This window comes from Mytilus edulis, chromosome 8 (genome assembly GCF_963676685.1).
Source record: "Mytilus edulis chromosome 8, xbMytEdul2.2, whole genome shotgun sequence".
Lineage (NCBI taxonomy): Eukaryota > Metazoa > Mollusca > Bivalvia > Mytilida > Mytilidae > Mytilus > Mytilus edulis.
The window spans coordinates 75,720,319-75,792,407 of NC_092351.1; the positions used below are offsets into that span (position 1 = coordinate 75,720,319).

A 72,089-nucleotide genomic window follows, 5' to 3' on the forward strand; every position below is an offset into this window, starting at 1 on the left:
AAGTCGGCTGCTACGTTAAATGGAGAGAAGACAAACCTTTTCTTGTTGCCAGTCCAGATGGTGAAGGAGATGAAGGTCAGATGAAAAGATTTCTCTTCGAAATAAAGTGTCCATACAAATCCGACTGGAAAACTAATGTGTCTTACTCAATTCCAAATTACTATGTATTACAACTGATAACTCAAATGGGGGCTTCAAAAGAAAGCTACGGGTATCATATTCCGGAATCCATTTTTGTTTCGTGGTCTGAAGAATCAACGACTGCTTTTCTTGTGAAATTTGATGAAGATTTGTATACTGCAATAGTTACAGAGGCAGAATATCTGTATGGAACGCACAACAGAAGACCTACAAAAAAAAGCCGAAAACCAAAGAACTAAAAGCACTTATAGATACTTTTCTGACACAAAACGTGAAATATTTAGGAGAGTTCAAATCTTTGAAAGCCATTCAATGTAGACACGATTCTGCTCAGACTGATGGAGTTTATGGTTCACACTCTCCAAGTACAGAACAAAGACGAACGTTTAACGCGATAGACCTTTCTGAAATAAAGAGCTGCATAGATGATGTAAAGTGTTTGATCAATCAGCATTTCACCCTTTGCTTTGATAGACCAAGTGATGTTATGGTATTCATGTTGAGTGACTTGGATAGGACCTATGCGATCGACAAGCCTTATGTTTTTCCGGTTGCATATGGGTTGAGTCCGAAGCACTTGAAAGCGGACACTGTAAGACAGATGCTTAAATTCTTACGCGAACAACTAAAGACATACAATATTCATGTTCAGGTAGAGGCATTTGATGGGCAATTTTCTAAGTTATCTATAGTTTCGTACGATGGATCATCTCTTTCTGAGTTACAGGAGAGGAAAATGCATTGGAAAGAAACGTGTGCAAAATCATCTCACGAACTTTTGCGCCCGTTCCTTCAGTTGGGAAATGTGTGTGGTCCTGTTAAAACATTTGACGATATAAATGAGAAGTGGAAATTAACTATTAACTACAGGACAGACAATCATGGAAATTTACTTCATGGTCCAATTACTTGTAATACATGTTACTTGAAATTGTCCTCTTCTGAAGAACAAAATGTTTGGAGAGAAGTATTTGAGAAACCTTCAAATTTCAAAACAAATACAAAATCGAAAAATGATAACACTGAAAACAACGCTTGTAAAGACTACGATGAAAACAATATTCAAAATCTTTCTTTGCCCGACGAAATAACAATCCCTCATATCTCGAATAATAACTATCAGACCATGCTGGAGTACCTTACAAAAAACACAAAAGCAAAACGTCAGAAATTATGGAAATTGAAAGACTTAGATAGATTTGTTGATTGTTTTGACAGCACCACAGCCATAGACAAGAGTTTTACTAAGGACGAACTTCAAGTGATGTTGAAAGTTAACACGCAAGAGATTAAATTATTTGGACTTAAACAAGGACTTTCGTCAAAATCCAACAAATGCATGTTTACAAACTTCTTTGCAAAAGTGTCTGGCTCTAAAGTTGTAGCAGTCTCTACCAAACTTAGATCTCCTAAGGCATTGAAAGTTCTATTGCGAGAGAAATTTGCGTCCGTTCGAAAAGAAACATTAAACCGGATAAGTTCGCATATTGAGTGGCCTTTCAAGCTTGACAGTTGGCAAAGACAAAACTGTTCACCGATTACTATTTCGGAGCTCCTAGAGATGGGTTTTGTTACAAAACACGACTGGTTTACAACTCCAGAGAGATCCAGTGATGGTACTATTTTACTACGGTTTCTAGACCATCATCATTTACTTACAAACTGCAGAATCCACTGCTGTAGAAATGGATTTAAGGCTCTAAAAATAAATTCTTTTGCATGGTTTAAAGTAGCTAAGTCAGGCAAACTAAATGGTACAGGACTTAACGTGGCTTATGTTGAAGATCTTGTTGATTCTCAAAGCAATTTGGTTGCTCAGCTTACATTTAGTAAAGATGTTGAGACGGAAATGATCAAAAACAATGATGCATCAGAGGCCAACTTTTGCCGTTTGATTAGAGAATGGTACGAGGCAGTGGATGAAAAAGGTTTATCAGCGAATGGACGTGTACAAAAGCTTTTAAATTTGAGAGAATTTCTTCTTGACTCATGCCAAACATGTCTTAGACAGTTTCCGCCACCTGGAAGTCATGTTTGTGACATACCTGTTATTTTGTTTACTGGACTAATCACTAGCTGTGAAAGGCTTATTCAGCTTTATCGCCTTTCAAAAACTGGAACATACAATGTCAGATCTATTGGAAGTTTGGACAATGAAACATTCTTCTCCTCGTTTAGACCCAAGAGGTGCTGGTGTGCTAAAAACATCTGAAATCCCTAAAGCCATGAGTGTAGCATGTGAAATATTAACAACAAGGATGAATCCAAACAGGTAAATGTTTTAAATTTTTGTTTATAAAGAAATTACGAAACATGTGAAATTTAGAAGCAATTGAAATTTTAGAACTGGCGGAAGTGACACTTAAAAATAAACACAATTGAAATATAAATAAAAAGATGAGGTATTGTTTCAAATGAGAATACTGTCTATCCACAAAAGTTTAATTGAAATAGATGTTAACTAATATAGACAACTGTGCAGCCTTCAACAATGAAAACACACATACCATATAGTCGGCTATAGACGGCCCTGACATGATGAATATGAAAAACTTTAGTTGAGAAAATTAAGTCTAATTTATAGCAAAGCAATTACGAAAATAATGTATATGTCGGGCGCGAACCAACACAACCAATGACATTGGACTGGCACATAAAAAATACGACGGGGTTAAACATCCGTTAGCGTTTAACCCTTCCCGTTTACCTATAACAATGATGTAACAGCTCAAAACATAAAAATATCCGCCAGCAACAATAGGGAACAGTTGTCTAACAGGACCCGAAACTACAACATACCATGGTTCTTATCATAACCAGTAGCATGCTAAAAACCTTTGACTTCTTATATACTTATTAGTGTTACTTTTATTAAATAGGGGTTTCTATCTGAACACAACTACTAAACGTCCAGTCTACAATCAACAGACAGAAAAGTATGATACTACTTCCAGTTGTAAAACACAAGCAGCAACTGTACAAGAAGAAGATGTGGCCAAGAAATCAGTCGGTGGTTTTAGGTACTAAGTTTAATGAAACTTTATATCAATAACTATTATGGTGTGTCATTCTGACTGAAAAATTTAAATTACAAACAAAATGTGTTATGTCCAGCAGTCATTCAACATGAATATGAGTTTAAGTAACATCCCTTCTCTTAATGAAAAAAAATGAATAAGAAAATCCTGTTCTTATATTCATAATATTAACAATCTTTAAGATGTTAATGATACCAAGAAAGCATAACTCATGAAATAGTCAGTACCATCACAAACTCCGTCATGAATTGGGCTCGCTCACTCCTGAAGGGAGAGGGGATCCTGTACCATAGGGGGCAGCCATTATGTCGGTCATTGTGAGTAAAATAAAATGATAATTCACATCTTGTGATATGCATCAGGCGGAACATGGTGTCTTTATCTACATATATTGTACGTGCATCTTTGAATTATGTCTAGCAATAAATAACGATAGATACTTAACACTGTAATTATATTGAATAGAATTATATAAAACATCAGTGGGAGGATCCTATTTTTCAATATTTGTTTCTAAATTTTTTAATCTTTTAGTGCCGCAGTCGTACTATAAACTTGAATTTAAAAGAGCTAATAAAATATGATTACGTTTATTTATTTCAGAAGCCATGCAATGTTTGACCAACCCCGAAGATCCACTGCTAAACGGAAAAGTGCAATCGTGAGCACATATGATGGATTTGCACATGGTGCTCAAGGAATTCGTCAGTACCATAGGAAAGATGAAGAAAAAATCCTTCCTCATAAAAGAGCATGTTATAATATTTAGAAATGTATATCATGTATATGAATGCTAGACATGAATCAAAAAACAACTTTTGAATTTATTAAATTTTTATTATTTGATAAATTATTTTGTTTTACATATTTTACTATGTCTGGTGAATGATCGAACCCAACGGAAGGACTTTCCACACATACATGTATGCACTTTCTGCCCGTGTTTCCCACTATGGTGCTGGTCTAGTGAACGCTTGCTGTTAAACACAGCATTACATTCCATACAGTTGTATGACTTATTCCCTTGACATTCTTTGACATGTCTTGCCATTGATTGTCTATAAGCGAAAGCCTTGCTGCATACGGTACATTTAAACGGTTTGTAGTTTAAATGTTTACTGTTGCGATGACCTTCAAAGTGAGCGTTATCGTTAAACCGTTGATGGCAAATACCACACTCTATTGGGCGTGTACTGGCATGGTCCCTTAAATGGCGACTTAGGCCGATTCTTGAAGTATATTTTTTGCCGCAAACATCACACATTAAAGGGTTTGAATGTCGTGCTTCATGTTCGTTCAAAGCCCATCTATCTGAGAATTTCGCTGGACAATGGGAACAAATCAGTTGATCCCCGTGTGTTCTCATGTGGCGTGTTAGACATCTTCTTTGAACAATTTAGAACAGATGTCGCACTGGACTTTAGTTATTTTTGGTAAACCCTGTTGAGCTTCATTATTGTTTTCATCTAATTTACCATCATTTTTATTAAGTGAACCCACTGTTTCTTCAATTAGATCAGTATCACCAACAGCTTCAAATGACCCGTCTAAAGGAGCAATAGATGCAATTGCCTCTGAAAAATATGTATGAGTCCAATTCAATGCATTTGTGTAAAATTTGGAGCCGTATCGTGTTAATAAATAACAAAAAAAAACAATTATGAATTTGGCTGCGTTGTATTTTTGCTTAACATATTTGGTTACACAATGGAAATATACGTTTTCAACACAGACACTGAACAGGCATTCATTAGCGCTAAAGAAGGGTTTTACACATTTAATTTTAAAAACTTATCTAGTGAACTCCGAAGTGACGCGACAAGTTGTCCTATGTCATACCTTATTGTTACGCTATACTGAAAATAGTTTGATGGTTTCAGATCTCTGGGTGTCTCTGTTCAATCTATTCACCCGTTTTATAGAAACGGGCAGATATAGAGTTTGGCCTATTCAATTCATCCTATTGTTGAAGAATTCATGTTTGTGTTGTTAGTTTGCTGTCTCATTTATGTATTTCCCACGTCATCTTACATTTGATATTACCTAGTAAATTGGAAATCAAATAAGGAAAAATGATATACGGCAAATATAGATAGCATAAAAATATCATTGAATGTTCTAAGAAGTTCAAATGAAGTGTACTTGTGATATATATCAACAAACTTACCATCTGTTTCATCTCCGTCCATCTTCTAATACGTTCTGTCCTATTACAAACGATAATTTTTGGTCTAGACAGGTCAAAATTAAGGTCGTACACGGTTTAAATGTACATGTAGCAGACAATGTAACACGTGTTTCTTTGAATTTCAATCCTTTTTCAATCACATTTTATAATTAACCACCTCATACTTAAAACTAGAAAACAGGAGTTTTTTTCAGATAGTATAGAAACTATATTACTTTTAAAGCAAAATATTTGAAATAATTTAATGATACTATACACAATGCATTTATAAATATGATATTACAAACAAAGATTTTTATTGATTCGTAATAATAATTGATAAACTTGAACATTATATCGGCTTAAATCCAAAATTGGAGTTGTGATCTTTCATATTTTGAATTCGAACTTTGAAAGTACTTTTTATTGTAATTTCACCTATTATAGTTCTTCAACCAATAAGTTTTAAAACTGTTGTCCATGTCACGCGTAACTATTCGGTTTCTTATATGGTTGAGGACTTATGGTGTACTCTTAATATCTTTTGGTTAGTTTTGTAGTTGGGTTACTGTATCATGGACATATAACCCCACATCTCCTTTTATTCATCATTAATTGGTTCGAAATATAAAATAAAGAAAAACCAACAAAATGTATAGTTTTCTAGAATAGAAAATGAAAAACAAGAATTACATTTTGACTGGCTGCCACTTTTGAGTAGAAGTCTTATGTTATCTAACAAGAGATGCCGCTCATGATATCCCCGGCAGAGTCAAGCATGGACATATAGAGAAAAGATTATATGTGAAACAGAAGCAACGCTTTGTCTCTTTTTTGTAAAATTATATCGAAAGCTAGTTTAAAAGAGCAGTGAATTTTAATTTATATTGTAGAAAACTAAGGAAAAGTAACATGACATGTTTAATTTACTCTTTGACGATTACACCCACTAAATCTTGTTAAACAGGCTTTTTTTTTTCTCAGGCAGTTAATATATAGTGTAACTTTGTTCAATAACAGGCGCTACCAATCAAATTTTCAGTATTAAAGTGAAACACATATATATTTATTTCGATCTAAACCATGACAATCGAGACCGAAACCATGACAAATTTCTAGACTCTTAACCGAACCATGTCAATCGCTTAACCAAACCATAGCAATTCCGATATCTCGCTTATTCTGCATTAATTTCGTGAAACAAAGATTCCAATATAGATCGTTTGACCTCCAATACAGATTCAAACATCTTATTTGCTTTTTATCTGCTCGTGTGAATAGAACTGAGGCAATAGTTAAAGGAAGCGACATAAATTAACCATGTCAAACTTATCCAAACTATGACAAAATCACTGTACTAAACACTCCTCGATATGACGACCTTACTACCCGTGATAAATCCGTATAATTGTTCGCCTAAGTTACTTGCGTTAAAGTACGTAAGTTTCGTTTGAAACGTAAAATTCTCTAGAGGGACCTCAATGATGCAACCTGAAAGAACAAATTCATTTACAGATTTACTAACAAAATCATCATTCTGAAGAGCAGATTTGTTATTTTTCATGTACATGCTCGAAGGACTATCAATAAATGGAATAAGATAACCATTTTTCAATGTATCTAAAATAAAAGAATTTGCACATATGCTCCCAGTACTGAGTACGTTTTGCTAACTTTACCCGTGTTAGATTTGAATTTTTCAAAAAATCTTTCTTGAGCTAGCAAAATCTCAATATCATGATAAAAACAATAATCACTATCAAAATCAGAAAATAAATATAAATAATTATCAATAACTAACTGTTAGTTGTTAATTGTTCTGATGTGTATCGTTGAAATTGAACTGGTTGCGTTTGAAAAGTGGACAGTTCTCCATCCAGTGGCCAAATTGTTTACATGCATGGCATATATCGTGCAGGGACGGCTCACGCCGCCCGCTGCCAGCTCGAAAGGGCGGCGGCTTCTAACGCGGATACTGATTGGAGTAATAAGGATTTGGAGCAGTTTCAACAGGAGCCGGTCTAGAATTTGTCTTGTTGGGATTTGGGCGACATTTGTCTTTAGTCAAACGCATGGCTCTGGACTCCGCCAGAGTCTGAAGCGATAACATTTGCTTCATACTCTCTGACAGTAGCCCAACCACCGGCTTAAGTATCTGCTATGCGTATCAGTTTGTGTCTGCCCTTAACATTATCTATGAGGTTTATGATGATACGAGAAACCTTGGCTCGGAACGAGGAACAAAGCTATAAACCTTGTTTAACTCGGTACTAGTTTCCTAGTTAAATTTGTATTGTGTTTTGTTGCCCTCGTGCTTGAATTGAAGGAAAAACTCTTCTTTCAACTTTTTGGAAATAACGTCCCGTTCACGGACCAAATCTGATTTCAGATCTTCTAGCTTATTGTCAAAATACACTTTAAAAAGTTCAAAAGTATCGGCTAAATCTCGGCGCTCTTCTACTATGTGGTCGTTACTTTGTGTTTTTATGGTTGAAATGTGTGAATGCTCAGTCTCACCTTCATATATTGTACTTCCTTCTCTATTCTTAGACAAACTCAGGTTAAGCACAAGCTTAAAACTTTATTGCACCAAAAGCGAACCTCGAATGACAATATCTTTAATTTACAAAACAGCCAAAAGTATAGCACGACATATTTGAAATGACTTTATTCAAATATTATGATCAATTCTAACTCGATTAATGAAAAACATTTAACATATTACACGGCTGGTAATCTACACACGCAGAACATTTGGTTCTGCAATGAAAACCGTGAGAGGATTTTCCGGTTGTGCTTGAGTATAGTGATTGTCACCGCTTCAAAGGGTATAGACATTTCTAAATCGCAATTTTCTTATTCGACTGATCAAAATATTAAAAATCGGAGAATGCTATGCTGTGGTGAATACTTTAACGAAGAGATACATGTATCATTTACTGTTGTACGTGGAGTTGAACTCCTACAAAATCAGTTGCCCCACAAGAATTTGCCGAAAAAAGTGACATTTAGATTTTGAAATGGTTCTATTAACAGACCTACAAGTTCAAATTTACTTTTTATTCAATCAATGGGTATGAATGTCGTTTTGGGCGGCGTGGACGCTGTCCGGTGTTGATAGACATCTTAATAAATCTAAAAACTTCATATTTTCATTTTGTCATGCGTTACGGGATCGGTTCTGATTGAGGACATCGTGAATGCGTGAGGAGACCTGGAATTATATCTTCATATATAAGCTATCAGTCGTTGAAAGTTGTCTTGATATGGTTAGATTGTTTATGAAAAAACAAAGGAGAAGTTCCGGTAAGGACCGATTTTTGCCTCAAATTTCAGGTTCATCTTTTGAAAGATTTCGACCACTTTTTAAACACTTATGTGTCTATTTTATTTAATTCAATTAGTTTATGTGAAAGATTTTAGTCATCAGAAACGATTCGATTCAAGCTCAAATATGAAAAACTACCAAATATGCCGAAAAATGTCACTTTTCAGATGTTTTTTTTAATGCAAAATGAAAGTGGCCGCATCCGTGTTCATCCACAACCTTTATATATGTTATGTATTATCATCAAATACAACTTACATTTCTATATTAAGGATTAACACGAATGCGGTCACTTTCGTTTTACACGGAAACCATCAAAAATTAACTAAAATGCTAGAATTGTGGAGATTTCAGTAATTTAGCATGACTTACAAAATGTAATGGTGCTACTACCCGATATATGTGCATTGGTTTGTCAAAAACAGCCCATAGTAATGTAGCAGAAGCATTCTTCTATCCAATAAACATGATAAATAACTATTATAATAAGTTTACATTTTAACAATTTTCTAAAACTGAACACCATATTTTGGGGCCAAACAGGGGTCTTACTAGACCTTCTCCTTAGTGTGCATAAATAAAAATTATGATATAGAATTTTGAAAAAAAACAATAAATCACCAAGTTTTCTTTTTATGAATAAAAGTCTAACCAATAAATTTCGAATATGTCTCCAAAGTCGTGGATTTGGGCAAATAATCGGTATAGTTTAAGACCACAATTTGATATTAATTAATGTTGTAATTTTCATTGTTATATATTTATGTGACGTCACTTTGTACGTTGATGGTATGGCTAACTCGGCTGTGTTTTTTTTATGTGCTGGGTTAGGTTGTTTTATGTATCCGTTTTTTGTATTGTGTATAGTTAGTCACCACTTCGATTTGATCATGTATATCTATTATATAGTCATTTTATAAAACTTCACTGGTTGCAAAATTATGAATTATTCGAAATAACAAAGATGTTCTTATTCCAGGCAGAAACCCTAGCCGTATTAGGCACAACGTTTTGGAACTTTTGTTCCTCAATGTACTTGTCTTGGCTTTCGAACTTTTTTCATCTGAGCGCCACTGGTAAGCCTCGTCTGACGTATAAGTTTTGTTTTACCTGGTACCTTTTGTTATCTATAATTGGCGTGTTTCTCTGTCCTATATGTTCTGTCATTTATTTGTATTGTAGTACTGTCATGTAAATTAAATGTTGTCTTTAAATGATATATTTACCATTGCCGTAGAAGCGGGAGTTTTGGCATGCCACAAAACCGGTTTCATCCCACCATTTTTTTTTATTAAAATGTCCTGTGCCAAGTGTGTGTGTTAAAGTTTAATGTTAACTTGTGTTTCTGTTGTGTCGTAGTTTTCCTCTTATATTTGCTGTGTTTTCCTCAGTTTTAGTTTTGTAGACATATTTGCAATTTATTGGTTAGACTGTTTATTCATATACAGAAAACTTTGTGATGTATTGTATAAATCAAAATATTCAAACAAATATCAAAATTTGTGTTTTAGGAAACCATTTTTTTTTAAAATACGCAATATAAAGAGAGTTAACTCTTTTCGTAAAAAATATATACTGGGCTGATGGGCTGATAGGAAAATTTTCAACTTTAATTTGTAGCTAGAAACAAATCGTTGACATATTTTTTCCTTTTATTGTTCGTAAAACATATCTTCTCACAATGTATTTCAAAATTCTATTTCATTAATTTCGTTTATGCACACAAAATGTGTTGTTTTTTCATGAACAATCTGACCACACTTAGGCAACTTTCAAAGACTCATAGTTTGGAAATAGTATTATAATTTCACGTCCCCTCACGCTGTCCCTGGGGCAGCTGGGAGGTTTGCTGGGTGGAGACAGGTGGCTAGAGTGCTAGGCTGCCTTGTTACTTCATACCAAACTGTCTCAGCTGTCTAATTTTTTTGTTAATATTTGGTAAATACATATACATTTTGTATATTATCTTTAAAAAAGTAAAATTGGAAAAGTTTAAATTTTTGCTTTAGTTTGAAAAAAAAGTTTGGAAAAGTATAAATTTTTGTTTTAGTTTAAAAAAAATGTTTGGAAAAAGTTTTTGAAACTTGATTTATTTGTTTTCATTTATAGTCATTCAGTTTACGCATTCACGATGTCCTCAATCAGAACCGATTCCCTCACGCATGACATTATAAAACAAGAGGCTCTCAAGAGCCTGAATCGCTCACCTTAATTCTTTTGGTTAAATCTCTCATCAATGATTATTTTGGCTTTTCAATTTATTTAAATGTTTTTTGAATCGTCCTATTTTCTTCAAAAGCCAAAAAAAATTATCATGTTCTCCTATGTTCTATTTTAGCCATAGGAGCTATGTTTCTTGACATACAAGGAAATAAAATATAAAATTTATACTAGATACTCTGAAACTCATTTAGCCTAAGTTTGGTTGAAATTGATACAGCAGTTTCAAAGGGGAAGATTTTTTAAAGTAAGTCAACATGATGAACAAATTGTGAAAAAAAGTCTTTAAAGGGCAATAACTCCTTAAGTGGTCAATTGACAATTTTGGTCAATTTGACTTAATTGAAGATCTTACTTTGCTGAACATTATTGCTGTTTACAGTTTATTTCTATCTATAATTATATTCAAGATAATAACCAAAAACAGCAAAATTTCTTTAAAATTACCAATTCAGGGGCAGTAACCCAACAACAGGTTGTCTGATTCATCTGAAAATTTCAGGGCAGATAGATCTTGACCTGATAAACAATATTACCTACGTCAGATTTGCTCTAAATGCTTTGGTTTTTTAGTTATAAGCCCAAAACTGCATTTGACCCCTATGTTCTATTTTTAGCAATGGCGACCATGTTTGTTGATAGATCATAACTTCGGATACAATTTACAAACTAGATACCCTAAGACACATTCAGTTAAAGTTTGGAAGTATTTGGCCCAGTAGTTTCAGAGGAGAAGATTTTTGTAAAAGATTACTAAGATTTACGAAAAATGGTTAAAAATTGACTATAAAGGGCAATAACTCCTAAAGGGGTCAACTGACCATTTCCGTCATGTTGACTTATTTGTAAATCTTACTTTGCTGAACATTATTGCTCTTTACAGTTTATCTCTATCTATAATAATATTCAGGATAAAAACCAAAAACAGCAAAATTTCTTTAAAATTACCAATTCAGGGGCAGTAACCCAACAACAGGTTGTCTGATTCATCTGAAAATTTCAGGGCAGATAGATCTTGACCTGATAAACAATATTATTCAATGTCAGATTTGCTCTAAATGCTTTGGTTTTTGAGTTATAAGCCAAAAACTGCATTTGACCCCTATGTTCTATTTTTAGCAATGGCGACTATGTTTGTTGATAGATCACAACTTCGGATACAATTTACAAACAAGATACCCTAAGGAACATTCAGTTAAAGTTTTGAAGTATTTGGCCCAGTAGTTTCAGAGGAGAAGATTTTTGTAAAAGATTACTAAGATTTACGAAAAATGGTTAAAAATTGACTATAAAGGGCAATAACTCCTAAAGGGGTCAACTGACCATTTCCGTCATGTTGACTTATTTGTAAATCTTACTTTGCTAAACATTATTCCTGTTAACAGTTTATCTCTATCTATAATAATATTCAAGATTATAACCAAAAACAGCAAAATTTCCTTAAAATTACCAATTCAGGGGCAGCAACCCAACAACGGGTTGTCTGATTCATCTGAAAATTTCAGGGCAGATAGATCTTGACCTGATAAACAATATTACCCCATGTCAGATTTGCTCTAAATGCTTTGGTTTTTGAGTTATAAGCCAAAAACTAGATTTGACCCCTATGTTCTATTTTTAGCAATGGCGACCATGTTTGTTGATAGATCAAAACTTCGGATACAATTTATAAATAAGATACCCTAAGGAACATTCAGTTAAAGTTTGAAAGTATTTGGCCCAGTAGTTTCAGAGGAGAAGATTCTTGAAATAGTTTACGACGACAGACGACAGGGACGGGTGAGCTAAATATGAGGTTTTTTGATTTATTTACCCTTTTAAAATTGTTATGCGATGATGACTGATGTACCCATATTTTGACTATTTTATTAATTGTGACTGTTTATTTAACGCATCATGTAAATATAACGGAATTTGATGAGACTGTTATTAAAGAGAGATAGTTAGCGCTATAGAACCAGGTTTAATCCACCATTTTCTACATTTGAAAATGCCTGTACCAAGTCAGGAATATGACAGTTCTTGTCTATTCGTTTTTGATGCGTTTTGTTATTTGATTTTGTCATGTGATTATGGACTTTCCGTATTGATTTTCCTCTGAGTTCAGTATTTTTGTGATTTTACTTTTTAGATGTCGTTCAACACCGGACAGCGTACACGCCGCCCAAATCGACATTCATACCCATTGACCGAATAAAAAGTAAATTTGAACTTTATGGTCTGTAATTAGAACCATTTAAAAATTTAAATGTAACTTTTGAAGGAAAAATCTCGTGCGGCAACTAATTTTGTAGGAGTTCAACTCCACGTACAACAGTAAATGATACATTTATCTCTTCGTTAAAGTATTCACCACAGCATAGCATTCTCCGATTTTCAATATTTTGATCAGTCGATTAAGAAAATTGCGAATTAGAAATGTCTATACCCTTTGAAGCGGTGACAATTGCTCCACTCAAGCACAACCGGAAAATCCTCTCACGGTTTTCATTGCAGAACCAGATATTCTGCGTGTGTATATTACCAGCCGTGATTATATACTTTCAAACACGTGTAAATTTATAAACAAATACACGTGTTAATGTTTACATACCGGTGTACATTACTTTAATAGTTATATGTACATATGTTTTGGAAGATAATACTGTACAATATATTTTGCTATTACTAAATTATAAAAGACTGGATGAGGAATCATAACGTTTTCTTGCTTTAAAGTACTTTTTATCAACAAAGTGCAGCCAAGATATTTGCACTGATCTATTTGCAGAAACCAAAAATTATACGTTATTGGGACAACAAGAGTTCCTTAATACTACATAGACTATTGGTTATAAAAAGAGCACAATATGTAATCTGCCTCAAATAAGGTTCAATTTTTCTAGTTTCAGTAAGAAATAAAGCAAAATATATACAATGCACGTGTTTGTTTTCAATTTAAGAGGAAAAAACTTCGACACATAAAACCTCTATCATAAGCCTGTAGAAGATATTAAGTGTTTGATTTTGGCATGAAATAAAATATCAAAACTATGAATATTACTCAGTGAAATGAATTATAAAGAATGAAAAAAAGAATGTGTAATTGAGTGGCTGTCGTTGGTTGATGTCTGTGTTATTTGCTTTCCAATTATTTTTTTTTACCAACGATCAGTCTGCTTTTTTTTCTTGTTTAAATTGTTTCACATTTTGTGTCACCGAGGCCTTTTCAATCTTTTTATATGGTATCTGTTTTGCTGACTTCTTGATTGATGGTTATTTATATTTGTTCCCCCATATCATCCGCTAGTTTATGATGTATTATATCCGTTTTGCTGGTTCTTGATTGATGGTGATTTATATTTGTTCCCCCATATCATCTGTTAGTTTACGATGTTTTGTATCTGTTTTGCTGATTCTTGATACATGGTGATTTATATGTGTTCCCCCATATCATCTGCTAGTTTATGATGTATTATATCCGTTTTGCTGGTTCTTGATTCATGGTTATTTATATTTGTTCCTCCATATATTCCGCTAGTTTATGATGTATTATATCTGTTTTGCTGGTTCTTGATTCATGGTGATTTATATTTGTTCCTCCATATCATTCGCTAGTTTTTGATGTATTGTATCTTATAAGTAATTGTGACACATCTTCTTATTCTAGTAAAAAATATGATATCATTGAACAAGAATATCATTGTATTTTGAAAATTTGGAATGACGCCGACATAATAATTCATCAGCTAATGAAGTCAATATAACGGAACAATAAACCATTTTTTATTTAGGTTTAGAACCAAGTTTGACCCTCTTTATGTTTTCGTAATATGTGTACGAAGTCAAAAACATTACAGTTTAGTTAGTGTTACGTATGATTGTAATGGTGTTATTTTTTAATTATTTTTTGAAAGCGCCTTAAGCTTGTATTCTGTTTATTTTTGTTAATATTTTATTTGTATTTTTAGGACACGAAGTGCGATAAACACGAGAGAGTGCGATGGTAATGCTGGTGATGTGCAATGATCTTTATGATGCTTAAAGTCTAGTCTAATATCATACAATTATAGCCTTTATACGGGGTCGATACAAGGACATATTAACCTGAAAGAGGAATTATACTTACAGATTACAAAGTCCGAGGTCGATATACTTCTATTGGTCGATATATTCTTTATTCAAATCATTTTTAATTTTCTGACCATATTTGTATAAAATTGTCGGTGTCATATATTCTCTTTTTTCTATTATTTAATTTTGTTGAATTTAAAAGACATCCTTGACAATAATAATATATTAGTTGTTAGTTTGTTTATTTTTTACATCTTAAAGTATTGATTTCTGTCTTCAAATTATCGATCATAAAAGTACACTTTTGAAAACCAAATAACACTATCATGAAATTCTTTACATGATGTCAAGAAGTATATCGGTTTTTAAAATATTCTTAAAACTGTATGTATATGTATGGTTGGAATAAAATAATCAGCAAGAGTTCTATAATTCTTAACTGAACCTACCATGTAAAAACGATTTATGGGATTATAGTATATTGTTTGAATATGAGCTGTAAAATGTCTTGGTAGAATGATAGTTTCATCTACATGATCTATATTGTTAATGTACATGTCTTTCTACGGTGTTTGCAACTTTTGATGTACAATAATAAAAAAAAGAAGATGTGATATGATTGCAAATGAGACAACTCTCTCCAAGAGATCATATGACACAAAAAATAACAAGTAAAGGTCACCATTCAACCTTCAACAATAAGAGTCAATGCCGCATAGTCGGCTATAACAGACCCCCAATTGACAAATGTAAAACAATTCAAACGAGAAAACTTACGACCTAATTTATGCACAAAAAATGAATGAAAAAAAAATGTAAGACATCAACAAACGACAACCACTGAATTACAGGCTCCTGAATTAGGACAGGCACATACATCAAGAATGTGGCGGGGTTGAACATGTATGCGGGATCCCAACCATCCCTTTAACCGGGGACAGTGGTGTAACAGTATAACATAAGAACGAACTATACAAATCAGTTGAAAAAGTCTAAAAGCATCAGAACGATACAAACAGAAATACTTCACAGAGAGGACGTGACCGGATACTTCTATATTCCAACAACAAAAAGATACGAAGTACAACTCTGAGAGTAGAATAGAATCAAGAGATATTTTTTATTAGATTTTTCCCGTTTACACCAATTTTAACAAAACGAGGAAAGAACATATTTGGTGATCTGACGACACTGTTTTCAATCTATTTTAGATGAAGGGCGATATTTTGGTCCTTTTTTCAGTTTTTTTAACCTTTCTGTCCTGGACGATTTTGAGGTCCCCGTAATAACATGGCAATAAGGAACTTATTTAAACTTTGACGATTCACAATTTCAAGTTAAAGGAGTCTTATGTTCTACATTGACGTCTAATGTTACCGACGTAAAATCAAAAATTAAACTTCTGATGGTGATGTGTATGTGTATGCAATAAAAGGTGGTTCTGTGTTATCAAAATAAGAATATATTTCATATTTTGTAAGTCCATACTTCCAATATCATAATAAGTAAGAGTTCCTCCATTATTAATCTGCTGGAAACTTTAGTATTCATCAATACGCTGCTTTTGACAGACAAGTCGACAAAGCAGCACAAAAAAACGGATAATAAGGTTTATGTAATCCATCGCACATCAGCGTAACCACCAATGCACTTCAGCTTAGCTTTCAACAAAAACACAATCCCACCATCGCACTTCGGCGTGATCCAAACGGTCTCCATAGTCCAACAAATGCGATCCTAGACATATATAAGTTGAAAAATGGCCTTTCCAAATGTTTTAGTATTAAAACAAACCTGAACAAAAAGATTAAAAACGTACAGTACTAGAATATTTAAAACATTACGTCTTAAAAATTCACCAAATATGAATAAACAGTTAAAGATACAAAGACAAATACAACAACAATATAACACGTAATAAATATGATAAACAACGTCGGTACCTACAAACTTATCCTAAAAACCATCGTGTATTATTTGTGAAGTTGATACAGAAGATTGATTAACAAGGTCTTGGTATTTTCCAATGAACTATTTCAGAAAAAGTTCGAGACGTTTTTTCATATAATCCCGATTAAACACCGTTCTCATGAATTTGCTCAGACAATAGTCACAAAGTCTGATTAGCAGCAACCAGCTCTTTGATACAGAAAGAGTTGGGAAATGTATATCCCATATGCAGGTGAAGTTAGCATATTGCTACTGAATATAAGGTGGCGAAATTTATTATTTCAAAATTTAAAATCGTCTCGTTTGTCAAAGATGCTTGTACTGGGATAACCGTGTATGTCAAATTCGATGTATAAGTCTAAAATGGGACAGATAAAGCCTTAACTGTTATTTCTTTAATTTCTACACTAGAAGCACGATTTCAATCTGAAACGGTTATTTTGGTTTTATCATATCCTAATTGACTGGATTTACCGCTAGAGGAAAACGTCAACACTTGAAAGATCGTTAAGTCTCCGTTCCGATCGATAGTGTCATGAAGTTAATCAGTCTGCTAAGGCATGTCAAGATAAAGAGTTAATCTTTTAGCGGACTGTTAAGGACCGTCGCGTATTTGTCAGACCAAAACTGATCAAATCTTAAAATCAACGTTCAAAATTGTAAGACACTGTTTAGATCCGTTCAGTATGCCGGTATGATACTATGAGCTACGCCTCTCCTGCCTATTTAGTGCATTTTTGATTAATTATATATTTATTAGAAGTTAAAATATTATATCCATCGAATAAATAAAGATTTTATACTCTGCTGATTCTTTATTTCTGTTGTTGTTTTGTTGATGAACTGATAAATTATTCGTTTATATATTTGCTTATCTTTTAACCCTTTGTGAAAATATTTTTTGGATTTGAAAATTAGAAACGAAAAAATCTTAAACGTAACTTACATAAAGAAGGGAGATGTGGTAAAATTGCCAATGAGACACTCCACAGAAATGAAGCGGTAGGAAATTAACACGTGGGTATTTTTGTTTTATGTCAGTTACTTTAATTCGTTTTTCTATTGATATGTCCTACTTTACTACTACTGTTTGGACTGCTTTTTTATATTATTTTTGTGCTAATTATTCTATTTAACTCGGAAACGCCTCTCTTTCATTACCATAGCTTTGTACTGTACAAAATGTCCTTAAGCAGTGATCTTTTTTACACAGTGATTGGTCTTAACACCACCAATTTCGCCATAGTACATGTAGCTGCAGGATTCAGTCTGTGTCGAGACAGTATTGAAACTATAAATAAAGTACCACCGTATAGACTTCTTATTCAAAAAATTTGTGTATACTTATGTTTATTTTTTAACCCATATGACCAAGTATTCTCTAACCTATAACTAAAATACATTCACATGTTTAGTGGAGTAGTACACATTTTAATTGGATTATAATACAATACAGATTAAGATCGATTAACAGGTGACACTTCTGATCTGTATTTTTAAAGATTTTAAAGAAAAGGTATATACATATTCTAATGTCGATAATGGTAATTACATCTATATTTTGAAATAATTAAAAAAAAAACTGGCTATCTATTTTTTAATACCATACAAGTGTGGACACAGATGAGAGTGGATAGTATGCTTGGATGTTTGACAGTGTCTCATGACAAAAGGAGTTCTATGTTTTTCCAATATGGTGTTATTACTTGTGCTGCACGATGACAACCAATCTGAGCATTAGGAGTGTTATTTATTAGAAGAAAAAAAAATTATGTTCAAGACGAGCATGGATGAGACAGTAATTACATTAGTTACCAAATGATTATGATGTAATATATTCTACATCTTTTATTTATGATACATTTTGAAGCTAGTAGAGCAACAGATAATAGGTTCATTTTTTCACGTGATTTTTCTAAATGGGAGAAAATATCTAGATTGGAGAACATGATATACGGAGCCTGTAATTCAGTGGTTGTCGTTTGTTTGTGTGTTTTATATTAGTTTTTTATTTATCTTTTTTAACATAAATAAGGCCATTAGTCTATCATTTCGGGGCCTTTTATAGATGATTATGCGGTATAGGCTTTGCTCATTGTTTAAGGCCGTACGGTGACCTGTAGTTGTTAATTTCTGTGTCGATTTGGTCTCTTGTGGAGAATTGTCTCGTTGGCAATCATACCACATCTTATATGTATTTGCTTACTATAGGTATACTTCTATTTTTATTTCTTTGTGGTGGATCGTCAGTATCATTAGTAAGATATTTTATAAAAATGTCGAATTTTTCCTCAGATTAGAATACATTTATTGTTTTTTAGTAATGCCATTGCCTGACATGATGCTTCGGACCAGATGAGCTAGGAAGTAAACTTCTGTGCAGATTTATTTCAATTCTTTGATTATTTCTCCCCCAAAGCTGGTCAAAGCAAAGACAAATTTTGACCAATATGAAAATGACTTCACCGAAAAAACCTTTGTGAGCATGCTTCAAAGACTCATAACTGCTCCAAAAGTAATCTGATAGAATTTCAAGCATGGCAAATGGATATTATCAACAACTACTTAATAAGTCTTAAATATTTTTTTAAAAACTTATAGTATTAAAATGGTTTTGCAAAATTATTTCTTTTCCTTCTTTTTTTGTTATATGGATACACTCATAAGTGATACATGTACCAATACAACATTTGTTGTGGTATGAAAGTGTAGTAATTAACCCTAACTGTAAAAATATTAATTTACACAAATTAAGAAATAAACAAACGAATGGACCAGATGTTTGGCAGGGTTCAGCTTTAAACGACCGCAGTGGTCGAACCACCCTGAACGGTTGGGGCTAGCATGAACACCTTATTCAAACTTGATACAGCTCTGAATTTATATTGTTATTAAATAGTTGACACATACAGGTTAGGTTTCTGACACAGAATGAATGTGGTCTTATGAACTTAAAATATCTTTTTTGCTTCTGAGCAATTCACTACGCTGTTGAATCATCCCCTTCCAAAAAAAATATTTGAATAAATTTTCTTCAATTTCTGAATTCTGAAATGAGAAAAATTGACCTCCCTCTCCAATTTTTTTTCACCTCCCTCTTTCCCTTATTCAAAAATGATCTCAATTTAAATTTCTATTGGAGTTTGCAACAATAACTACTCATTTAAATACATCATAACATATTAAAAAATAAAATGACATACAGTCATGGGTAAAATTGATATTAATTTATAGTAACTTCTGAAAAAATAAATGTGGAATGTGTCCAAAGGTACAAAGATGATGCCCACTCTAGCATATAATGTTATAGAGGGACATGAATCAAGAACTGTAAAAGTGAAGCTGCCAAATAATTGAACTTTAACTGAGTTTATAGGTAATATGCTTTATATATATATTTCATTAAATTAAGTTGAGACAAACTTAAGTTAGAGAACAGAAACTAATATTTTTTTTAATTTTTCATTTGAAAAAGGGCATAACCCTAGAATGATTATCAAAGTGCTTGTAATCACTGAATGGTTATTAAAGACTGTTTTAATTTATCAGTTGGTAGTATAAAAGTTAATATTGCATTGTATATTGTATATAGCATTGACTTAGTTGATTCAACTAATATTCCGGACAAATTAAGATAAATCCAATTTCCAAAGAAGATTTCGTAAAGCATTTGTTTTAGGTTATTCAACAACCATTCTGAACAACTCCGAGTATTTATTGTCTTGAATCTACAAAAATGCTTGTTTTTAGCCCCTTATTTCTTAACCCACAAAATATATCCCAACCATCTACTAATGGTATTAAACATTGTGGTAGAATTTCAGATCAATTGAAATACTTATACACAACGTTTTGTACTGACACTAGATTAATGCTTGTTTGGGCACCTTTGAATCCCGTATTCCTAAACCTTAAGGACAATAACCCCATAATTTCAAGTTGCCTTTTGTGGCTATAAACAGTGTGTCAAAAGTTTGTTGATTTCTATTTACTTATACTAAAGTTTTAAGCCGGAAACTTTCCGTCATCGGAAGACGCTGACGACAATGTGATACCAATATACGACCGCGAAATTGTTGGCGGTTGTATAAAAATGTCGAACATGACCAATGAAATACAGTTTTGAAATCGATTAGGCTAGATATGCCTTATGATTTTTTTAACATAATTAAAGGACCGTTTACACTCAGGACCCATTCATCAGTAGGCAGTTCATATGTATTAAAACAACCTAGCATCATTTTGCTAGTACCGGTAGCAGCATTGTTAGGTAAATTTGTTCCGTTTTTATAAAATGTTTGGTTCAAATCAAAATGGAATGCTTTTATCTCCCTAATACTTACAATGTACATAGAGTTGATACTACTTTGACAAATCCTTGTATATGAGAGTTGTCTGTCAAATCTTTATTTCACAAAGAATGAATTACATAACAATGAACTGAGCTCAAAGCAAAGTACTTTAATAATATACTTAGACAAAAAGCTAAATCCAGTGACATACTTTGTACTACAGATCCTTCATGAACATCCATCGACCAAAACCATATCTCAATAACATTCCATACTAGATGGTTGGATTCAGAAGTCCTGAAAAAGACACATGATTTTTTTTATCGTATTTAAGTATATATGCACAGGTTAAAACTTTCTTATGGTATAATTACTCAGTATCTAGCAACTATCAATTTACTTCATGCACATATTGATATAGGTTGAGTGCCCCTCTGTTAGAAATAAGAACACACCTCCACCGTATTTTAGTCAACTGACGAAGAAACATTCAAAACTATAAAATGTTATCTAAGACTTGTCAGACGTGTATTTTTACCATTACCACTGAATCAGTGATATATGTACACATAAGTGTATACATGCAGGACTAAAATTTGAAAGAACATAATTTCATATAAGACTAAAACTGACATTCGGTCTTTACTACATCTTCATTCCCCAAGTCGTGTTCAAATCTGACTTCATTATAAAATAATATCTCATATCTACAACCAATAAAAATCCGATATCCATCTAAAAGACTAGCATTGAAATCCCAGTTTTCTAAAATGGTAGCTAGGTGGAACCTAGAACTAAAAAAAATGAAACAATATATCTTAAATATTTCTAATGCATGTACATTTAATAATATGAATTCTCCAAAATTCACTATATTTTCCCTTTTTTTTTGTCTTCTGGGTGAGACTGTATATTGACCCCTAGATGTCTTTCAATTACATTCAATTTAGTATGGGTTGATGTTTGATGCTGTACATGATACAACCAGATGATCTGCAGGGCGCAGCTTTATACGACCGCAGAGGTCGAACCCTGAACAGTTGGGGCAAGTATGGACACTTCATGCAAGCTTGGGATTTGAAATAAAGGGGAAAATGTAACCTTCTCAACTTCCAAAAGGGGGATACATTTCAATAAAATATTTTTTTCTGAAAGATGATTCCATTTATATTCAATAAATAACAAATGGTGAAGTCTATCTCAGGCATTAACATTATTTCTATACATGTATTAATATATTCCAAAATGTGGACAAACCTACATTAAATATTCTACTTAAACGACTTTAATTAGTGGAAGAGATCAAATTAAAAAGTCGCAATGGTTAAATACACCAATGACAATCTTTCCTGCTAAAATCTCAAGTGTAGACTGTGATATATCATTTGTTGGTCTCTTGAAACAGGTGAAAAGAATCAAATGTTATCTAGGACCCCGTATCAAACACACGAAACGGACTCATGCATGCAATGAATGAATTAATGATTAAATGAATGAATGATTGATTGAGTGATTGATTGATTGAGGGATTGATTGATTGAACACGTTGGATAGGGTCAATAAAAACAAGCAAAAAAGAAACAAAGAAGATCTTAGACCCTATATTAAACACATGAGACGCAAACATGCATGCACTGAATGATTAATTGATTGATTGATTGATTGATTGATTGGTTGGTTAGTTGGTTAGCTGGTTAGTTGGTTGGCATTCAAACACACATAACACTCTCCAAATAGTGCCAAAATCACATAATGTGCCCCTTTGTACATGACCTTGACATTTGAACTTGTGACCTTTGTCAAGGTTCTGCTCCACAATGTCACTGCAAAAGATCATAGGGGTCAAGGACATTTTGTTCAAGAGTTTTGCCTAATAATGACTTTATATAAACCATCAATTGGGATTATGTCCCTTGCACAATGTTAACACCAATACAGTCATAATGTAACAAAGTTGCCCCTTGAAGTACCTAGCATTTTTTACCATGTAAATTCAGTATCTATAATCATTCCAAAGTTATAGGGAAATCAAGGACAAATAAAAATCTAAATTATGACCTTGACCTTTGACCTTGAATTATTTTCATTTATTTTTCACCGAAGATCTCAAAACAAAAGATCCTAGGTCTCTCTCACTTATGGTTTTCCAGTTTAAAATACATTTCAAAATTTCAAATACAACAGGGGAAATAAAACTCATTTGGAATCTCTATACGGCTTCGGTCAAAATAAAACAGAACATCCTGCGGATATAACGAGCAATTTGGAATAATAAATTTTTCGGTTTCTTATACGGTTGCGAAGCCTTAGAGATAACAAGAAAAACAGTCAGTGTATAAATCCTCCAAACTCATCACATATATTGTCGATCAAGAAGTCCATCATTTTCATAAATAAAATCAGTGTGATTCTTCACAAAATATGAATTATTGTAACCCAAAACAAGAAATTTGTATCTACGATTCCCATTTTCATATATAAAAAAGCTCTGTTTGATGAGATGGTGTAGTTGATCTTTCAACTGAGCATGGGGAATAGTAGTGTAAAGCGTAGAAAAATCAAGTCTTTATTTGCTGAAAAATTGCAAAGATTGTGAGAATGCACATCTGGTTAACACCACTGGTAGAATAAATATCATTACAATATTTTTTAAGCCCATCTTCAACTGTAAAAAGAATAGTAGTCAGTACATTGGAAAGATTTTTAGTCGAACATTTTGAAGACTCAGCTTATTTATATGGAGTTCTGGACAGATTTATGATTTTGTATTTCGTCCTTAGTAAATGATGTCAAAGAATATGTAGGGTTGCCAGTAGTTTTATTTATTCCAAGCTCTGTTTAAAGACATTGCAAATATTTTTTTTACATATGAAGACAATATCATTTGAGGCTTTATCTGCTGGAACAACGACATATCTGTTATGCAAAGAGGATAAATCATCCATAACATCCGGATTCTTGAAAGGGTTACATTGTAGTAATTTGTGTACTCATATTGCATCGTAGTTTTTGAATGCGCTTATGTATAAACGGGAAAACCAACGGTTAAATCCATATAAAAGCGAAAACGAAAAACACTAGTAAACAACATCAATAAACGACAACCACTGAACATCAGATTTCTGAATTAGGACAGATGCAAACAGATGCAGTGGGTTTAAACGTTTTAATGGGTAAAATTGAGAATGGAAATGGGGAATGTGTCAAAGAGACAACAACCCGACCAAATAAAAAACAACAGCAGAGGGTCACCAACAGGTCTTCAATTTAGCGAGAAATTCCCGCACCCGGAGGCGTCCCTCAGCTGGCCCCTAGACAAATATATACTAGTCCAGTGATAATGAACGCCAAACTAATTTCCAAATTGTACACAAGAAACTAAAATTAAGATAATACAAGACTAACAAAGGCCAGAGGCTCCTGACTTGGGACAGGCGCAAAAATGCGGCGGGGTTAAACATGTTTGTGAGATCTCAACCCTCCCCCTATACCTCTAACCAATGTAGAAAAGTAAACGCATAACAATACGCACATTAAAATTCAGTTCAAGAGAAGTCCGTGTCTGATGTCAGAAGATGTAACCAAAGAAAATAAACAAAATGACAATAATACATTAATAACAACAGACTACTAGCAGTTAACTGACATGCCAGCTCCAGACTTCAATTAAACTGACTGAAAGATTATGATTTCATCATATGAACATCAGGCACAATCCTTCCCTATTTCACCCTTATCGAAAACAAAAGTGTAACATCACAACATAGAAAGACACACTACACAATATCAATCAAAAGACATATTAACAAAAGTGTACATACACTGATCGAATAAATTTGTTTTATGAAACAATGTAAATACTTATATGAAAAAAGATATAATTCTAGTTGTCTGTTTTTACGTGTAAATTTATTCCAGCAGCTCTCGTGTATGTATTATTTGTTTTTAAGTTTTCAAAGTATTTTCTTTTTCCATTAGTTTGTTGCCTATAAAGAATCTTTATGGACCAAGGGTTTCGTGTTAGTTTACGTTTGATGATTACTATTAAAGGCATTTTAACCATGGCTTAGTTTTTCAACTTAGAATATTAGTGTAAACATTGACGACGAATGTATGCTGTCGTCATGGCAACAATATTTTGATTTTTTCCTCGATTAAGGTGGTACATAACACTTTAGGGATATAACTCTGTAAACATCATTAACGTTTTAATTACGTTCTATTGATAACGATACATTATTCATTAAGCTTCACAATTATCAAAATTAGTGTTTGTCAAACTGCTATAAAAACAAAATCGAGAAAAAGTGTGGTTCGCTGGTGGACGTTTCGTGCCAAAGGGTACCAACCGCCCTGTAGTCAGCACTTCGGTGTTAACATGACTATCAATTATATTGTCATTTTTGTTCATAAATTACCTGTTTACAAAGCTATAAATTTTTCGAACTACTAATGATTTTTTTTCTCCCAGGCATAGATTACTTTAACCGCATTTTGGCATAACGTTTTGTAATTTTTCTCCTCAATGCTGCTCAACTTTGTACTTATTATGCTTTATAACTATTTTGATCTGAACGTCACTCATGAGTCTTATGAGAGGTAACCGGTGAGATCACGAACCGACGAATAATACCGAACGAACGTATTGGGAGCAGTGATTTTCATATTGGGTAAAGTTTATCAAAAATCGAATAATCGACAAAAATACCCCTTGACACCCCACACAGTCCCTGTATGAGAAAACAACGATACAATATGAGCTTTCAAGTATAAGGATGGATATATACAAGACTATGTATTTTTAACTTATACACCGGAAGTGCCCATGTACGGATCAAAACGGAACAGTACGTATAAATGTATACCTGTGGTGGTCACCTTCTACACTTTTGATAGTCACATGGACTGATAGCATGATTTAATCATTGGGACAATCTATCAATTAACCACGGTGCATGTGTTTGAAAGAAAAACATATAGAAGATATTGAAGATATATTTGTTAAAAAATAAACAATTTCACGGCGCGAAAATTATTTTTTTTCTAAAATTAAACACTATTTTTTTTTTGTGGTAATTATCCAAGATAAGATGTTTCTTCCTTAGAATTCAAAATCAAATATATTATTTCCGAAAGAACCCCTTACCTCCTCCCCCGAGTCACCTTTTCATGTTAATCTCAAACTTCTTGCAAGGGACTGTAAGGGACAGTGTACCTTACAAGAAATTTGCAACCAATAATAAAACAAAATCAGTTAGACACCTCACCCCAATTTTCCCCCGTCTTTTTCCTATTATATATAATTTTATATCGCAATTAAAGCGGGTATCGATCATATATCTTTGAAGAGGGTATAAGGAGACAATCATTTGATTCTGAGGGGACCGGCCGGGTAGATTTGGTCAGTCAGATTATTTATTTTAGAAACAAAAATTTCAACTGCTACACGCAAGATTATTTATTACATATGTATCATTTTACTGTATAATAGAATTTGGAAGCCAGTTTATTTTAGGTGAAAGCCAGCATATTTATAACTATTATTTTCCTGACCAACAAATTTATTTACGTGACCTGCCAGCTCCGATCAAAAATCAAAGGGTCGTCTACAAACCCCCATTTAGTATGCGGTGTTGCTGGTATTATTTAGTGTATTTGGTTTGGGAAAAAGAATAGAACGCCGAAAAAAATGGAACTTAAGATGCTGAAATTAAAAAAATATATTATTATATCTTATTTGGTTATTCATCGTTTATTCTGCGAAAGAACGCATAGTATATTTATTTGTATTTGGTATTCGATTATTTTTTTCCCTTAAATACAACGAAAAGAAGAAATCTCCCCTTTTTTGTTATTCAGGTCATTCTAAACAATGATTCGAATTAATAAAAATTTTCAGTTTTTTCTTTCTTACGCTTTGCATGTATATACACAAGGAGGGGTCACTTCCTATATAAAAGTGTATCAATATAGACGTTCCGCTAGAATTTGTCATTTTTCAACTCGTTAAACACATGACTGGGTATGAAATTTAAACCTTATTATATGACTTGGCCGGTAATTTCAGGCCTAAGAAATAACTAGGCGAAGATTGTCAGGCGAATCTATGATTGGGGCAGAAATTTTGAACTAAGAGACCAGCCATTTTAATTGAATATGGGGCTGGGGGAAGGGCTTGTCCAAGGAAGGACATGTTCATTTCTTTCGTCAGAAATTATTTTTGTCTCTGCCATTTCTAGCCATTCTTTATTCGTTCAGTCTCTAAGTAGTATCAAGTTATTTATTTTATAAATAGACCCCCTCTCTTTTTCCATGCAAGTTAAATGATCCGACCCTAAACTCATGTTTAGGTCACAATTTCAACGCGAGATGTGTGGTCTTGGAGAGTTTGATACTGCATCCAATTAAAGTTGTTACTTGTTTTTAAAAGCTTCAAATTTGCAATAATGAAAAAATTAGAGAGCCTGTCTTTTTTATCTTTTTGTGATTTCCTTATGGCCTGTCCTGCCTTTTTATTTCAGCCCCCCCCCCCTTTTACAAATCAAATGGTTGTTTCCTACTCCTAGGTGCTGGCCAGAATTATTTTTTTTACCAAATTTAGAATCAAAATATTTTGTTCTAAAAAATATAACCCCCCTCCACTCCCACAAGAAAATGCTCTCCGTGACTGGCGACGACATACAAAATAAAAAGAATAAAATAGGCAGTACTCGTATCAATTAATAAAAAAATGCACTTATAATCAAAGCGAGATACTCATGAACAGTTAGGCCTCCTAACTTGAAATTAATGATCCCGCTTCGTTTCATACGGCAAATTCGGTGATACGTTCGTGATTCGTACGTGATTCGTGATCTCACCGGTTACCTCTATGAAAACGAAACGCGCGTCTTCCGAATTAAATTACAAGACAGGTACTTTTGATCAAGCTTTTGGATGTTTTCGTCATATAGTTGATAAAAGAGGGACGAAAGATACCAAAATTATAGTCAAACTCATAAATCTAAAACAAACTGACAACGCCATGGCTAAAAATGAAATAGACAAACAGAAAAACAATAGTACACATGACAAAACATAGAAAACTAAAGAATAAACAACACGAACCCCGAAAAAAACTAGGGGTGATCTCAGGTGCTCCGGAAGGCAGATCCTGCTCCATATGTGGCACCGTCGTGTTGCTTATGTGATTACAAATCCGGTAAATAGTCTAATTCGGTAGGTCACATTCATGAAAGGGAAGGGGATTGTAGTTACGACCTAAGGAACATATCCGATATCATTTGTGAAACGGTTTTTCCATAACGGTCAACCAAATCAAACTTGATAAAGTGTCAAAGTAAATGTTTTGTCAAAATGTTATGAAGCCAAATTGATTTTAGTCAAGATGTTTGGTATCAAGCCGAATTCGACGAACTAATGATACACTCATATCTGCTAGGAATGATCTCACCAAACAATGCCATTGTGGAAAAGAAACTGATCACTCTCATAGTTTTTTGTTTTGTTTTGTATGCTTTGGCTTTCTTTCAGGGGGGAGGGTCGCCAAACCGATTTTGGTGCAACATTGATATATCCTTTCTATTTGGTTTTTCAAAGAAAAGAACTATTCGCTTTAACGATTTTATTTCATCAAGTACTGATATGGCAAACATCCCCATGACATGCATCCTCTCTACGGACAAACTCTCTGAAAAACACAATACTATAAATCAACAGACACATAAAACTTAATGAATATCTGAATTAAAAGTTGAGATCGCATGATTTATATTTGTAAAGGTTAGAAAATATTTGTCAACAAGTAAATCTGTGAGCTACTGTTTATTGTTAATACCTCGCCCACTAAAAATATACGGTCTACATGAAGTTGATAATTGATGAATTTCAAAACGCACGACATGATATAGCTGAATTATAAAAACTTTGAAACCAAATTTCAGAAATCCTAGTATTGGAGTTCCTCAAAAATATCTGACGGATGGATGGATGGACGGACAAACAGACAGAAGTAAATTTGTATACCCCAATTTTCTTAAAGCGGGGTTATAATTATAAGGAATATAAACTTATATTATCTGGCACCCTTGTCCGCTTATTCTCTTATCAAATAAAACTGCGTTCATTTTGTTAGCCTTAAACTTTCTAGTAATTTAATTGGTTCACGTCAATTCACCCACAGATATTTTTGGATATCCATCAATTCAAATTTGATGAAATAAGATAACAGACCATTACAAAAGATTGCAAGTAGAGATTGTGATTAATTAATATTTTAATTTCTTTCATCAGTATCTTCGGAATCATATTTTGATATACTTAGTATCAGGATACGTGAAAATAAGGTTAAAGATAAAAACAGATGCAAGTTTATCATGTTCATGTAAACATATGGTATTTTCTTTTTTGCTGAATCTATCATTGTATTGATTTAAATTGAAATACATCATGTACATAGCAACATTAATTTTATTAATATACATTTAAGTCATATGATTGTAATTGGAAATCTGTGAAACCTATGAAATCTGATATTCTTAAGTTTATCGATGAAATAATGTTTCAATAGTTTGTATATTTGCTCTTTTACTTTTGTCTTTTTCTATAAGATTGAAAATGGAAATGTGGAATGTGTCAAGAAAACAACAACCCGACCATATAGCAGACAACAGCCGAAGCCAAATGTGCCTTCAATGCAGCAATAAACTTCGATCTATACCTTTTTGCAAAGTTAAAAGTTAAATTGAACAGATTTATTGCCTCATAATTCGCTCAAACGGAACGGAAAAATTGTTAGTGTAAGATAGTCAAACCTGTCGATGGGTCAGTAAGTATATAATTCAATGATTATTATTAGTCAAATTGATAATTTTCTAAAAAAAAAAATGCTACCAAATTAGTTATTATATTTACAATTGTTCTACTATTGTGTATTCGGGACCTTGGTGATCGAGTGTCTAAAAAGTTAGATCTTAGTAAGACAAAATGTAACACAAAAAATCAAATCAAATATTTGCGCTTTGAGATGCAGATAATCAGTCTAAGTAGCCTATCAATCAATAAATCTTATTTAAACTTTTGTTATTTTAAATCAATAATTTGCATTATATTAAAGAGGAACACAACGTTTTATTTTAAATGAGAACACTTTTTATCAATATTTTGAAAGAAATCGATACTCCAAAGCCAATACAAGACAAGAAAGATATTATTTAGACTGGTACGTAATCCACGATTTTTGACCTCGTTGGGCAAAGATGACATTTTCGAACACAGATGATTATAATGAACAATAATCGGCATTGAATGGACTACATGTTATCGGATTTTTTAAAACAGAGTTTAAAATACAATTGAGGTTAAGATATTTGTTCAAATGTAAAAAAAAAAGTATTGTTTTCAAGATATGCGTCTGTTATAGCATACAGTTCCATCTTATGTAATAATGCTGTATTTGAATTAGATGAGATATATAGTATTTTCAACAATTTTCTATATGATGAGATTTTCTTTTCTCTGTTGTTGTACATGTATTTGTAACAATAGGATTTCTATGTGCCGGGATATTGGATAGCAAATACGACGGCTGATGGGAAGTACCATGTCTCAAAATAAAGCGACTTCAGACGACCTCTGCTAGGCGTTTTATAGGATACCTGATTACATTAAACATTCCGAGGTCAAAATGGAAACAAAAAGAGCATTTGTCATACTTGAAATAATCAAATGATGCTAGCAAGTGACATTTGCTAAAAAATACCGGTTTTGAGGTAAACATTTGTTCTCTTGCCGAACGGCTCTAGAAATGTGCTCTTAATCAGTGGTTTTGGCAAGTTCCCTTTGTACGAATATGAGTATGAATATTTATTTCTTAAAAGATACAGAATATATGTGTATCTAATGCCAAGCGCAATTGAAAACTTTCTGTGACCTTTTCTGAAGTTTTTAGTGATGCATGATGATGTTGTAGTTGTATATTACTAATTTTAAGGAAATAGCATATTTCCAATTAAAGGCTTAATAAAGCAGTATATTTACTCGTGAATACTCGCATATATAGCCACGTGTAAGGAGACAATCCTGATTCCTCCACCACCACGTTCCCCAGGCGAACTGTATCATCACACATTTTGAATTAGCATTTGAACTAAAACCATCTGAAATAATTAACCGAATATTTATTTCGTATTTCGTATTAAATAATGCAATAGGAACAATCAAATTCTTCGATACCATTTTTAGTTGAATCATATTTTGAATGTATTAGAAATTACAATCCAAGAAACAAATATACAAAACGATTGAATTTCAAACCTTTAAGTCGAAAACAGACTTTATTGCATGCTGTTCGGAGGAAGCAAAGGCTGCGTGTTGTCGACAGTACTTTGACCTATAATGGTTTACTTTTACAAATTATGACTTGGCTTAGAGAGTTGTTTCATTGACATTTAAAGGTTTAAAACCACTAATTCATAGCTCCATTGCTTTCTATGTTAAATTCTGCAATTTCAAGCATTTATTGCTACTGTGTCTTAAGTTCAAAAAAGGTGGCAGTCATTTTATGTCAAAACTATTCCTTATCCTGACTTCTGCTGAAAAATTCAACATACCTTTAAATGAAAATTAGAGTGTACTGGTTCCCGGATGGATGATACTCTAAAAACCGGTATTTTTTATCTGAACAACAGGGGAAATTTGCCCTCCTATTTTAATATTATATATTTCTTTATTTTTCATGAGACGCTTTCAAAAAGGGTTCTACAGTGATCCCCAAACTTTTGTTTGATACAAAACTATCCAAAATTTTCACCTTTTGACAAAGATACAGCCATGCTGAGGAACAATTTTGTTTGAAATATGTACTACTTTCTTGTATGTTCTTTCCGACAGGGCCTGAATTAGTGGTTCTACACCAATAACAGCACCAAACTTGTTATACTGACTTCTGCTTTGCTTAATTTCCTTTTATAATCTATTTATAGCATTGGAAAACACCTAAAGCTTTTGTCAAAACTCTAAATCATTGAATTCAAGCTCAAATTGGACTGGTAGTAACTTATGTGTTGTACAAAGAAAAATCCATATGGATTATGATAGTGACAGATATGAGACATTTTAAATGTCCACCAGTTCTTACTTGTTGATATCTACTCAAATAACAATTGTCTTACCTATATGTCTTATTTATATCAGAGATTCGTCCTTGAATATACATATAATGTTCCAAACATAAAATAACTGATATTTTTGCCCCCCCCCCTTTTCTACATTTTGAAAAAGGACCGTGATTTGATAAAAATAATCATACGTTTATGCAAAAAATGAACCAACAAGAGCAAATTATCTATGTCTCAGCTAGAAAACTTGCTAAACTGGCTTTAAACTGCATTTCCAGTGAGATTTGGGAATTCCTATATAAGATTACACTAATTTCCTTTGTAATAACTGATTTACTTAGAACCCTGATAAATATGAACACTCACTTTATAATTTGACCACAAGCCGTATTCATATTATCAAACAGTCATAATATACATGTTTCATTGGTTTCAAGAAACTGTGCAAAAATTTAAATTTCATGTAAATTTCTAACTGTGTACGTGCTAGATAAACTCATCATAGATACCAGGACTAAATTGTGTATATACGCCAGACGTGCGTTTCGTCTACACAAGATTCAACAGTGACGCTCGAATACGACTAAAAAAGGCTGAAATACCCTTTTGAAGCAATTTTCGGACTGTAATTTGTGGATCTATACCTATTCTATCCCATTGCCTTGTATCTATTCACATGCCCTGGGAAAAGAAGGAATTATGCTAAAGAAAATCAGTAAGAAACAAAACAAAACCTATCAAAAGAAGCGGTGATATCAGATGCTCCGGAAGGTAAGAAGATTGTGCTCAACTAGTGGTACATGTCGGGTTGTAATTGTAAGTACAAATCCGTAGTTCAGTCTAATTCGGTAGGCTAAATTAAAGAAAAATAAAATTGTTTTTTATTCTTTTATCTTGTTATGGACCGAATTTAAAAGTGCTGATCCATATTAGTCTATTTATTTTTTTTCTACATTTTTATACACATATGTTGGATACCATGTACTGTCCTATAAATGACGCTTCTTTTTTATGTTGTTAGTTTGCTGTCTTGTCGACTTATGGTGTATATACTTTTTCTAAATTATCATAAAATTTACCTGCTCCAAATGGGCGTTGATGAAATGAAAAGGGACTATTTTCTACGGCAAATGTATATTTCCCATCCTTGTCTCTATCATTTGCACCAGTCCATATAGGCTTTCCATATGCTGTAAAAAGAATTAAACGTATACGTATTAGCTGTAACGAGTTAAATGTAAATGAGATTCTTGGAAAATCAGTAGATTAAGAAAGAAGGGTATGAACATGAATACTGACTATGAGAATATTAAAAAAAGTCCTTTAAACTTGATAAACTAAATATTTAATCAGCGAAACTGATCGGTAATAACTGTCATATTCCTGACAAGAATTTTCAAAGAAACAAGATAATCAATTCTGTTGAAGTTGAAAGCAACGAACAATATGAGTTTCAACAATGTAAACTGTTATAACCTTTGCCGTATTCCGCAAAACATTTTGGAATTTTGGGTCATCAATGCATTTCAACTTTGTACTTGTTCAGCTTTCTAACTACTCAGAGCGTCACTGGTGAGTCTTATATAGACGAAACGGGCGTCTGGCATATAAAATTAATATTATGGTAAACGATCTCCCTTCATGTATTAATAATTGTTCTATTTCCCAATTTGCAGACGATAGTGCAATATGGCTGTGTGGTAAAAATATTGGTTATATTCAAAGGAGAATACAGAAAGATCTTGACAATATAAAATCATGGTGTGATAAATGGGGGTTTGAGATTTTCTCATTTCCCCCTCTAAAACCGTAGCTATTGTCTTTAGTAGAAAGAAAACGTTAGGTAACAGTCTATTACAAGTAGTCAATGAGGTGAAATGTTTAGGAATAATTATTGATAGTAAATTGACTTGGTTAAAACATATTCAATATATAGAGGCAAAATGCAGTAAAGTCCTGAATTGCATGAAACTTCTAACAGGTACTAAGTGGGGAGCAAACAGCCATTGTCTTAGAAACATATACATTGCACTTATGAGATCCAAAATAGACTACGGATGTGAAGTATATAATTCTGCCTCACATTCTGTAAAGAAAATACTTGACCGGGTGCAAAGTCAAGCACTTCGAATTTGTACAGGTGCATATAAAAATGTAGCCACAAGTGGACTGCAAGTAGAAATAGGTGACCCACCCTACGAAAAACGTAGGCAGTGCCTTATTACAAAATCGTTTTTAAATATATCTAGTCATGAAGACAACCATCCAACTAAGGAAAGTTTAGCAAAAAAGGCAACATTTCTCTGCTACTCCAGGGAAATAAAACAGAATGAAAAACCATATTTTATTGTTTCAAAAGATATGATTAATCAACATGATGTTGATATTAAACAAATATATAAATACAAACAATTCCCGACACCCCCTTGGCATTTGACTAAACCCCGTGTATGTACACAACTCTCAAGTCTCATCTCGAAAAAGGATAGTCCACACTTAATTCGAAGTGAAAGTAACTTCATGATTGATACGCAGTACCGCCAGTTTTTAAAAATATATACGGACGGATCTGAAGATCCAAATTCTAATAACACCTCATGTGCATTCGCAATACCTGAAATGGGAATAAAAAAAGGTTTCAAACTGCCTAAGAATATGTCAATTTTCACTTGTGAGCTTATGGCAATATTTCTGTCTCTTATGTGGTTAGAAGAATTTAAACCAAATAATGTCGTTGTGTTTGTCGACTCTCTACCAGCTCTCCAAGCCTTAAAAAGTAATTTATTTAAGGTAAAAAATTATTTATTATACGACATTATATTTTTATACAACCAGTTAGTCAAACTAGGTAGCAACATAATATTTGAGTGGATCCCAAGCCACGTCGGAATTTTGGGAAACGAAATTGCAGACCAGACTGCCAAAGTGGCTCTTAATAAAGATACAATAGATTGTCATATTCCCCTATATAAAGAAGACATCAAATGTTTAACAAAAAACATTTTAAAACAAATTTGGCAAAAACAGTGGTCAGACAACCCAAAGGGTAGATTACTACACTCCTTCCATAATAATGTATCATTTAAGATTACTATACCACAAATGAATAGAGAAAATGAACGAATAATATTCAGATTAAGATCTGGCTCTATTAATGTAAATAAATATCTACACAAAATAGGGAAAAGTCCGAGTGAAATTTGTGAAAACTGCAAAGTCACACACGATGTAGTACACTTCCTATTAGTCTGCTCAAAATATGATGTGCAACGTAAACAGATGTTTGATATGCTTAAAAATAACGGAGTCGTAGATCTCTCGTTGAAACACCTTCTATCCGGATACACACACACTTTCAGTCCCGTGCATAACTATCTACGGGAAACTAATATACTTATAAGGAAATAGGAAGACTCTCAACTACATGTATAAGTGCCATTTAGCTTTAGTTTAGAGATCATAAAACAAATAATTATGTATTTGGAACAAGTGTATATGAATTATTTTTCAGATGGTCGCTAAGTTAAAAGATTTCATCAATTCAGTATACAACCAGCAAGATTAAAGATAAATGAAAAACTCACCCGAATTTGAAATAATTTCCTTTTTAAATTTATTTAGAACTAGCATAAGCAAGTCACAAGTGCAATGCACACTTCACCTTTGTGTCTGTCCTTTGAGCGTAATCAAACAGACTTTTTCTACCTGTGTCATACATCAGTAAATCATTCACCTTTCAAACACCAGTACTAATTGACCATGAAATGCACGCATTTAAATTTAACAAGTATCGACATTCAATTTAATCACTCTGATCTATTGAAGATTATTATACTAGATAAGTTAACAGTACATGTTAAGGGAAAATACAACATCACATTAAGATTCTCTACAATGGACAATTACAGTCATATTTTTTTAAAGATATGAAAACAACAAACACGTCGCACTATGCTCAGATAATTAACAATAGAAACATTTGTTACAGGCCTTTTTTTATGAAAGTGCCACTAACATTTATCTTAATTATTTAACGTTACATGTTAAAAGTCTTTAAAGCTTAAACAAAAATACAATATGTCCTCTCAGATTTTCATAAACTGACAACTATAGTCATACCCCTTTTGATAGAAATTAAGAAAAATAAACAAACACAATCACTACGCTCATACATTATTAGAATAGAAACAAGTCTTAGAGTTGAATCCTTTTCTATGATAATAAAATGATAAATTCTAAAATTTGTACTAGAGGATGTCAGTTAGACAAACACACACAGATTATTGTATAATTATATATATGCACATCCCAGCACTTCTGTTTCGCTGGCATTATCTGTACTAAAAATAAAATCAAACAATGTCATTGTTTAAATAATATACTGGTATTAAATTTTTTCATATTTTTCTATTTTTGCTCCATTTATATATTATACACTGTATATATATATATATATATAAATCTAAATAGGCGATTAAGGGCATAGGTAGGGATGATTTCTCGTTCAATGACAGAAGTGTTTTTTTCTTGTCAGGGAATGAGGAATCACTAAATACCAGTATGTCTTTGGCAATTTATTTGGAAAAAATTGATGCAACTTACCATTATGGAAAAGGGAAAACTACAATCAATCCTGTTCTTAAGGATTCTTTATTTGCTACAGCAATCGACGGAGACGTCCTTACATTGGTAGCATATAGCTAGCACATGTCTTGTTACCGGTTTCTAAATATACTTTTTTTATATACATGTATATAAGTATATCACAGACGACACAAAGGTGAACAACCATATAAATTTTCTGAACAATTTTATGACACCTATCAATTAATAATGTACATTTCATTAGGGACTATCATTTGCTCTTGATTTTTTTTTCATTTTCATAGAACATATACCTTCTGATATGTGTTTTTTGGGTTTTTTTTGTCTCTCAACATATATATATTTCCTAGTAATTCAGCAACCATGTTCGTCATAGTTTCATAAGATTACTCGCCAAAACGTAATACTAAAAATAAATTAAAGACTGAAAGTATATATACATAATATCTTAAATTATGTTATATGAATTTAAGGCGCAATTACTACATAAGTAAGCCGCCTTCCAAAACCAATAACAACAATATAAAATTATATGTCTGGCATCCATAATGGTGCGTAAACGTAACGATGTGTTAACAAAGCAAACAGACCTTATAGGTAAAAGAAGGTTACAATCATAATTGATAGTATCATATACCCTAATGATGATTGAGGCCAAGTTTGGTTAAATTTGGCCACCCAGTAGTTAATTAAAAGCAGGTCATCGCATTGTAGTCTTACAATAGTTACCTAAGACCCAATATCATTTGTTGCAATACGTTTTTAAGTTGTGACCATTTGAAACTAGTTATAACAGTTTGTTTTAACCTTCTTTGGTTTTCAAGTTGTGACCAGTTTTTTTTTAACCCTCTATATGTTTCAAGTTGTTACCATTTGAAACTAGTTATAACAGGTTTTAGTTACCTTCTTCAGTTTTCGAACGTCTTTGGAAAAAATAACGGAAGCCTTTTTAGGACCTCCCAAAAATATAATTCAAAGCCGAAATAATGAATTTAAATCGTTATCACAAATATAAAATTCGTTTTCACAGATTTAAATAGTCATCACAAATTTTTGGAACTAGATATAACAGTTTTAATTTTTGTAAATCTTAATAACTATTTAAATTGGTTTTCACATTTTGTTGTAATACGTGATAACAGATTAAATTCGTTCACACGAATTTTATTAATTTGTTATCAGTTTTTTTTGGTTTTTGTTTGTAATTCATGATTACTGATAAACTTCATTTAAAAAAAAATATGTTCCATTTTCAACTTACGAATCTTGAATTCATTTTTAACCGCATTGGCTTCTTGTTCAGTGTTCGGTCTCCACATGTAGGCACCAGCTGTCGTGGAACAATCATCCTTAAATTTAGTAAAATGACATTCATATTATTTTTACATTTCCTTCATTTTCGCGGAAACAGGTGAAACACGAAATTAAATCTTCAACGATTGACAAATTTTCTTTAAACTTGTGTATAGATATGAGAAGACGAGGTATGAGTACCAATGAGACAACTCTCCATCCAAGTCACAATTTATAGAAGTAAAACTTTATAAATCAAAGTACGGTCTTCAACACGGAGCCTTGGCTCATACCAAAAAGCCATCTATAAAAGGCCGCAAATAAATACCTAGCGTCAAACTATTCAAACAGGAAAACTAACGGTCTAATCTATATAAAAAAACAAGAAATGAAAAACTATTATTCGTGTGTTTCCTTGTCAATTGTGTTCTCCTATTTATTTGTATTGTAGTCCTATAATGTTGTGTTGTCATCTTAATGTTATATTTCACATGGTCATAAAAGAGGGAGATTTGGCATGCCACAAAGTCCGGAATATGACCATTGTTATATTATAGTTCGTTTCTCTGTGTGTTACATTTAAACGTTGTGTCGTTTGTTTTCTCTTATTTTTGAGTGTTAATTAACATTACTATAAGACGTGTCACGGTACTTATTATTCCCAAATGCATGTATTTGGTTTTGGTGTTACATTTATTATTCACATAGGATTTTGTTAAATGCTTAGTCCGTTTCTTTGTGTGTTACATTTTAAGTTTAGTATTTTTGTGATTTAAGTTTTTAATGTTGTGTCGTTGTTCTTCTCTTATATTTAATGCGTTTCCCTCGATTTTGGTTTGTTGCCCTGATTTCGTTTTTTGTCCATGGATTTATGAGTTTGAACAGCGGTATACTACTATCTATTAACCGAATCGACAAACGACAACTACATGTACCGGAGATCACGTTTCTGATTAAGGACAGGTGCAAACAATTGCAGCGGGAATACAGATTTTTTTAGATAGTTTATTCTCATAAAACCATGTAAGTACAAAGGTTATAGAGAAGTTATAAAAATAATATACATAAAAAAATGCATTAAAATTGCATAAGATTCTAAATTTCTAAATTTCGGATGAGATAACATATAAAAAAATACATATATATATATAGACTTATATAGTCAAATATAAAAGTTAAAATGGTATCAAGAAATACCAAGCCGTCACCTTTATCTGAACCAATAGTGTAAGATCACAACATAGAAAGACACGCTATAAAATATCTATTGAAATGGTTTAACTCAATCAAAAGACGTAGTATCACAAATGAACATGCACAGAAGGACTAAATTTTATCTATGATAAAATGTAAATACAAAATATTTAATAAGGGATGAAAAATAAAAGTAATAGTAGTATACCATTGTGAAATGTTAAACAATATCAGGAAAAAGGTCAACCCTGAAAAACAATCAGCCATTTGCAATAATTCAATACACAGGTAAATGAAAATAATGTTGTTGTTAGGTATACTTCTTCTGTCTGTATTACCTCCAATTTTAGGGACACCACAAAAAAATCTTGGAAAGCAATAAAACAATTTTTACAATTTTTTCACGTGGGGTATATATATCAACAATAAAACTATAAAAAGTTGCTCGATAATTCTTCGTTATCTTCATGAACAGGTGCCAGAGATGTATACATTATACAAGGCAAAAGGAAATAATATTGATGTTCATAGTGCGAAGAAGTGAAATTATAGCAATTCCAAAAAAAAGCTGGTATATGCTAACTTCAGCAAAAATCACGAAATTAAGCATTCACCTACATGCAAGCTTTCTCTAATTCACGAAAACAAAATTTCGACTCCGGGATTTATAACTTTTTCGACAGGTTTCCGCTGTGGTGGAACATTCTGGTACTCAGCCAATAAGAGGGCAACCATAAGAAGCAAAATCAAATATAACATCGATACAATATTGGTGTGATTGTTTTTTTGCGGATAAAGTCGTTTATAGAAAGCCTTTAACAATGAACTTTTCCTCAAATTTGTCGATTGAAATTTTGATTTTTCTTTTTTGTCTTGCTCTTGCTTGACCGAACAACAGGATATCACACCACAGAAAAGGTAACCTGTTGAAAATATAAATTTCCAGAGTCGGAAGTCGATAATATGTAAATGATCTATAAGGAGTCAGTATAACGCCGAAGACTTTTTATTATTGTTTCTGATAACATTATGTCAAAATGATTTCGGCTTCGTCCAACACCACTAAAAGCGTCACATGGTTTCAAATAATAATCTTTCTTTTTAAACAAAATTAACCAGACTTTAAACAACGTACTATACTTACCTTTATTTTAATCTTATATTTATACTACATTATGCTTACAGATTAAGTAATGTATTGTATACGGTTTGTGAATCTTCTTTGTTTTCTACGTAACATGCACGTTCTTGCAAATGGGGATTGATTGACATACTCACCAGAGCTATCACCCAAGGCCAGTTCATATCATGTCCAAAATTGGAATAACAATTAGCACTACTTGTTTGGTCTGATAATAGCGTGAACCCATTTGGGCAAATTTCCGGAACACATGGCGCTTTTAAAACTAAAAAAACAATTACATTTTTTATCCACAATCGCGATTCAAACATAAATAAATAAAGCGAAGTGTAATTACAAAAACGTTATTAGAGTAACACAAGAACATCATAAAAAAATAATAAAACGGTACCAAATGTCTGCACCAGATGCGCATTTCAACAATCAATGTCTTGGCAGTGATGCTGGAGGCCAAAACAATTGAAAATCGAAAGTAAATAAAAACATAAAGAACTTCACAATAAACCAAATTGTTGTGCATTAAAACATTTGTATCTTACACATCAGGGTATGATAGAAAAAACCTAACGCTGAAGATGCTGAACACAGGGATGAAAAAGAGAAAAAAAATAAGTAAGAAAATATGAATAACAAAGATGAATAGAAAAAGCAAAAGAAAAACGAAAAAGATCAAAGAAGACGAAAGGCCTATACTGACATTTGTACATTACAAGTAAATATCAAATTCAATTGTAAAAAGGAACGTATGTTAAGTGCACAATGATAAAATGTGTTTTATGGTGGTATTATGGAGGTCTGTATTCATGTCTATATACTATCTGACATTCCTGTTTTTATTATTTCGTGGTATCTAACGATTGATAATGATTCCACAGTGTGTTTAAACATAACGGCTGTTTTGAGAAATTTCTTCTTTTTTTATTGGATATCAATAGTCGTTTTTGTTGACAGCATGTCGACATTTAGTAATTGAATATAAAAATAATTGCAAAAAACACATGCAAACCCGAATTGTGCTTTCCAAATGTGAACTATGCAGACGTTTAGTCAAAAAATTAGTCAAAACATAAGAATGAACAGAAAAATATTCAAGAACACATCTGAAACAATTTTCACTAATTGCTTTGTATTCGACTCAAAAATTGCAAAGGTGATATTTAAAGTACAATCTTGTCACACTTAGATTTTTTTCACTTAGTTGGTTGTACAAAACGCCATCATCGTCAATATTGAACACACCATATTTCAGAGAAAAAAATAATGAAAACTGTTCCATGCTACTTTTCTCCAAAAATAAATATCTATGTCTATAAATTCATTTGTATTTTATTCGATTTGATCAACATTGGCTGATTTATATGCCTACTTACATTTGCAACATGGTCGATCATCGCAGCATTTTCCGTTAGATGTCCAATCAGACCCAAAAGTCTCTTTACATGGAATACCTTTTGTTCCACAGGTACCGATGCATATTCCAGAAATAACTGAATAGTAAAGTACTCCGATACAATACAACATAATTTACTTTCATATATAAATTTATATTACACAGCAGGAATATCTATGTAAAGTCATTGTTTATTTCTCAAATTGATTTGCTTAACCATATTCAATATAGGACACAAAGAAAATTTTCTTTTTTATTTGAAGAAAAAGTTGATGATTTCTCATAAATAAAATTTACTCAATTTGCTCGAGATGCTCGTATTTCTGTTTAGAAAATCAATTCTTCCTAAATGCAGATGTTTTGATTGTTTTTATGTTAACCTAGGAAAGTTGTGTTGAACACTTGTGTACAGCTCTGTAGCTCCACAAAAGTACGGATGTTATCGTTGTTAACTGTGTTTAATCCTAATTACTATAAAAACAAATGGTAGAAAATTGTATTAACATGATTGAATATCTGTAACATAAAAAGGTTATACCTCTGTATGTCTCATTTGGCTCGAATGCAGAACGTTTGATCAGAGTGAAAGGATCGTAACTTTTATATTATTAGAGAGTCGAGTAGCCTAATCGTTATTCACTGTAGCGTTTTAAAGGTAAAGGATACTTACTTCCGCCATTTGACAAAATTGTGCAAAAGATGAAAAAAATCAGACAACAACACTTCATCATAATTCTGAAATGAAAACTCGTCTTTATTAGTTTATATTCCATGCTATTTAGAAATAAATTTATTATAGATACAGGATTGAAACTTTATTTTTGCGCCCGACGCGAGTTTCCTCTACAAATATGGAAATTCACTTTTCATGTGTTAAAATCGGAAGTGGGTAATCGGACTGTCAAAAATTTAAAAAAAAATTGTGGAATTGTTTGTCTTAGGGATTCGTACTGATTTTTTGTTTTAAATTTTGTTCTTTGTGATTTTCTAATTTGAATGTCATTATTGTTTACAAGTATTACAGTCTTATTTATCATAAATAAAGGCAACAGTAGTATATACCGCTGTTCAAAACTCATAAATCCTTGGACAAAAAAAAAATCGGGGTAACAAACTAAAACCGAGGGAAATGCATTAAATATAAGAGGAGAACAACGACACAACACCGCAACGGACCAAGCATCAGACAAAACACCACAAGAATAACAAATATAACATGAAAACCAAATACATGAATTTGGGATAGACAAGTACCGTGCCACGTCTTATCTCAATATCTCAAAAATAAGAGAAAACACAAACGACTCAACATTAGAATGCAACACACACAGAAACGTTTTTGAAATTAAACATATTTTATATTCAGTCAAGTTTAAGGTGGTACCCAAAACTTTTACTAAAATTAATTTGGCTAGTTTAATTTTCATCAAATTTTGAGAATGTATTTACTTAAACCCTTTTTTGAAATATAAAAATTTCAAAAATTTTGAACCAATCGTTTTTTCACAAAAAATATACTTGTTATATAGCAGTTTGACAAACACCAATGTGGATCATTGAGAGGCTTAGTATTTTTTTTACAACACTACGTTATTTTAAAAACGTTTAACTGACTTGACAGAGTTATCTCCCTGTAGTGTTAGGTACCACCTTGAGGGCACCAAAAGATCCGAAAATTTACAAATTTGGTATGATTTATTATTAGATAAAACTTAATTACTTGTTTCCTTTAATGTAATATTAAGAAAAGTATGAGTTGTGCAATTTCAACATGCAATACTTCAGAGAAGTTGTTCTGTAACGAACAGAATCCGAAAAGTGCTTGAAAGTGGACTTACTAATTCAAAATATATATTTGTTACTTGGCTGTAAACGACACTGTCATGTGTCGTTGTCTAAAGTAGTCGATTTCAACTTTCAGTACACTTTAATATGACTTATTACTTTAAAAGGATTTTTCATTGCTAGCATAGTTGATATGTTTAGTCTGTTCGGTGTCTGTGTGTCATGTCAACCTCTTTTTAATTTTGAAATTTATTGAGGGTTTTCTAAAATCCTTCCCGCCTTTTAAAAGAGTTTTTTTTTTTTTTTTGATTTTTTGAATAATAAAAGTCTATTTTATCTGTAATTATTAACCGTTATAATGAGTTTGAAACAGCCGAAGAACGCATTGAAATTTCAGAAAGTAATGCATCTTTCTACCGGGTTTTACAAGAAAAGGGAGAGAGTATAAAAACGAAGGCATTCGACAAAAGACAAAAATATATTAAAACCAGACAACACAATGGCAAAAAAGAAAAAAAAAACATGGACTAATGTCAGGTTAAATGTCAATATCTCTCAGCAAACAAGATGGCGATGATGGCCGTAATATTTACGAAGAAATGATTAAATAAAATTAACGGTACCAATTTTATTGCACCAGATGCGCATTTCGACAATACATGTCTCTTCAGTGATGCTCGTGGCCAAAATATTTGCAATCCAAAGCTTATATAAAAGATGAAGAGCTATAATCCAAAAGGTCCAAACTTCTTTTTGAATCTAAAGCTCTCAGCAAACAAGATGAGCCAAAATTTATCTGATGGAATACACTGTTATTATCTTTGAATTGTATTGAACATATTTAGATAACAAGTATATCATTTGTAAGAAAATAATTGAACACGTACCTCAATTTGTAATGGCAGACCTGTTGGTAGAACGATTATTTTTTAAATGAAGTGGCTAATGTTTGCGTAGTTTATAACAACGATTAGTGACATATGTTGTTTTTTTCCCTAATATTGACTAATTAAGCAAATATTGTTAAATGTATTACTTCCTTTACCTGTTATTTAAATGTTGTTCACTTCTAGATCGATATTATAATTGAATCAACAAAATAATACATAAAAGAAGATGTGGTATGATTGCCAATGAGAAAACTAGCCACAAGAAAGAAAATGACACAGAAAGTATTAATTATAGGTTACCGTTAGGACTTTGACATAAGCAAAGGCCAAACCACATAGGCAGCTATAAAAAGATCCCGAAAATGAAAAATGTTAGACAATTCAAACGAGAAAAACTATCGGTCAGATTTATGTACACAATAATGAATGAAAAAAATGAGTAACACATCAACAAACGACAACCATAAGTTACAGGGTCCAGAATTATGACAGACACATGCATACAAAACTGGTCGCGAGTAAACATGTTAGCAGGATCCTGACCCTCCATCTCACCTATGACACTGACAACCACTAAACTACAGGTTATAGACGGACATATACAAAATGTGACGGGCTTAAACTAATATAAATGTACCAACCTTCCCCTATCCAGTGATATTTGTGTAACAAGTACACCATTAGAAAAAACTTCAGTTGAAACGGCGTAACTTATCAGATGGATACAAATAGAAATACATCTAACAAATCGCAACGTAGACGTGGACGAGTACTTTTAAAACATCCCAAACACAGAAAAACACTATGAACAGATGTGCGAGTACTCTCAGTAACTGACAACTAGCTCATCGCCATAAAAAAATAACAAAACAAGATTGCACACTTCTCCTTTACTGGCAATTGTTAAGGTGTTGATAGTCCTAAATATAAAGCTTTACTACAACTATAACATATTGAACTTAACATGATCTAGAAAAATGAGGTCAAGGTCATAACAACCAAACAAGAAAAACATGTACATCTTACAATCATTCATTGCACTTAATAAGTTTGACATATCACTTATTGGTTCTTAGACACATACTTAATTAAGAAAACTAAATATTGATCAATGAACCTTAAAAATGAGGTCAAAGTCAGATAAGCCGAGCCAGGCAGCTAACATGTTCAGCTTTAAGTCCGTCCATTTAACAAATATAGTTGACCTATTGATTATTCTATAGGATATGAAAAACAGACCAAAACATAATAACTTAACACTGAGCAATGAACAGTGAAAATGAGGTTAAAGACAAATAAAACATGTACGACTGACATGGAAATAATAAAATATGTCCATAAATCAAATATAGTAAATTTATTGCATACAGTATAAGAAAAAAGATTTAAACTCACAATTTCAATTTTGACAAATAAACCTTAAACATGAAGACAAGGTCAAGTAGAAATGTACACCTTACCATACATGCCATAATGGTAACGTTACAATGTATGCAAACCTATAGTTTATAGTATATTCGATATTGACTTGACCATCAAAATTACAACCGTGTTCACTGATCCACGAAATGAGGGTGAGGTAAAGTGAAATTTGTATAGGGGCATGACGACTTTACAAGGCATGCATATACAAAATAAAGTTATCCTATAACTCATAATAAGAGAGATATTTATATTACAAAATTGTCAACTTTAAAGTAGTCCCTGAATCATGAACATTAGGTTAAGGACAGTGGCATTTTCGTAAAGGTTACAAAAGTCGCAGACTCGACAAAAATCATGCATCTAAGAATCAATTTTCAATCAGTACATATTCAACATCAGATTGATTTAGTAAATCTGTCATTAATAGTCAGAGAATGTCATGCCCTTGTGAAATGCCAAAATACAGGTATTGACAAACTGTAAAACCATGAATGAGCATATGCAAATATCAATGATATTTAGTTTGATTTATAATTACTGAAAACAATACCAATTTTGATACCAATATAAAAAGATATTTAGAGATTTTAGTACAGTGTTGTTTGGTAACCTTTTAGAATAAATTTATTCAAAGGATTGATAAGTTTACCCGGATTGACTATTTAACAAATAAAATCACCAAGATGTCTTTACTGAGTTTAGTCATAAACTGTGATTCATTACAATAAAAACAAAAACAAGTCAGTTATTAAAGGGACACAGTTGGTATTACCAGCAAGCTGTCGATAAACTTTATTGTCGAAACGTACATGAATATTATCAAGGAAAAATTTGACTGCTTCAATTTTTACATCACAGCTCCAGTAGGCATAATTAACATTTACAACATTCTTGCTAGAGAAGAAAGCTTAAAATGAGTTACGGCAAATGTATTTGCATTCAGATTTACCAAACAACCCTTTAATTAAAAAGGACAACTTTCGTTTGATAAAATTGTATGCACGAGTAGTATAAAAAGCTGAAAAGTATCAACTTGCAATAGAATCGAAAGGACCACCAAAAGCACTTAATATTTCCTTGCTAAGGCAATATACACACTGTATAAGATAATGTTTCCTCAGAATCTATTAAATGGTGTTTGAAATGACATTGTCATTATATTTGCTACAATGCGTGAACAAAACATACAGACTTAATAGGTAAAAATAGCGGTAAAGCAGTCAACTAGTGTGTTATAATTTTAAACACTATAAATACATCTCCAATTACTAGATTGTCCTATTATACACGTATATATACATGTATATGACATATTAAATTATCTACATATCATATGCTACTTATTTATAAAGCTTGAAGTAAAGATTTCAGAATAAGGAACAGTATACTTGATTTAGCAATCATCAACTGTTTGCCAGGCGTGCGTTTTCTCTTCACACAACTCACCAATTGAGCTCAAATCAGAAAATAAAATATTAAATTGGATGACCAAGCGTTATACGTTGTTTGTATTGACAGTTATGTAATTAAATTATCGTTAACAACGGGTCAAGATCTAGATTGTCGTCTTGGTTGCAATTCCAAAGGAACACACAAACCCATATGATGTCTTTATAAATTGTTCTACTTGGGAAGTGTCGTGTAGGTATATCTTGAATTGCATATGAATGATTAAGACCTTATTTCGTTATCAAGCAGTATATGTAATGTCATTTGGTCCGGGACCACAATTGTCGTCCCTTGATTTTCGTTGTCCACAAATATAGTCCATAGTGTGGACAGTGGGTTACTTGCCATTAATTTTTATACCCCTTCCAAATTTATTTCTCCATGTTTAATGCCTCAAATTGATAGTAGGGGATGAAATTACATTGTAAAAAATTTGGGAACAGAATTTCAAAGGAACATAGTGACTTGGTCCAGCTGCAAAAGGTTAAAAATTAGCACTTCGGAAGCTGTCAAAAGATTTAAAGACGTCCTAAACATAAAATCCTTATATTGAGTTAGAGCCGATGACGTTTTCTATAATTTTGAAATAATTTGTCACAAAAGAAGCACAACCCACTGTAAACATTTCATTGAGAAAGCGCAGGTTGGATTTTTTAATTTTCATTACGATGTTGTGAGAAGCCATGTCTGCATAATCAATAAATAACTTGTCATGGAGACACCACAATTCCCATATCACATCTTTGTTTGTATAGATACAATCAGGATGTTTACACTGGAATTCGGAAATATTGAGATCCTGAAAATATGTTTACAATTGAACATTATACTTACAATTGATTTGGTATGGGTATAAGATAATATAGATACATATTGTTCTTCAAAGAAGTAGTTTACATAAACTTTGGAATTTCATTTTTTATTATCAATATAGTATTTATATTCGATATTTATATAACTACTCAAAAGTACCAGGATTATATTTAATACGCAGGATGCGCGTTTCTTCTACATAAGACTCATCAGTCACGCTTAGATGAAAATAGTTGTAAACCCAAACAAGTACAAAGTTTAAGAGCATTGAGGACCCAAAATTAAAAAAAAGGTAATACTTCGATAGATTCAAATAAAAAAGCAAATTAAAGTACTTTGCTGATATTAGCTAATTATGCAACATTGATTTTCTTTGTTAATATAATTGATTATGCACATTATAAATATAATTCTTGATGTTGTTCGTGTAACATCTTTCTTACTTCGTGATCAATATATTTTAATTTTGATTTCATTAGCAAAATTTCACATGTATTTTTCAAAAAACATTGAAAATATAAATAATACGCATTTATATACTATAAGTTATTATTATATAACTTTTCCTTAATTTCTAGACGTTCTAGTAGATGTTCAATTTTCTGGTTGGTTCTTTTAATAGACGTATTTATACATGTATATGGGATATTAAATCATTTGCTTCTCATTTGTCACTTATTTGCAAAGCTTAAAGTAACGATTTCAGATTAAGGCATACTATACTTGATAAAGCAATTCGTAACATAACAGTTTGCCAGACGTTCGTCTTCTTTGCAAGGGACTCGAATCACAAAACCAAAATAGGTGACCAAGCGATATAAATTTGTTTTGTATAAACAGTTATGTAATTTATGTATCTATAACAACGAATCAAGATGTAGATTTCTCTTGGTTGAAATTCCAAAGGACATAAAAGACCATGGCTATTCAGAATTTCCCCTTTGGCAAGTGTCGTGTAGGTATATCTTGAGTTGCATATGAATGGTTAAGACCTTGTTATATTATCAAGCAGTATATGTAATGTCATTAACAAACACAAACGATGTATTGTGGAGATTTGTATGCGAGATCAATAAAATAAAATTGTCATGGAGAAAACGCAGCAAAATTTGACGTATTTAAGGATAGGCGAGGATGTTTATAGACTGATATAGATCTGATATATATCAACAACCTAGCAGACTTATTTTGGTAGTATATCAACGTCTGCTTTTTTCTTCAACTCATTGCATGGTATTATTCTCGACTTGTTATATTCCTATTTGTGGTGTTTCTTTCTTTCTTGTTTAATACAATAACTTGTTCTGGCATTGATAGGACATTTCATCATATATATAAAGATGTTTCTTTGATGTATATGTAGAGTATGGTTTTCATGAACTGTGGAATTTCATGTATGTATTACTGTCATATTGCATTATTATATTGCTATAATACTTTGATAGATTTAAATGTAAAGCAATTAAAGTACTTTTGTAATACTAGCTAATTATGCAAGACGGAAAAGTGGTAGGCTCTGTGTTTCTTGTTAATATAATTGATTTTGCAAATTAAATATTCTTGATGTTGTTCGTGTAACATCTTTCTTTCTTCGTCATCAACATATTAATTATGATTTCATCAGCAAAATTTAACTTGTATTTTTCAAAGTACTCAGATAATATGAGTAATATGCATATATGTATTATTAGTTATTATATATATTATGTCTCCTTTATAATCAAGACGATCCGGTAGATCTCCAATAGCTAGATTGTCCTTTTATACACGTATATATACATGTATATGCCATATTAAATTATCTACATATCATATGCTACTTATTTATAAAGCTTGAAGTAAAGATTTCAGAATAAGGAATAGTATACTTGATTTAGCAATCATCAACTGTTTGCCAGGCGTGCGTTTTCTCTTCACACAACTCACCAATTGGGCTCAAATCAGAAAATAAAATATTAAATTGGATGACCAAGCGTTATACGTTGTTTGTATTGACAGTTATGTAATTAAATTATCGTAAACAACGGGTCAAGATCTAGATTGTCGTCTTGGTTGCAATTCCAAAGGAACACACAAACCAACATGATGTCTTTATAAATTGTTCTACTTGGGAAGTGTCGTGTAGGTATATCTTGAATTGCATGTGAATGATTAAGACCTTATTTCGTTATCAAGCAGTATATGTAATGCCATTAGGTCCGAGACCACAGTTGTCGTCCTTTGATTTTCGTTGTCCACGAATATAGTCCCTAGTGAATTGACAGTGGGTTACTTGCCATTACTTTTAATTCCCCTTCAAAATGTATTTCTCCATGTTTAATGCCTCAAATTGCAAGTAGGGTGTAAACATACACTAAGAAAATTCATTACGCCCAAAAAGATTACTTTGTCATCAATATATTTTAAAGGAACGTAGTTGAAAAAGTTTATAAATTAGCACTTCGGAAGCTGTCAAAAGATTTCAAGACGCCCTTAACAAAAACGTCTCCATATATTGAGTTAGAGCCGATGAAGTTTTCTATAATTTTGATATAGTTTGTCCAAAAAGTAGTACAACGCACTGTAAAGAAATTATTGAAAAAGCGCAGGTGGGATTTTTTTAATATTCAGGATGTTTACTGATTCGTTGATATTGAGATCCTTAAAATGTGTTTATAATTGAACATTATACTTATAATTGATTTTGTATAGGTATAAGATAATATAGATAAATATTGTTCTTCAAAGAAGTGGTTTACATAAACTGGAATTTCATATTTTATTTTTTTTTGTTAATAATATATTATTTAATAACGATATTGATATAACTACTCAAAAGTACCAGGACTATATTTAATACGCCAGAGGCACGTTTCCTCTACATAAGACTCATCAGTCACGCTCAGATTAAATAGCTGTAAAGCCAAACAAGGACAAAGTTTCAGAGCATTGAGGTCCCAAAATTAAAAAAAAAGTGATACTTTGATAGATTTAAATGAAAAGCAAATTAAAGTACTTTGCTGAGATTAGCTAACTATACAACATTGGTTTTTCTTTGTTAATATATTTGATTACGCACATTATGAATTACATATTATTTTATTTGTTAATTGATTATGCAAGTTATGTATTTCTTGATGTTGTACATGTAACATATTTCTTACTTTGTCATCAATATATTGATAATTATATCGTTAACGGAATTTTACATGTATTTATTAAAGAACATTGAAAATATAAATAATACGCATTTATATATATACTATAAGTTATTATAATATAACTTTTCCTTATTTTCTAGACGTTCTAGTAGATCTTCAATTTTCTGGCTGGTTCTTTTAATAGTATGTACATGTATATGGGATATTAAATCATTTGCTTCTTATTTGTTGCTTATTTGCAAAGCTTAAAGTAACAATTTTAGATTAATGCATAGTATTCTTGATTTAGCAATCATCAAGATAACAGTTTGCTAGTCGGGCTTTTTCCCTACATACGACGTATCAGTGTGAAACGAATTAGAAAAAAAAAGAAATGATCATATTAGAAAACCTTGCGAAATAACGTTGTTTGTATAGTTGGTAATGACATTTTCTTTAACAACAAATCAATATCTAGATCGTCTTCTTAGTTGAAATTCCATAGAAACATACACAGACACATGATTTCTTTATAGTAAGTGTCGTGTAGGTTTATCTCAAGTTGCATATGCATGGTTAAGGAACATTCATGTGTCGTTCTCAAGCAGTATATGTAATGACATTAACACACACAAACGATATGTTGTGTGGATCTTTGTCTGCGAGATCGAAAAATAAATTTGTCATAGAGACCACTGCAGCAATATCTAACGTTATCAAAGATCGGCTAGGATGTGTATCTAGATAGATTAAGTTATGATTTACACCAACGACCACACAGATTTAAAAGATTCTGACAATGTGTCAACGTTTATTTTTTATTTAGCTAATTACATGATATTATCCTTATTATAATCGTATTTTTTCGGTGTTTCAATGTTGATGGATTTCGGTCTTTATATAACACATTTCGCAGAGAAGTTTTATTGATAATGGTTAGGTCACTTTAAAGAACGTGGCTAATGGAATTATATGTGACTAAGGAAAAAGAATAGGTGTAATCTGAAGTTTTACACTAACATTTGTTAAATTTGAGATTCTGAAAAACGTGTTTGTAATTGGTTTGGTATAGGTAAAACCTACAATAAATATTTAATCTTCAAAGTAAGTGTGTTTAAGTGAACGAATTCATGATGGGGTTATTGGCTAAGTTTATATATGGTACAGACCACATACCTCTCATATGTCTCATGTTGTGATCCTTCCTTTATGGTTTTATACAATAACTTTATCTGGCATTGATAGGACATTTATTTCACAAAATTTCAACATGATATCTTATCATAAATATAAATATGTTTCGTAGTATGGTAAACAAAGACTGTGGAATTTCACTTCTGTATTAGTGTAATATTTCAATACGATATTGATAAAATAATTTCATAGATTCAAATATAAAAGCTAATTATGCACATTTATTTGTTAATTGATTATGCAAGTTATGTTTTTCTTGATGTTTTTCGTGTAACATATTTCTTACTTCGTCATTAATTTATTGATAATTATATCGTCAACGGAATTTTACATGTATTTGTCAGAATACGCTTGCAATGGAAAATAAATATAATAAATAAAACGGATTTGTACCACCAACGATACTACAAAAAGGTGCCTAAAAAAATAGAAAAAAACATTCCCTTGTTGCGCCTATCCCAATTCAGGAGCCTTTAGCCTTTGTAAGTTTCCAAGCAAGGATTTCTAATTAAAGTTCATGTATATATTAGGACGGTTTGTATAACGTTCATTATCAGTGAACTAGTACACATTTTTGTTTATTTAGAGGCCAGATGAAGCTCGCCTCCGGATGCTGGATTTTCCCACTGCTTTGACATGTTTGAAGACAAATTGATGGCCCTCGGCCGGTGTTTTATTTTTGGAGGGCGGGTTGTTGTCTCTTTGAACATTCCACATTTCCGTTCTCAATGTTATTGATAAATCTTTCTTTCGTGCGAACAACATCAGTTGAGATGAACGTGTACAAAACAAAGACGACAAGATATCAACAAAAGAGTCCCGATGTTGGTGATTTGATAAGTTATATCACCTTTCTCCTCGAAAACTAGATTTTTTTAGCCTCAAACACTTGCTTGAGAGATCTCATTTATCATTTAAACTAGCCTCCTTCTGCAAGGGATGCAAGAAAAACGAGTTCTGGATTGCAAGCAAAAACTGAAGACTTTTAACGGTCACTTCACTGGCACGGTTGACACAGCAATGTTAAATGTAAACCTATAAATGATGTGTATCTTCTACAGGCTAAATGTGGTAAACAGAACAGATCCCCTGACCACACTAAGACATATCTCAATCGACTGACCATTACAATCACAGACGACAACACTGCTTTATCTAGTAGGGGATAGATTCACTCTGGGAATATTTTAAGAAAATTAAAACTTTGAAACAAAATAGAAACAATGAAAAGGTGAAGTTTTATTTGTGCGTTCTGTTCTTTTATCTAACCTTGTGACCCCTCAAAAATGCATTTTTGTCAAACAAAAATCTTTTCAAAATTAACAGTTACCTGGTGATGTCAATAGCATTTTTTTTTTCTTTTGTTTGATAAGCAAACATATACAAAGTATATTGTGATAATAAGATCAATAAATTTGCTATATAACTATGATTTCATAGTCACTAGATTGATATTTCTTAAGAATAAAAAAAAATAAAAACATGTGTTTCTTCTCAGGATGTACAATTTACGATATCTACTTTTTCCTAATTGTTTCTTAACATAAATTGAAGGTTACATTCAGTCACACTGTCCCCTAAATTTGATCATTTCAATATTTCAACTTGATATATTATATACCTACATTTCAACCTGATATATTATATACCAGCATTTCAACCTGATATATTATATACCACATCCCAACCTGATCTATTATATACCAACATGTCAACCTGATCTATTATATACCAACATTTCAACCTGATATATTATATACCAACATTTCAACCTGATATATTACATACCTACATTTTAAAATGATATATTATATTCCAACATTTCAACCTGATATATTACATAAAATTGAGAACAGAAATGGAGAATGTGTCAAAGAGACAACAACCCGACCATAGAAAAGACAACAGCACAAGGTCACCAACAGGTCTTCAATGTAACAAAAATTAACGCACCCGGAGGCGTCTTTCAGCTTGCCCCATAACACATATATAATAGTTAATTGAAAATGAACGCCATACTAAACTCAAAGTTGTACACAAGAAATTAAAATTAAAAATAATACAAGAATAACAAAGGCCAGAGGCTCCTGACTTGGGACAGGCGCAAAAATGCGGCCGGGTTAAACATTTTTATGAGATCTCAACCCTACCCCATATACATCTAGCCAATGTAGAAAAGTAAACGCATAACAATACGCACATTAAAATTCAGTTCAAGAGAAGTCAGCATCTGTTGTCAGAAGATGTAAACAGTCAGAAGATGTAACCAAAGACAATAAACAAAATGACAATAATATATCAATAATAACAGACTACTAGCAGTTAACTGACATGCCAGCTCCAGCCGCCTTCAATTGAACTGATTGAAATATTATGATTTCATCGTATGAATATCAGACACAATCCTTCCTGTTAGGGGTTTAGTATCATACCATCATTACATATATGAGACGAACATAACCCGTGTCATACCAACAACTTGTTTTTTGAATGAATGTGTTCAGTTCCAATGCAAAGACCCTATAAGTGAATCAATATTAACGCCAAAATATGCAATCTTTAATGACCTGACAAAAGTATCGTAACTATATCCCTTCTTAATACGTCTATTTAAAGGTTTTGTTAGTTACTAAGGTGAATAATGACATTGTTGTGCTTTATAAAGAATATATATCCATCAAAAATTTAATGTGAAATACCTGAACTTATAAGAAGTCTGCATGTTGGGTATGTCTACGAATGTTCTCCTTTTACCTACCAACATCTCAACCTGATATATTATATACCAACATCTTAACTTGATATATTATATATCAACATCTTAACCTGATATATAATATACAAACATATTAACCTGATATATTATATACCAACATTTCAACCTGATATATCATATACCAACATGTCAACCTGATATATTATCTACCAACATTTCAACCTGATATATTATATACCAACATTTTAACATGATATATTATATACTAACATTTCAACCTAATATATTATATACCAACATTTTAACATGACATATCATACACCATCATTTCAACCTGATATATTATATACCAACATTTCAACCTGATATAATATTATATACCAACATTTCAACCTCATATATTATACACCAATAAATAAATTTGGAGTATTAACTGTCTTCTGATTGGTTAAAAGTATTAGGTTTATTTTCAATGTTCACAATTTTTATGGCGACACGCCCACTCTGACGTTGTGTATTCATACGCCAACATGTGTGCTTCGCGGATTATTCAATGTGAAGAGTCAAAAATTAATTTTATGGTTCAATAAATTCAAAATAACGAATAGCCATTCGTTAATTATTTCAACCTGATATAGTCTCAAAGCTACAACGATTATATTTTAATGCTCCAGACGCATGTTTCGTCTTCATGAGACTCATTAGTGACGCGCAGATCAAAATAGTTATTAAACCAAACAAGTACCGAGTTGAACAGCATTGAGGACCCAAAATTACAAAAAAAAGTTGTGCCAAATACGTCTGAGGTAATTTGCTCCTAGGATAAGAAAATCCTTAGTTGTTCGAAAAATTTAATGTTTTGTAACAGGACATTTATAACAGTGACCATATAATTGATATGCGAAGTGCAGAATACTGGGCTGGTGAAACTCTCACGAACGAAGCGTCCACCAGCAGTGACATCGCCTCAGTGGTGTAAACAGTTATCAAAGATACCGGAATTATAAGTTAATTCGCCACACGCACGTGTTGTCTATATAAGACTCATCGGTGACGCTCAGATCAAAATAGTTATAAAGCCAAACAAATACAAAGTTGAAGAGCCTTGAGGACCCGAGATTCCAAAAGGTTTGTCAACAGAAAGTTTATTAAACAAGTCGCATGCTACTACTTTTACAACAGTTACAATAATATTTTGTATACTTACTAAAACTGTTAAGACAGAAATCATACGTACAAATAATTACATAACCTGTTTTGGTCCTGATAATGATAACATTTCTAAAGAAACGATTTCGATCTTGGCGTTCGTTTTTCGTTGCATTTCAGTTTTTCTGTTGTTCCTATTTTTCCTCTTATCGTTGATGTGTTGCCCTAGATTTTAGTTTGTAACCCTAAGGGAGTTGAAACCTGTATGTTCCGAAAATGGAGGCGTCTCGGTGTCAAATTGAGCGGGAACAGCCAATCCGAAATTGTTCGAAATGGCTGTTATCTGGCAAATAGAAGCAATTACTCAAAAACAAGTGGGATCCAAAAACCGAGATTATTAGTCGTACGTCATATTTGTTTAATGTGTACATTCTGGTCTTAAATCATTTTTTGGGGAATGTTGGATTATTACTGATGAATATTGTAGTTTAGTTATTTTCTTTTTATATTTAATGTGGTACCTTCGATTTCAGTTTGTAACCCGGATTTGTTTCTTCTTGTTTTTACTACTGTTGTCTTTATTTAGCCTTTTTGTAGATTTCTGAAAAGGTTTCAATAGCTTGAAGACTTGTTTTCTTCCAAAAATTAATTAGATAAGGACATTGATGGGGAAATGTCCTACCGTAAATTGGGAAATTTTGGCGATTGGAAAATTTGGCGGATTCATAAATGTGTTTTACTTTAGTGTGTGATATTTTGGGGCTTCGTCCAATTGTTGTGTTTAATTTTGGAACAGTAAAATAATATAAGTCGTATTTTAGAAAATGTTAGTTTGATCGCCTATGGCAGAATAAATATACCGTTTTCCTTACAAAAACTAATAACACGGCAAAGTAAACTTAATGAAAGAATCAGATACGTAATAACTATGCATTTGAAAATAAATCCGTATCTGGGGTTCAAAGCTGAAAGAATATAGAAAGGAAAATTTAAAACATTAAAACCACTTTTTATATAGATGATTTATTTTTTTTAAATTTCAATCATTATAATATCTATTGCATTACGTGTTAAACTATTGACAATCAAGGATCTAATTTTTAATCTTTATGTCTCTGGCAGTACATGTTAATCTATTGACGATCAAGGATCTAAGTTTTATCTGTATGCCTCTGACAGTACATGTTAATTAATAGAAGATAAAGGATGAAAAGGAGTTTTAATAATCTGATTAGCAATAACGGCCTCTAATCAGCAATAGCCTGGTATATTTATGACATGTGTGGTTAAAATTCATATAGTGTGTTTCTTTACAATCTCAGAAAATTGACAATTAGGTAAAAAGTAAAGGCAACAGAAGTAAACCGCTGTTCGAAATTCATAAATTGATTGAAAAGGAAACAAATCCGGGTTACAAACTAAAACTGAGGTAAACACATCAATATCAGAGGAGAACCACGACACAACAGAAACTCAACACTAAAATGCCACACACACACAGAAACTAACCATGATATAAGTCAGGTCATTTCTAAAATTTTAAGCCAAATCTCCCGCCTTTATGGCAATGTTCAATATAACATAAAAATGACAACATTAATTGACAAGACTACAATACAAATAAATGGGAGAGCATACAGGTCAGAGAAACACACAAATAAAACTATAAAAAAATACCAGGCTTAAGATTTAATACGCCAGACGCGGGTTTCGTTTACAAGAGATTCAGCAGTGACGCTTAGATTACAAAAGTTCGATAGCCAAAAACAAGCATTGTCAACATCGCTCTTTTCAATTTACTTTGGTTTATTGATGGTAACATCGGTTGGCTCCTTTTCAATGTGGACTGTTTTCTCATTGGCAATCATATTACATCTTCTTTTTTATATATCTTACAAAGACATGACCAAAAAAAGGCCTAATTGATCTAGGTATTTTATAAAGTCAACTTTGCCTGAGGGGGTTGAAACCTTATATTCTTGAAAATTTCAAAATTAATCAATGGAGAATTTTGAAAGGTTTGTTATCAATCATGCAAGAACTGTCAAAATCGTCCTATTCCTTTACAATTTCTAACTGATGTCAATATCGCCCTATTCCTTTACAATGTCTAACTGATGTCAATATCGCCCTATTCCTTTACAATGTCTAACTGATGTCAATATCGCCCTATTCCTTTACAATGTCTAACTGATGTCAAAATCGCCCTATTCCTTAACAATGTATAACTGATGTCAAAATCACCCTATTCCTTTACAATGTCTAACTGTTGTCAATATCGCCCTATTCCTTCACAATGTCTAACTGATGTCAAAATCGCCCTATTCCTTAACAATGTCTAACTGATGTCAAAATCGCCCTATTTCTTTACAATGTCTAAATGATGTCAACATCGCCCTATTCCTTGACAATGTCTAACTGATGTCAAAATCGCCCTATTCCTTTACAATGACTAACTGATGTCAAAATCGCCCAATTCCTTTACAATGTCATACTGATGTCAAAATCGACCTATTCCTTTACAATTTCTAACTGATGTCCAAATCGCTCTATTCTTTTTACAATGTTTAACTGATGTCAAAATCGCCGTTTTCTTTTACATTAACAATGTCTAACTGATGTCGAAATCGCCCTATTCCTTAACAATGTCTTGTTGATGCCAAAATCACCCTATTCTTTAACAATGTCTAATTGATGTCAAAATCACCCTATTCCTTAACAATGTCTAACTGATGTCAAAGTCGCCCTATTCCTTTACAATGTCTAACTCATGATGACAAAATCGCCCTATTCTTTTTATAATGTCTAACTGATGTCAAACTCGCCCTATTCCTTTACAATCTCTAACTGATGTCAAAATGGCCCTATTCCTTAACAATGTCTAACTGATGTCAATATCGCCTTATTCCTTAACAATCTCTCCTTGATGTCAAAATCACCCTATTCCTTAACAATGTCTAACTGGTGTCAAAATCGCCCTATTCCTTTCAATGTCTAACTGATGTCAAAATCGCCCTATTCCTTACATTGTCTAACTGATGTCAATATCGCCCTATTCCTTTACAATGTCTTGTTGATGTCAAAATTACCCTATTCCTTTTCAATGTCTAACTGATGTCAAAATCGCCCTATTCCTTAACAATGTCTAACTGATGTCGAAATCGCCCTATTCCTTTACAATGTCTTGTTGATGTCAAAATCACCCTATTCCTTTTCAATGTCTAACTCATGATGTCAAAATCGCCCTATTCTTTTTATAATGTCTAACTGATGTCAAACTCGCCCTATTCCTTTACAATGTCTAACTGATGTCAAAATCGACCTATTCCTTAACAATGTCTAACTGATGCCAATATCGCCTTATTCCTTAACAACCTCTCCTTGATGTCAAAATCATCCTATTCCTTAACAATGTCTAACTGATGTCAAATTCGCCCTATTCCTTTTCAATGTCTAACTGATGTCAAAATCGCCCTATTCCTTTACAATGTCTAACTGATGTCGAAATCGACCTATTCCTTAACAATGTCTAACTGATGTCAATATCGCCTTATTCCTAAACAATCTCTCCTTGATGTCAAAATCATTCTATTCCTTAACATTGTCTAACTGATGTCAAATTCGCCCTATTCCTTTTATAATGTCTAACTGATGTCAAACTCGCCCTATTCCTTTACAATCTCTAACTGATGTCAAAATGGCCCTATTCCTTAACAATGTCTAACTGATGTCAATATCGCCTTATTCCTTAACAATCTCTCCTTGATGTCAAAATCACCATATTCCTTAACAATGTCTAACTGATGTCAAAATCGCCCTATTCCTTTCATTGTCTAACTGATGTCAAAATCGCCCTATTCCTTACATTGTCTAACTGATGTCAATATCGCCCTATTCCTTTACAATGTCTTGTTGATGTCAATATTACCCTATTCCTTTTCAATGTCTAACTGATGTCAAAATCGCCCTATTACTTAACAATGTCTAACTGATGTCGAAATCGCCCTATTCCTTTACAATGTCTTGTTGATGTCAAAATCACCCTATTCTTTTTCAATGTCTAACTTATGATGTCAAAATCGCCCTATTCTTTTTATAATGTCTAACGGATGTCAAACTCGCCCTATTCCTTGACAATGTCTAACTGATGTCAAAATCGACCTATTCCTTAACAATGTCTAACTGATGTCAATATCGCCTTATTCCTTAACAATCTCTCCTTGATGTCAAAATCATCCTATTCCTTAACAATGTCTAACTGATGTCAAATTCGCCCTATTCCTTTTCAATGTCTAACTGATGTCAAAATCGCCCTATTCCTTACATTGTCTAACTGATGTCAATATCGCCCTATTCCTTTACAATGTCTTGTTGATGTCAAAATCACCCTATTCTTTTTCAATGTCTAACTGATGTCAAAATCGCCCTATTCCTTAACAATGTCTAACTGATGTCGAAATCGCCCTATTCCTTTACAATGTCTTGTTGATGTCAAAATCACCCTATTCCTTTTCAATTTCTAACTGATGTCAAAACCGCCCTATTCCTTAACATTGTCTAACTGATGTCAATATCGCCCTATTCCTTTACAATGTCTTGTTGATGTCAAAATCACCCTATTCCTTTTCAATGTCTAACTAATGTCAAAATCGCCCTATTCCTTAACAGTATTATGTCTAACTGATGTCGAAATCGGCCTATTCCTTTACAATGTCTTGTTGATGTCAAAATCACCCTATTCTTTTACAATGTCTAATTGATGTCAAAATCGCCCTATTCCTTAACAATGTCTAACTGAAGCAATATCGCCTTAACAATGTCTAACTCATGATGTCAAAATCGCCCTATTCTTTTTATAATGTCTAACTGATGTCAAACTCGCCCTATTCCTTTACAATGTCTAACTGATGTCAAAATCGTCCTATTCCTTAACAATGTCTAACTGATGCAATATCGCCGTTATCCTTAACAATGTCTTGTTGATATCAAAATCACCCTATTCCTTAACAATGTCTAACTGATGTCAAAATCGCCCTATTCCTTTTCAATGTCTAACTGATGTCAAAATCGCCCTATTCCTTACATTGTCTAACTGATGTCAATATCGCAATATTCCTTTACAATGTCTTGTTGATATCAAAATCACCATATTCCTTTACAATGTCTAACTGATGTCAATATCGCCCTATTCCTTTACAATGTCTAACTGATGCAATATCGCCTTAACAATGTCTAACTGATGTCAAAGTCGCCCTATTCCTTTACAATGTCTAACTGATGTCAAAATCGAACTATTCCTTTATAATGTCTAACTGATGTCAAAATCGCCCTATTCCTTTACAATGTCTAACTGATGTCAAAATCGACCTATTCCTTTACAATGTCTTACTGATGTCAAAATCGCCCTATTCTTTTTACAATGTCTGATGTCAAAATCGCCCTATTCCTTTACATTGTCTCACTGATGTCAAAATCGACCTATTCCTTTACAATGTCTAACTGATGTCAAAATCGAAATATTTCTTTATAATGTCTAACTGATGTTAAAATCGCCCTATTCCTTTACAACGTCTAACTGATGTCAAAATCGACCTATTCTTTTACAATATCTAACTGATGTCAAAATCGCCCTATTCTTTTACAATATCTAACTGATGTCAAATCGCCCTATTCCTTAACAATGTCTAACTGATGTCGAAATCGCCCTCCTCCTTTATAATGTCTTGTTGATGTCAAAATCGACCTATTCCTTTACAATGTCTAACTGATGTCAAAATCCAACTATTCCTTTATAATGTCTAACTGATGTCAAAATCGCCCTATTCCTTTTCAATGTCTAACTGATGTCAAAATCGCCCTATACCTTTACAATGTCTTTCTGATGTCAAAATCGCCCTATTCTTTTACAATGTCTAACTGATGTAAAAAAACGCCCTATTCCTTTACAATGTCTAACTGCTGTCAAAATCGCCCTATTCCTTTATAATGTCTAACTGATGTCAATATCGCCCTATTCCTTTACAATGTCTAACTGATGTCAAAATCGCCCTATTCTTTTACAATATCTAACTGATGTCAAATCGCCCTATTCTTTTACAATATCTAATTGATGTCAAAATCGCCCTATTCCTTTACAATGTCTAACTGATGTCAAAATCGCCCTTTTTCTTTTACAATATCTAACTGATGTCAAAATCGCCCTATTCTTTTGCAATATCTAACTGATGTCAAAATCGCCCTATTCCTTTACAATGTCTAACTGATGTCAAAATCGCCCTATTCTTTTACAATATCTAACTGATGTCAAAATCGCCCTATTCTTTTACAATATCTAACTGATGTCAAAATCGCTCTATTCCCTTACAATGTCTAACTGATGTCAAAATCGCCCTATTCTTTTACAATATTTAATTGATGTCAAAATCGCCCTATTCTTTTACAATATCTAATTGATGTCAAAATCGCCCTATTCCTTTACAATGTCTTGTTGATGTCAAAATTATCCTATTCTTTTACAATGATGTCAAAATCGCCCTATTCCGTAACAATGTCTAACTGATGTCAAAATCGCCCTATTCCTTTACATGTCTTGTTGATGTCAAAATCACCCTATTCTTTTACAATGATGTCAAAATCGCCCTATTCCTTAACAATGTCTAACTGATGTCAAAATCGCCCTATTCCTTTACAATGTCTAACTCATGATGTCAAAATCGCCCTATTCTTTTTATAATGTCTAACTGATGTCAAACTCGCCCTATTCCTTTACAATGTCTAACTGATGTCAAAATCGCCCTATTCCTTTAAAATGTCTAACTGATGTCAATATCTCCCTATTCCTTTACAATGTCTTGTTGATGTCAAAATCGCCCTATTCCTTAACAATGTCTAACTAATGTCAAAATCGCCCTATTCATTTACAATGTCTAACTCGTGATGTCAAAATCGCCCTATTCTTTTTACAATGTCTAACTGATGTCAAAATCGCCCTATTCCTTTACAATGTCTAACTGATGTCAAAATCGCCCTATTCTTTTTACAATGTCTAACTGATGTCAAAATCGCCCTATTCCTTTACAATGTCTCACTGCTGTCAAAATCGACCTATTCCTTTACAATGTCTAACTGATGTCAAAATCGAACTATTCCTTTATAATGTCTACCTGATGTCAAAATCGCCCTATTCCTTTACAATGTCTAACTGATGTCAAAATCGCCCTATTCTTTTACAATATCTAACTGATGTCAAAATCGCCCTATTCTTTTACAATATCTCACTGATGTCAAAATCGACCTATTCCTTTACAATGTCTAACTGATGTCAAAATGGCCCTATTCCTTTACAATGTCTTGTTGATGTCAAAATCACCCCATTCTTTTACAATGTCTAATTGATGTCAAAATCGCCCTATTCCTTAACAATGTCTAACTGATGTCAAAATCGCCCTATTCCTTTACAATGTCTAACTCATGATGTCATAATCGCCCTATTCTTTTTATAATGTCTAACTGATGTCAAACTCGCCCTATTCCTTTACAATGTCTAACTGATGTCAAAATCGCCCAATTCCTTTACAATGTCTAACTGATGTCAATATCGCCCTATTCCTTTACAATGTCTTGTTGATGTCAAAATCACCCTATTCCTTAACAATGTCTAACTGATGTCAAAATCGCCCTATTCCTTTACAATGTCTAACTCATGATGTCAAAATCGCCCTATTCTTTTTACAATGTCTAACTGATGTCCAAATCGCCCTATTCCTTTACAATGTCTTACTGATGTCAAAATGGCCCTATTCTTTTTACAATGTCTAACTGATGTCAAAATCGCCCTATTCCTTTACAATGTCTCACTGATGTCAAAATCGAACTATTCCTTTACAATGTCTAACTGATGTCAAAATCGCCCTATTCTTTTATAATATCTAACTGATGTCAAAATCGTCCTATTCCTTTACAATGTCTAACTGATGTCAAAAACGTCCTATTCCTTTAAATGTCTAACTGATGTCAACATAGCTCTATTCTTTTACAATGTCTAACTGATGTCAAAATTGCCCTATTCCTTACATTGTCTAACTGATGTCAATATCGCCCTATTCCTTTTTAATGTCTTACTGATGTCAAAATCGCCCTATTCCTTTACAATGTCTAACTGATGTCAAAATCGCCCTATTCCTTTTCAATGTCTAACTGATGTCAAAATCGCCCTGTTCCTTTACAATGTCTAACTGATGTCAAAAACGTCCTATTCCTTTAAATGTCTAACTGATGTCAACATAGATCTATTCTTTTACAATGTCTAACTGATGTCAAAATCACTCTATTCTTCTACAATGTCTAACTGATGTCAAAATCGCCCTATTCTTTTACAATGTCTAATTGATTTCAAAATCGCCCTATTCCTTTACAATGTCTAATTGATGTCAAAATCGCCCTATTCTTTTACAATATCTAACTGATGTCAAAATCGCCCTATTCCTTTACAATGTCTAACTGATGTCAAAATCGCCCTATTCCTTAACAATATCTAACCGATGTCAAAATCGCCCTATTCCTTTACAATGTCTTGTTGATGTCAAAATCACCCTATTCTTTTACAATGTCTAATTGATGTCAAAATCGCCCTATTCTTTTACAATATCTAACTGATATCAAAATCGTCCTATTCTTTTACAATATCTAACTGATGTCAAAATTTCCCTATTCTTTACAATGTCTAACTGATGTCAAAAACGTCCTATTCCTTTAAATGTCTAACTGATGTCAACATAGCTCTATTCTTTTACAATGCCTAACTGATGTCAAAATCACCCTATTCTTCTACAATGTCTAACTGATGACAAAATCGCCCTATTCTTTTACAATGTCTAATTGATTTCAAAATCGCCCTATTCCTTTACAATGTCTAATTGATGTCAAAATCGCCCTATTCTTTTACAATGTCTTACTGATGTAAAATCGCCCTATTCTTTTACAATGTCTAACTGATGTCAAAATCGCCCTATTCTTTTACAATGTCTGATTGATGGTAGCGTCGCTGTATTCCTTTAACATTGACTGATGACTGTCAACATTACCGTATTCATTTTAAAATGTCTAATTGTTGTAAACAGCGCCATATTTATTTCACTCTGTTTCAAATGCTGCCAACATCCTTCTGTTTGTTTCATTAATATACATTGGAACTTTGATATTCATCAGTCATGCATTGTATTAAACGTTGCAATACAATTGTATTGTAAAAAAACTTGCACAATTTCCATGTCCGATAGACCATCCTGTTGTTCATGTTATAACATAATCTTATATTATGATTTACAATAAAATTAATAACACATATTCCTTAAAACGAATTATACTAGAGAGTGGATTTTTCGTAGTTTTTATATTGGATTTTCCAGGGTTAAACATGTCGGCTAAAATCATTCATTTTGTTCTTTGACCCCGAAAAAGAGTTTCTTTAAATGTCAAATTTAAACAAACGCAATACTTATCTCATTTTATTTTTATCGAGAAAATTAGTAAATATACATAGTTAAATTTTCATTTAGCGAAATTGAACCACTTTAAACTAGATCATATGCCATAACCGTGACTTACAACAAAGTGAACATTTCTCATTCAAGACTATATAAAATTAATATTTACACGTAAACAGGATGTTTGGTTTCTATCTGTCTGTTTTAAAATAACAAACTGTTAAAATATATGGATATTATAAAATGAAGTATGTAGCTAAATAAAATACAATTCAGAAACATATTGTACATTTATGTGTTATTTTTTTCGGTGAACAAAAGCCACGAATCATTATCCGGCTCTCTGTAATGATAAAAGTATATGTACTGTCCAAAAAAGTAATGTAGATCATTGCATGGCATAATATCATTCAAATATGAAGTATAACATCGGGAAAGAAATCATCATTCGACTTTTTTGTGTTCAACATTAACACAGTTTTTTAATTGCAATCACTGTTGTACATGTCTAGGATTGAGCTTTGTCGGTCTTCCGAACAAATCTGACAGTTCATTTTCTGAACTGACTTTTTAACTCGATAATCAACTATTTTCATTGGATTTTCCCGATAATCCCCTTGTACCAATGTACAATGATGTACAAATGGACCAAGACAAAATTTTATTGACAAACGATTTGAAAACAACTGCAGTTACTCGGGTATTAAGTCCACAAATATTGGTTCGGTAGTTCCGATCGATTGCCAATAATGTGAAGCTATCAAGGTTTTTACTACAATCAAAGTAGTTAACCATAGTATCTTAGCTTATAATATATTTTTGTTTTTTTAGAAAGAAAATCTTATCATACATGTAAAAGCACAACTCGATTAATCATTCTGAAGATTGGAACATCATTACAAAATGCTGCAAACAGTAATATATCATATTTAGTGAATTCAGAAAGAAATATCAGATTAGCAAGAAACTGGGTTTATATATCTTGAGGGTAGGAATAACGTGCTAAATTCAAATGAAGATGCAATAGTTGATACGTACGTTTAAGAGAACATAAACTATTGAAAAGCTGTATTGACGTTGAACAAGCTTTCATTAACTGCGAGTAATCTCTAATCGTCCATTTTTGCCTATTGTTTTATTTTAGTTGTTTTTGACTGACTAATTTAATACATGGTTATTAAACCTTGTACATAGATTAAATGAGGGGAGACATTTGATCTGTGGAACTTCCAGTGAAGGTTATTTTCTTATATGTAATGAAATGTTATGGGTTTTTTTTTCTATTGTACTGGACAGGATAAAACTTTACTTATGCCAATTATTTCTTTATTCGAAACAAAGATAAATTCTGCACATTTTTTTAAAGTGCAAATTTAAAAGAGACTAATAATGGTAATCAAGGGTGGTATTACACCTAATATGGGAAGCTGTGCATTCACCTTTGACCTTGTGAGCAATCTCATGTGTTATAATTTTGATATTTCAGTGAATTTTTACAAAGATTGAAATATTCTGAGTTGATTGTGTCTCAAAAACACATTTTAGGGAACAATTTTCTTTAATTAGGACCCTACCATGAATATTCAGTTGACAGAATAACCATACTAAGTGTTGTTTGTTTAGGGGGTCACCTTATTTCTTATATTCTGCAAAGATAATAGAACATTTTCATAAGAAATAATTCAATAAATATATAGTGATCAGTATAATTATTATAATATAATTATTTTTGATGCTGTAACAACAAATTACAAAGAAAATCCTTTTATGTCCCTCTCTGGAACGCGGGGAAATTTTAATTTTTACGTAAGGACTTATTGAAACATCCATGGAGACAGTAAATTTTATGTGGATTGTTCATTCTGCTAAAATACTCCAATTACTCATTTCTAATAACATGACTATCATAAATGAATGAAATTTACCCCATTGCTTGTATTTATTGGCCTGAAAAGTTGAAATTTTGAGGAAGTGAAAGGTATACATTGACCAAAAGAGACTCTATTAAGGAGACAAAGAGGTCAATTAGTGGTATTTATCTTCCTGTAATCATATTTTGTATCTTATGCAATTATTTGTAGGCAGATGAGATAAATATTTGAATATTTATTATTCCACACTATATTCTAGCTTTATCGGGCTTGGTTTGGATTTGTCGAGGAAATTTTGCTCGAATCGCTGTTGATGTCGTCTTTTATTATACTAGATTTTTTCTCAAACTATTGAACTGTTTATGATTAAACTTAAGAGAAATGCTTGTAATTACCAGTAATACTAAGGAATAAAGTCATATTCAGTTAATATAACAGTAATGTCTCATTTAGGTGTAATACCACCAAATCATGGTACGTCACATCCGGTTTTACACGAAAATAGGTAGAAAAAATCTCTAAGCTTGAATTTGACAGTTGTAGGTAATTAATCCTACATTTTATTGCAGTAAAACATTTCTGTGTCATAAATATATGTCTTAGGTATTTCAAAGCACCATTATTTTTTTATTTGGGATTCCTATAGAACATTGGGTAAATTTGAGGTAACATTGAGGTAGCATTCAGGAGCACCTAAGGTCACCCCTGGTTTTTTGGTGGGGTTCGTGTTGTTTATTCTTTGGTTTTCTGTGTTGTGTCATGTGTACTATTGTTTGTCTGTTTGTTTTTTTCATTTTTAGCCATGGCGTTGTCAGTTTGTTTTAGATTTATGAGTTTGACTATCTTTCGTCCCTCCTTAACTAAACCTTGTACATATATTTAATAAGGGGATACATGTGATTAGTTTACTGGACAGGATAAAAACTTAACTCATGTCAAGTATTTCTTTATTTGAAACAAAAATAAAGTCTGAACATTTTTTTTGAAAAGTGCCAATTAAACAAAGACTAAATTATGGTAAAATTAATGATGGTATTATCCTTTTACTCACTCATTAGGGATTCGCTACTCAGTTTCAAAATAACAACTATTTCATAACATTCTAATATATTGATAGGGGATTTATATAGGAACAAAAATAGCAAAAACAAAACATATAGGTTCTTGTGCTTGTTTTCAAGATATTAGCCATTGAAATATTGTCGGGAAATTTTTCTCTTTTGATTTTTTATAACTTTATCATTTGCAAGTTAAAGTTATCAAAAATTATTACAAAACAGATGACTTATAATAATACATTATACAAGATTTAAAAACAAATGGGGGTCAATGGGCAAATTTTTGAAGGCATTCAAATGGATAAAACAAAAATACCAAAAACATGACAAGCAACCATTCTCAAAATATTCAGTTTATTCAGCTAAATTAAAACAATTCATCATCTACTGATCACAAGCGTCGAATCATCATTCGGCTTTCTCTCATAAACCACGTATGTATATTGTAAAACATCATATATGACCATATCATACCGTTTCGGTATGGACCATTCAAATATGAAGTTTCACAATTGGGGAGAAACCACCATCCTCCCCGTTTCCCCTCTAGGGATTCGAAATCAGCACAATTTTCCGAATTGTTATCAATATTGTTCATGTCTGGAGTTGTAAACTTTGTTTGTCTTTCAAAACGTCTTGAAGACCATTTATTGTAATTATTGACGGCACTAGAAAATTAAAAAAAAAAATGAAAATACGAAAAATTAGTAAATAAGTTGCCAGAGGTAAAAAGCGCAAAAATATACTTTAAGTTATCTGCGGTGATGGGTTCCACGTGAATCACTGTCTGGTTAATGGTAACGAGCATCGGAAATCCCCGTTAAATTATGGTTTGGTTCGTTTTCCTCAGTCTTTGGTTTTCTGTGTTGTGTTTTGTGTACTGTAATTTGTATTTTTTGTACCTATTACGTTGCTTGTATTATTTCAAATATGAGTATGAATGACCCCTAGGTATCCTTCGCTTCTTTCTATTTTTTTTTTTTTTTATCTATAAAAAAAAATGAGGTTGATAAATATTCACGTAGTTGTTGTCTTTATATCATATTTACTTTTCGTGATATACTCGACTAGTAGTCATAGCTTTATTAATATCTACGAGATCCTAATTGGTCGAGTGGATTCGTGCGCCGGTCACAGAGCAATGCATATAGGTCTGAATTGAAAACAACATTTAAACTTATGTAAGCGTTGGATAAAAAACGCAATTTGTATACATGTGCATGTAAAACAAATATCTAGAGGGGTCTAAATACAGCACGAAAAACATTTTCCAAAAGACCACAAAATTGAAAAGGTACATTTTGACAAAACGACTTTGACTAACAGGTCTAACAAGTGATTGGTTTAAACCTTTCTGACTGCCACTGACAACTGTCAAACACATTGATCAAAAGATGTTAAAAAGTAGATCTTTTTAATCTAATACCAAACAGAAAACAAAAAACTGGCGGCACAAAGTGTAAACAACAATTATATAAATAAGTTGCTAAAATGTATATCTGCCATCCGGATTACGACAATTAATGTCTCTTAAGTGATGTTAGGGATTAAAACAGCATTTGGATGGCCATTTGATTTACCTCAATTTAGAAAAAACTCTTGCATTTTATAGAGTAGAAGTAGGATGAACGGATTATAAACCGAATGGTAAAATATAATACAAGCCCAATCAAAATAAATAAAAACAAGTTTGAATTGAAAAACAACTTTCAAACCTATGATTGCGTTGGATAAAAACCGTTTTACACTCATGCATGTTAAAAATAATTTCGTCGTAAAGGTGTCTCAATAATAAACATAAGCCCAACAATGTTAGATCTTCTTATTTACGCTCGCTAAAAATTTGTGCTGTTCTCTCGTCGGAATTCGAACGCATACTACTAAGATATTGTGACACTAAATCGCCTTACACTGTAACCGACGCATTGGACCACTCTTCAAGACGTGCAATGCTTCACGCTAAAGTGCGTCTGTTAAGTCACCGAAGTGCGATTGTAACATTGTGACGGTACTTGTTGTTAGATACGCTAAAGTGCGTTGGTTAACACACTGAAGTGCGATTGTAACATTGTGACGGTACGTGTTGCTAGATACGCTGAAGTGCGTTGGTTAACACACTGAAGTGCGATTGTTACATTGAGACGGTACGTGTTGCTAGATACGCTGAAATGTGTTGGTTAACACACTGAAGTGCGATTGTAACATTGTGACGGTACGTGTTGCTAGATACGCTGAAGTGCGTTGATTAACACACTGAAGTGTGATTGTAACATTGTGACGGTACTTGTTGTTAGATACGCTGAAGTGCGTTAGTTAACACACTGAAGTGCGATTGTAACACTGTGACGGTACTTGTTGTTAGATATGCTGAAGTGCGTTGGTTAACACACTGAAGTGCGATTGTAACACTGTGACGGTACTTGTTGTTAGATACGCTGAAGTGCGTTGGTTACCACACTGAAGTGCGATTGTAACATTGTGACGGTACTTGTTGTTAGATACGCTGAAGTGCGTTGGTTAGCACACTGAAGTGCGATTGTTACATTGTGACGGTACTTGTTGTTAGATACGCTGAAGTGCGTTGGTTAACACACTGAAGTGCGATTGTAACATTGTGACGGTACTTGTTGTTAGATACGCTGAAGTGCGTTGGTTAACACACTGAAGTGCGATTGTAACATTGTGACGGTACTTGTTGTTAGATACGCTGAAGTGCGTTGGTTGGTACGCTGAAGTGCAATGGTCTCATATGGACGTATAAAGTACTAACTAATCAGGACATATATTTTTTTTTCAAATGTGATAGTAACTTGTTTTTGTCATCTCAGCAGAGAAATGCTCACAACACTCATTTATCTATTTATCTGTTATCATATAAGTTTGTTTTTTTAGAAATAAAAACAACACGTGCATAAGCTTGACTCATATATTATAGTAAAACAATACGCTTTTTCTGTTAAAAAAAGGGGGTCGATAATAAGCTGCATATCTACTTAGTATCAAACCTTGAAAAATAAACCAAGTTTGAACAATTCAAAAGAGGGACGAAAGATACCAAAGGGACAGTCAAACTCATAAATCTAAAACAAACTGACAACGCCATGGCTAAAAATAAAAAAGACAAACAGAAAAACAATAGTACACACGACACAACATAGAAAACTAAAGAATAAACAACATGAACCCCACCAAAAACTAGGGGTGAT

The 72,089-nt window shown here is 32.5% G+C and overlaps 1 protein-coding gene across 1 annotated transcript; it reads right to left on the reverse strand.

Moving 5' to 3' along the window:
* Positions 1 to 28,798: 28,798 nt before the first annotated feature.
* On the reverse strand, positions 28,799 to 44,694 carry LOC139486292 (uncharacterized). The gene is made up of 8 exons (XM_071271105.1): positions 44,602 to 44,694; positions 42,600 to 42,664; positions 41,910 to 42,026; positions 40,677 to 40,804; positions 38,173 to 38,260; positions 33,386 to 33,496; positions 31,228 to 31,346; positions 28,799 to 28,879 (listed from the first exon to the last, which is right to left on the reverse strand). The coding sequence occupies exons 2-8, from the start codon at positions 42,658 to 42,660 to the stop codon at positions 28,865 to 28,867; spliced, it is 639 nt and encodes a 212-aa protein (XP_071127206.1). The 5' UTR covers positions 42,661 to 42,664; positions 44,602 to 44,694; the 3' UTR covers positions 28,799 to 28,864.
* Positions 44,695 to 72,089: the final 27,395 nt, after the last annotated feature.

Bases quoted from the DNA above. Each gene is read 5' to 3' on its own strand.
- LOC139486292 (XM_071271105.1), bottom strand. From the start codon at position 42,660: ATGATGAAGTGTTGTTGTCTGATTTTTTTCATCTTTTGCACAATTTTG. The intron at 40,805-41,909 runs GTAAGTAGGCAT...TTGTTTTTTTAG, and splicing joins TGATCGACCATGTTGCAAAT to TTTTAAAAGCGCCATGTGTT. The intron at 38,261-40,676 runs GTGAGTATGTCA...ACTAAATTTAAG, and splicing joins GGCCTTGGGTGATAGCTCTG to GATGATTGTTCCACGACAGC.